At 43.8% G+C, this 72,089-nt stretch overlaps 2 protein-coding genes and 2 long non-coding RNA genes across 10 annotated transcripts; 3 read left to right on the forward strand and 1 right to left on the reverse strand.

Moving 5' to 3' along the window:
• The first annotated feature begins 28,780 nt into the window (after window positions 1–28,780).
• Window positions 28,781–29,791, forward strand: LOC123127356 (uncharacterized). The gene is made up of 4 exons (XR_006462337.1): window positions 28,781–29,026; window positions 29,121–29,206; window positions 29,582–29,667; window positions 29,759–29,791. It is a non-coding gene; the product is annotated as an uncharacterized lncRNA (long non-coding RNA).
• A 1,266-nt stretch (window positions 29,792–31,057) lies between these two features.
• LOC123127355 (protein MAIN-LIKE 1-like) lies at window positions 31,058–36,256 on the forward strand. Of its 5 annotated transcripts, none has more exons than XR_006462335.1 (5): window positions 31,058–34,617; window positions 34,692–34,802; window positions 34,901–35,063; window positions 35,138–35,558; window positions 35,765–36,256. XR_006462335.1 is itself a non-coding variant. In XM_044547008.1 (5 exons), exons 1-5 carry the CDS (start codon window positions 33,431–33,433, stop codon window positions 36,140–36,142), a joined length of 2,382 nt encoding a protein of 793 aa, XP_044402943.1. In that variant the 5' UTR covers window positions 33,247–33,430; the 3' UTR covers window positions 36,143–36,256. The 5 variants fall into 5 exon arrangements, 3 of the variants coding, with proteins under 3 accessions (XP_044402943.1, XP_044402944.1, XP_044402945.1); XM_044547008.1 differs by having other exon boundaries at window positions 33,247–34,617; window positions 35,138–35,680; XM_044547009.1 differs by having other exon boundaries at window positions 33,247–34,617.
• A 900-nt stretch (window positions 36,257–37,156) lies between these two features.
• LOC123130585 (MAP7 domain-containing protein 1-like) lies at window positions 37,157–37,996 on the reverse strand. Its single transcript, XM_044550451.1, has 2 exons — window positions 37,771–37,996; window positions 37,157–37,692 (listed from the first exon to the last, which is right to left on the reverse strand). The coding sequence occupies exons 1-2, from the start codon at window positions 37,984–37,986 to the stop codon at window positions 37,318–37,320; spliced, it is 591 nt and encodes a 196-aa protein (XP_044406386.1). The 5' UTR covers window positions 37,987–37,996; the 3' UTR covers window positions 37,157–37,317.
• Window positions 37,997–38,654: 658 nt separating this feature from the next.
• Window positions 38,655–41,691, forward strand: LOC123127358 (uncharacterized). Of its 3 annotated transcripts, XR_006462340.1 has the most exons (3): window positions 38,685–38,822; window positions 38,983–39,269; window positions 41,593–41,691. It is a non-coding gene; the product is annotated as an uncharacterized lncRNA (long non-coding RNA). The 3 variants fall into 3 exon arrangements; XR_006462339.1 differs by lacking the exon at window positions 41,593–41,691 and having other exon boundaries at window positions 38,655–38,769; window positions 38,983–39,524; XR_006462338.1 differs by lacking the exon at window positions 41,593–41,691 and having other exon boundaries at window positions 38,983–39,524.
• Window positions 41,692–72,089: the final 30,398 nt, after the last annotated feature.

Raw genomic sequence — 72,089 nt, forward strand, 5'->3', positions numbered from 1 at the left:
CCTTCAAATATCATAAAGAAAATAAGAACGGGATTATGAAACCAATAGATGTTATTATAAAATTTGAAATCATTTGCATCTCATTACATTTTGGAGTTTTCTTTCAAATATTCAAATAATTATCCACTCGAGAAAATGAAATGAGAGGGGATAAGATGCCTTCCTCAAACCATACAAGAGTTGGAAATTTCATTTTGAATATTAGTTGGAGTTTTTATAGTTTATTTGGTATTTACTCAATTTGCAAAAAGTGCATTAAATACATTAGGAAAATATTTTCAAATTCTTCCATGCTTGAATAAATCTTCACTATGTTATAGATATTCAAAGATAATTTTAGAAATTATCTTGGTATTTTTAGGATTTTGTTTGGCTTTGTTTTGGGCTCCAAAAGCTTTTTTGTAAAAAAAATGCACGCACACTCACACACACACGCGCACACCAACCGGCCTGCTTGGCTGAAAACGGCCCAGCGGCCAAGCCGGCAATTGGCCCACGGTCGATCTCACGTGCCCGAGCGAGACCCCCAGTGCCCGTAGGCCTCCGCCTTGTTCGCCCGCCCCTCATCTCCCTCTCGCTCGCACGCAGCTGCCGCTGCCAGGAGGGCCCCACCCAGGTCACCCCCAACCTCCTGCTCGCCCTGCACGGGATCAGCATGCTGCGCACGCATGCCGAAACCGCCGGGCGAAGCCCTCGCGGATGAGCTTATCCCCGCGACTCGCAGCTACTGCTCGCGCCTATAAAAGCCTCGGAGCCCCCTCTCTCCATCCTGCCCACTTGCTCGTCCTCTCGCCGCTCCTACCGCCCGCAGTTGCCGCTTGGATCTCGCCGGCTGGAGCTACTTCACCGGAGAAGCTTGTCGGCCGTAAGCCACTCCGAGGCCCCAAACTTTGTCAACTTGTTCCCCTACTCCATGCACACCTTCTTGCAACTTTTTGATGTCTAGGGGACACCGGAGCCGCCGCAAGAACGATGTCCGAACAGCCGGAGTTCGCCGGAGCATCGCCCTTCCTTAACTCCGTCCCTGTCACCCCGATGCACGCCGCCTCCACCATCGGACAGCCCCCGATGCGCCGGCCCCATTCGTCTTCTTCCCCACCGCTGAGGACCATCGCAGGCCGCCGCCCCGTCCTCCGCCTGACGCCAGCAGTGCCGCCCCTGTTCGCCGTCATCGCTCATTGTGAGCCGCCCGCTTCTCCCCGTTCATTTAGTTTTTTTTGTAATAGATCGGTTTACTATTAGATCGGTTAATTCGGTTTTAGTTAAACAGAACGGTTTTGGTTAAAACCGATTGTTGGTTTTTTTAGTTAGCCACCGCATAGTGTTTTTCTTATTTAGTGGTCGTTCGATGTATAAGCTTCCGCAGCGAATGCTGCTCGGCTAGCCATGAGCCGCCACGTGGCTGAGGGCCTTTTTGTAGTTTGATTTTGTTTTTTGTTTCACTGTTAGGTCCCTGTAAATTTCAGTTTAGCCCCTAAACTTAGATTGGCCACAACTTTTTAACCGTAGATCCAAATTCGATGAAACCAGCAGTAATTCTTCGTCATTTTTAGATCTATCTAGTGGCATCATGTTTGTAAACTCTTTCCAAATTCAAATTTGGAATTTATTCAAATTTGAATTCAAACTTCCACTGGCCATATCTCCTAAACCGTAGCTCCGATTGATGCAATTCTTTTTGCATTTTGTCACCGTAGCCAAACCCTGTCACCTGGATCATTGTCACAGTAATTTTCACCCACTTAGGATCTATCCATGATAGATTGACCACTATGCCTTGTATGCACCATAGTTCACATCACATTTTTTGAACCTCATGTCATAAGTTGTTTTCCACTTAGAATACTTTTGTGATGGTTGAGTGTGTTGGATTTTCATTTGGTTTTTCTGAGTCTTTACATGTTGCATGTTATTTGGTTCTCTGAAATGATTGTTTATGTGAATGCAATGTTTGACTTTATAGATTTTCATCGGAGAGTGACGAATCGTTCTATTAAGTAAATTTCTGAGAGTGATATAATCTTCATCAACCATTACCTGGCAAGTTCACATTTGATCATTCGTTCAATTACCTATGTTTTATTTTATGCACTTAGTCCTTTTGTGGTAGGACTGCATGGTAGGATTTATTGTTGCCAGATGGCTATGCCGTTACCTAGTAGTTCATTTGAGGTAGGTCTGCACCATACAAGCTTGTCACCACCATGTAAGTTTATTTCTGCCTCGCAAATTAAGACATGGATTGGGAAGTGTTCATGGAAAGACTTGAGTGACAAAGTAGTAATCAGGACCTAGACTTAAATAAACTACCTGGGCGGTATTTGGTTTGAATGGTGGCGAAGTATAGTGGGAGCATGCATGGTTAATCCATTGTGGTGCACCACTAGTGGTCGGCCACCCAGACTCAAAGAGATCAATCGTATTCCCTTGTCTAGAAGCTTACGTGTGCAGCCACAAGCCAATATGGGCTCTGGCTTAGTTGAGTAGTTAGTGTGACCCCTTCCGGGATGGGCTAGCAGATGTAGAATGAGTAGGTGTACCGGCCTATCTGTGGGTTAAGGAGGAATACTTTCGAAAGAGTATGTCTCGGCCATCCTGTTCTCAAACGCCAGGCAGTGCGAGAACTTCAAGGGAGGCGATCAAGTCTTGTGGGGAAAAGTGTGCAAACCTCTGTAGAGTGTTAAAACCTAATCAATTAGTCGTGTCCCCGGTTACGGACAACTTGAGCATCTAGTAGTGGAAATGCTGGGAGATCTCATCACTCTTAATTTAAACAGTTGGGTTTAAAATGAAACTTTGGGAATGGATTGAGTTGGGTTTGCCAACTCATCCTATGCTATATTGTAGTAGTAGAATAATATATTTTATTTTAGGGAAAAACTAGTTTTATGCAAAAACTAAACTTAGAGCTCGTTTCCATTCGAGGTTGTTTGTCACCACCAAAAGGACCCTCAAAGTACACCCAGTTTAAACCGAACAGTTTTGGAAAGTTTGGATAAAACCAGTCCGAATTTGACTAGGGTTTTGGACGTGAATTGATGTAATTTTCTTGTAAGGAAAGCCTAGATAAATCCTTTGCTTTCACGGGAAGTCCAGCCTCCTCTTATATATGTTGGGGGTGACGGACGATTAAAACAACACCAATCGAACAAACACATCTACTACTTTTTTGTGTCCATCTGCTTTTTATCTCTCCTTTGTATCTTTCTTCTCGTTCTTCGCTAGTTCTTCATGCTGGAGGGCTGCGGATCCACGAGGCTCTAGGGGCGAGAGAATCGACCTGGAGCAGCCCATAGCCGCCACGAGCCCTGATGGGGTCCCTCCCGGGCAAACGGGGCTTCGGGTTTACAAAAGCATCTGTCGGATGTCCTGCGTATCGCGCTGCCGGTCAGATCTCCTTTGACGTGAGCTACGGTGCATCACCCCCGGCGTCGAGGGTACACGGTGACGTGTTTGTGTGCGAACACACTTTTTGGCGACTCCGCTGGGGAAGAAGCTTTGAACGGTCTCCGGCCCGTTCTTGCTACGAAGAGGTTGTCATCTAGGGTTTGCAATCTACAAAGGTAATATGAATACCCAATTCCCTACTGTAAATGCAAATAATTCATATGATGTTACTAGATCGTTCAATGATTAGACTCTATTGGCCAGCCCTAATTTTTTCAATAATGCATCTAATTATGTGCATAGGCCGATTCAAAGTAATTTACATGTTTCAACTTCTTATGATACCAGTAACATACAACATATGTATCCTAACTCTCATGCATCGGCAACCCCACAAATCCATATGCCGATGAACAATATGATGAGTTCGGTTAATCAATTTGAAACACCTCATGTTAAAATTTCCAATAGCATAGAAGAAAGTGTTTCACCTTTTTATTCATCGGCAACTAATTTGCAGTATGTGAATCCAACCTTGCCGATGGATGCGAGAATTGGCCATGCTACTACTAGCTATTCGGCCAGTTACTCTCAACCATCATATGCTACACCTCATGTTAGTAATTTTTCAGCACCATATGCAACTGTAGATGTTCATAATTCGGCCCCGCATCTTCATGGTCATAGTCGAATAAGTGAAAATTTTACAGGAACACATGTGTCGTCATCAAATACTGTAGCATATAATGCATACTCTACGTAATTCGAGAATTTCGGCAACACTCATGAATCATTGCCGAAAGAATCTGAAAGTATTGCGGAGCAATCCCTTCCAGAAGCGGTTGTGGCTGCGTTAAAAAAGAGCTTGGCACAAAACAAGAGAATTAGTGCTCTTTGCCTTGAACAATATGAAAAGGGGTTGTTTCCTGATTATGCTGCAATAGAGGCTAGAGTTTTGCAAGAAGATGGAACTACATGCATTGATAGAATTGGTGAAAGAGTACATGGTTATACAGCAGTGCACACACCTCCATGTAGTACCGTGGCATATTATACACCCCCTACACAATTGCAAAATTTCGGCAACACTAACACTTCATTGCCGAAAGATTCTAAAAGTATTGGGGGGCAAACTAATCTAGAGCGGGCTGAGATTGAGAGGGGAGTTAAAGCTTTGCGCGATAGGGTGCAAGTACTTCGTCAAGAGAGAATTGATAGGGAATTGGCTCAAAGAAAAGAAGCCTTGCCAATTGATATAACCGGTGAAAAGAAAGATGATTCGGAAACTAAAAGTGCTTCGGTTGAAAAAGCTGAATCAAGTAGTATATATTCCAAATCAATCAAATCCAAAGAGACAAACATTGTTGAGAAAGGGCATGGAAAGTATAGCAAGACAACCATACTTGATTTTTCTGAAGTTAATGGACCCTACTTCCTTCCCTATGAGTTTCGTGCCATAGAAATTGACGAGCTTCAAGAACAAGAACAAGTAGCCGAAGAAAGTTTGGTGGACAAGGATCTTCAAACTAATGATGCACGAAATCAAGAAAAAGATGATGACAAGGCATTGGGGAGCTATCCGAAGGCGGAGCAAGATATTCTTCAAGTCACACCACCGTCATGCTTTCCCAACATATTTGAAGAGGTACGTATAGCAATTGATTTACCTGTTTTCAGATTTGGTCATGACTTAGTTGTTCATGCATATATTAGAAAAATCTTCATAAGAAATATTGAGAGACCAATGAAGAAGGGTAATTTATTTGTTAGCAATCAGATTGTCACAAAGCATATCGGTCAACACATTGCACCATTCAGAAAGACCGATAGCGAAAAATTATTACAGCCAAGGCCTTCCCCATTGCTTTATCAAAAACTCATATCTAATTGGGTAGCTTTGCTTATTTCTTACTTGGCTTACACTTGGTCTCAATTGAGAAATGTATGTTCTAACTATTTTTGTTTCGGAAATTTAAAGCCAAGGTTAAAATCCTCTGAGCAAACCGATGCCAGTATAGTTTCTTATCCAAAGACATCAGGATAGAGTGCAAAACACAATGCATAGCCGAATGGGGTGATGCAAAATATGAACCATTCGTTTGCTTAACTCCAAAGCCATTCTCACAACAAGATCGGCTAGAGAATAAAAAGTTTACCTTCAATTCAAGCATGTGTGATCAAATATTTAATTTGTTGTTGAGAAATAATTATATTAGAATTCTTGATCACCATGTTGAGCCATCAGTCCAGGGACGATTGTATTATAAGTTGCATGATTCGTCCAAGCATAATTTTGAGGATTGCAACATGTTTCATCAAATAGTTAAATCGGCCATTGATAAAGACGATTGAAATTTGTTGAGACACCAAGAGATGACCAGTCTATTCCGATTGGTCACGATGGCAGAAAGTTTTTGTATCGGCTACTTCAAGCCGGTCCATTTAAAGAGAAGGTAAAAACTGCAGGTGATGGGATCAAGCTTTCAAGTAAAGAAGTTGTTGAAGAGCATAATGAACATAATCTTGAGGGCGAAAATTCCATCGAAGCTACAATGGAGATGCCAAGGACTGGGGGGCAGCAAGCAAATTCAGAGATCGGTGCAAGCACAACCAAAGGAAAAAAAGGCCACAATAAGCACAAGTGCAAGAAATCCAAGGTCACTTTTGCACAACTATTAGATAAATATCAAAAGAAGAGTGAAGAGAAAAGTGCTTATCGGCCAACTAATGCAAAAGCATCAAGATCACCCCCAAGGCGCAAATATGAGGATCGGTATTGGAAAAGTGAAAATTTTCATGCAACATATTCATATCCTTATTTTGCACTGCCAATGCCAATGTCGTGGATGGCTTTCTATGCTCATGTAGATTCATATCCATCATGGGATAGGTATGATACAAGGGCACATTCTCCATCTTATTTTAAACCATCTCACCAATATTATGCAGCTCTGAGAAGATCAACATTTGAACAATCACACGTTAAAGACCGTTTCAATCATAAGGAATCGGTCTATAGCTCGAGAAAGAAGAAAGAGGTGATCAAACAAGTATATCGAGTTAAAAAAGATGGTCGCAAGAGTGCCAATTCAGATTTGATCTTAAAGGATAAAGAACCAATTAAAGTGTTGACATTGGCTAAAAAAGACAAAGAAGTGAAGCAATCAATTGATAAAAATCAGAGTGCCAAATCTGAAGAAAAGAGGTTGAGGGTGCACAAGGTCCAAAACGAGTTGCCATTGGTTGAAACAAAATCACAGCCGACATGCCCACTCGGCTTGTCGTATTGGCAAAAGAAGGAAGTACAAAATCTTAGTGAACAAGAGCTGAGAAAGAAGAACATGGCATGGATTCCCAAGAAGACCAATCATAACAAAAATGATTTGCATGCTTCTATTGCAATAAGTACAATAAAAGTGAAGAAAGAGAAGAATGGAAGCAACAAACAATTAAGCCGAAGGTGTGCATCACAACATCAAAATCTTCGGTTAGCACATCATTCATTTTCTTCAACCATGCCATTGATGCCTTTGCCATGGAATTCATCCATAGGTATGATCAATTACCCTCCATGGATTTATTTTGTTCCATGGATGCAACATAATTTTCTATATCATGACAGGGTATTGCCAAATCACTATAAATTTGGTTAGTTATGTTTTTGTTGCTAATACAAAAGGGCTGAAATATTTTATTGCTATTTCATTTGTTTATTTTGGCTATACATACTTTGGTGGGTGAATTCTACATGGACCTCATGGGAATGGACGATACTTATATATCGCCCTAAGAATATCTAGGAATGGCCGGTGTGGTATTCTAACATCGTCCTTAGTTTGAGTAGAGATTGAGATAAGTCCTTGCAAAGGAATTTGTCAAATTGATGCCATTGAAGATATTATGCATAGATCAATTCATCAAAATTGCAAAGTGAACTTATGTTTTGATTGGGTGTGCTTTGGCTTATTAGTTTTCAGAATTTATGTAAGGCCAAATCATGGTTGATTTATCTCCATATGAAGCTATTTTGTGAAGCCTCATGCCACTTAAAATATTTTTGCACAATGATCAAAGTCGAATATGCATTGTTATTCAGATTGGAGCTTTGCCTTGCTATAGGTGCTATACATATTGAGGCTTCTGGTGATTCGTTATTAGTAGTGCAACAAATATCCAAGGGTTATCAATGTTTTGACGAATCACTTATAGTTTATCTTTTGGTATGTCTAGATGCAAGATTTACCTTGGGTTGCTTTGAAATTGTTCATAATCTAGACATGACAATTCGAAAGAGTTGGCATAGCAAGTATTTGGCCACTATGTTAACCATGGTGTATTACATTTCTATCAATAGCCGATGCTAGGTCTTGTCAATATAGGTAAGGCCGTACCGAAGCCCACCGCTTCGGCCACTAATGAAACTTTTATGCAGGTGAAGTAAGGATTGGAGAAAGTTCATTCTTGATTATCTGCAAAATCCTAGGGAAAGGGAGAACAATATGGTTCGGAGGATGGTTTTGGTCTATGGAACCTTATCACCGAATTGTTATAGAAGCTGAGAAGTTTTCACCCAAGTTTGCCTCAAAAGGTTCAAACAAGCAATGGCCGATATATACTTATCGTCCTAAGAACATGCAAAATGGCTGATGGAGTGTTGACATCGTCCTTAGAAAAATCATCGTGCAAGTTATTTTTCGGCACACAAGTTTGCCGAAAAACAGGGGGGCATGTGTTGACGCACAAAAGTGGCGCGTTTACAAAGAGTGGCTTGAAGCTATGTCAAGATTAATTCAAACTTACTATTGAAAGTCATCATGAAATGGCTCTTTTCGAGAAGATGAAGATGAATATGAAGATGGTCTAAAACGGAGCTTGGATGTAAAAGTTATGACAAGTTCATAGATCCTCATGTCGACACCAGATTAAAGAATGTCCAGTAACCCAATGAATATGGCTTCAAATGGAGAATGTTCAACAAGGAAGTTGTGTGTCTTGTCAAAACGATCAATTTTGATATAAAGATCGTCTCAATCCGAGGTTGCATGCAAAAGTTAGAGCCCGTACAGCGAGACCCTCCAGCGAGCAAAATATGACGCCCGGAACAAGACACATATGTGGGTATGTCTGATGAGCTGCGTGAGTAATTAGCTGTTTTGCACGAGCGATTTGACCCTCGAGATGACCTATGATGAAAAAACGTTCAACATGAAAGATGTCCGTCTCGTCGAAACGGTCAAGATTGCTTTTGGGCTCATTTCCATCCAAGGTCGTTTGTCACCACAAAAAGGACCCTCAAAGTACAGCCAGTTTAAACCGAACAGTTTTGGAAAGTTTGGATAAAACCAGTCCGAATTTGACTAGGGTTTTGCACGTGAATTGATGTAATTTTCTTGTAAGGAAAGCCTAGATAAATCCTTTGCTTGTACGGGAAGTCCGGCCGCCTCTTATATATGTTGGGGGTGACGGCCGATTAAAACAACACCAATCAAACAAACACATCTACTACTTTTTCGTGTTCATCTACTTTTTATCTCTCCTTTGTATCTTTCTTCTCGTTCTTTGCTAGTTGTTCATGCTGGAGGGTTGCGGATCCACGAGGCTCTAGGGGTGAGCGAATCGACCTGGAGCAGCCCATAGCCACCGCGAGCTCTGACGGGGTCCCTCCCGGGCAAACGGGGCTTCGGGTCTACAAAAGCATCTGCCGGCTATCCTGCGTATCGCGCTGCCGGTCAGATCTCCTTCGACGTGAGCTGTGGTGCATCACCCCCGGCGTCCAGGGTACACGGTGACGTGTTTGTGTGTGAACACACTTTTTGGCGACTCCGCTGGGGAAGAAGCTTTGAACGGTCTCCGGCCCGTTCTTGCTACGAAGAGGTTGTCATCTAGGGTTTGCAATCTACAAAGGTAATATGAATACCCAATTCCCTACTGTAAATGCAAATAATTCATATGATGTTACTAGATCATTCAATGATTATACTCTATTGGCCAGCCCTAATTTTTTCAATAATGCATCTAATTACGTGCATAGGCCGATTCAAAGTAATTTACATGTTTCAACTTCTTATGATACCAGTAACATACAACATATGTATCCTAACTCTCATGCATCGGCAACCCCACAAATCCATATGCCGATGAACAACATGATTAGTTCGGTTAATCAATTTGAAACACCTGATGTTAAAATTTCCAATAGCATAGAAGAAAGTGTTTCACCTTTTTATTCATCGGCAACTAATTTGCAGTATGTGAATCCAACCTTGCCGATGGATGGGAGAATTGCCATGCTACTACTAGCTATTCGGCCAGTTACTCTCAACCATCATATGCTACACCTCATGTTAGTAATTTTTCAGCACCGTATGCAACTGTAGATGTTCATAATTCGGCCCCACATCTTCATGGTCATAGCCGAATAAGTGAAAATTTTACAGGAACACATGTGTCGTCATCAAATACTGTAGCATATAATGCATACTCTACGTAATTCGAGAATTTCGGCAACACTCACTAATCATTGCCGAAAGAATCTGAAAGTATTGCGGAGCAATCCCTTCCAGAAGCGGTTGTGGCTGCGTTAAAAAAGAGCTTGGCACAAAACAAAAGAATTAGTGCTCTTTGCCTTCAACAATATGAAAAGGGGTTGTTTCCTGATTATGCTGCTATAAAGGCTAGAGTTTTGCAAGAAGATGGAACTACATGCATTGATAGAATTGGTGAAAGAGTACATGGTTATACAGCAGTGCATACACCTCCACGTAGTACCGCGGCATATTATACACCCCCTACACAATTGCAAAATTTCGGCAACACTAACACTTCATTGCCGAAAGATTCTAAAAGTATTGGTGGGCAAACTAATCTAGAGCGGGCTGAGATTGAGAGAGGAGTTAAAGCTTTGCGCGATAGGGTGCAAGTACTTCGTCAAGAGAGAATTGATAGGGAATTGGCTCAAAGAAAAGAAGCCTTGCCAATTGATATAACCGGTGAAAAGAAAGATGATTCGGAAACTAAAAGTGTTTTGGTTGAAAAAGCTGAATCAAGTAGTATATATTCCAAATCAATCAAATCCAAAGAGACAAACATTGTTGAGAAAGGGCATGGAAAGTATAGCAAGACAACCATACTTGATTTTTCTGAAGTTAATGGAACCTACTTCCTGCCCTATGAGTTTCGTGCCATAGAAATTGACGTGCTTCAAGAACAAGAACAAGTAGCCGAAGAAAGTTTGGTGGACAAGGATCTTCAAACTAATGATGCACGAAATCAAGAAAAAGATGATGACAAGGCATTGGGGAGCTATCCGAAGGCGGAGCAAGATATTCTTCAAGTCACACCATCGTCATGCTTTCCCAACATATTTGAAGAGGTATGTATAGCAATTAATTTACCTGTTTTCAGATTTGGTCATGACTTAGTTGTTCATGCATATATTAGAAAAATCTTCATAAGAAATATTGAGAGACCAATGAAGAAGGGTAATTTATTTGTTAGCAATCAGATTGTCACAAAGCATATCGGTCAACACATTGCACCATTCAGAAAGACCGATAGCGAAAAATTATTGCAGCCAAGGCCTTCCCCATTGCTTTATTAAAAACTCATATCTTGGGTAGCTTTGCTTATTTCTTACTTGGCTTACACTTGGTCTCAATTGAGAAATGTGTGTTCTAACTATCTTCGTTTCAGAAATTTAAAGCCAAGGTTAAAATCCTCTGAGCAAACCGATGCCAATATAGTTTCTTATCCAAAGACATCGGGATAGAGTGCAAAACACAATGCATAGCCGAATGGGGTGATGCAAAATCTGAACCATTCGTTTGCTTAACTCCAAAGCCGTTCTAACAACAAGATCGGCTAGAGAATAAAAAGTTTACCATCAATTCAAGCATGTGTGATCAAATATTTAATTTGTTGTTGAGAAATAATTATATTAGAATTCTTGATCACCATGTTGAGCCATCAGTCCAGGGACGATTGTATTGTAAGTTGCATGATTCGTCCAAGCATAATTTTGAGGATTGCAACATGTTTCATCAAATAGTTAAATCAGCCATTGATAAAGACGATTGAAATTTGTTGAGACACCAAGAGATGACCAGTCTATTCCGATTGGTCCCGATGGTAGAAAGTTTTTGTATCGGCTACTTCAAGCCGATCCATTTAAAGAGAAAGTAAAAACTGCAGGTGATGGGATCAAGCTTTCAAGTAAAGAAGTTGTTGAAGAGCATAATGAACATAATCTTGAGGGCGAAAATTCCATCGAAGCTACAATGGAGACGCCAAGGACTGGGGAGCAGCAAGCAAATTCAGAGATTGGTGCAAGCACAACCAAAGGAAACAAAGGCCACAATAAGCACAAGTGCAAGAAATCCAAGGTCACTTTTGCACAATTATTAGATAAATATCAAAATAAGAGTGAAGAGAAAAGTGCTTATCGGCCAACTAATGCAAAAGCATCAAGATCACCCCCAAGGCGCAAATATGAGGATCGATATTGGAAAAGTGAAAATTTTCATGCAACATATTCATATCCTTATTTTGGACTGCCAATGCCAATGTCGTGGATGGCTTTCTATGCTCATGTAGATTCATATCCATCATCGGATAGGTATGATACAAGGGCACATTCTCCATCTTATTTTAAACCATCTCACCAATATTATGCAGCTCCGAGAAGATCAACATTTGAACAATCACATGTTAAAGACCGTTTCAATCATAAGGAATCGGTCCAGATCTCAAGAAAGAAGAAAGAGGTGATCAAACAAGTATATCGAGTTAAAAAAGATGGTCGCAAGAGTGCCAATTCAGATTTGATCTTAAAGGATAAATAACCGATTAAAGTGTTGACATTGGCTACAAAAGACAAAGAAGTGAAGCAATCAATTGATAAAAATCAGAGTGCCAAATCTAAAGAAAAGAGGTTGAGGGTGCACAAGGTCCAAAACGAGTTGCCATTGGTTGAAACAAAATCACAGCCGACATGCCCACTCGGCTTGTCGTATTGGCAAAAGAAGGAATTACAAAATCTTAGTGCACAAGAGCTGAGAAAGAAGAACATGGCATGGATTCCCAAGAAGACCAATCATAACAAAAATGATTTGCATGCTTCTATTGCAATAAGTATAATAAAAGTGAAGAAAGAGAATAATGGAAGCAACAAACAATTAAGCCGAAGGTGTGCATCACAACATCAAAATCTTCGGTTAGCACATCATTCATTTTCTTCAACCATGCCATTGATGCCTTTGCCATGGAATTCATCCATAGGTATGATCAATTACCCTCCATGGATTTATTTTGTTCCATGGATGCAACATAATTTTCTATATCATGACAGGGTATTATCAAATCACTATACATTTGGTTAGTTACGTTTTTGTTGCTAATACAAAAGGGCTAAAATATTTTATTGCTATTTCATTTGTTTATTTCGGCTATACATACTTTGGTGGGTGAATTCTACATGGACCTCATGGGAATGGCCGATACTTATATATCGCCCTAAGAATATCTAGGAATGGACGGTGTGGTGTTCTAACATCGTCCTTAGTTTGAGTAGAGATTGAGATAAGTCCTTGCAAAGGAATTTGTCAAATTGATGCCATTGAAGATATTATGCATAGACCAATTCATCAAAATTGCAAAGTGAACTTATGTTTTGATTGGGTGTGCTTTGGCTTATTGGTTTTCAGAATTTATGTAAGGCCAAATCATGGTTGATTTTTTTATTGAGCATCATATTGACATCGTGTGTAATATTGTTTTTAGCTTGATCTCTGTAGTACCATGGAGATTATATTGATAGTTAAATTTGTAACAATGGCCAAGGTGTTGCTGTTGTTTATTTATCTCCATATGAAGATATTTTGTGAAGCCTCATGCCACTTCAAATATTTTTGCACAATGATCAAAGTCGAATATGCATTGTTATTCGGATTGGAGCTTTGCCTTGCTATAGGTGCTATACATATTGAGGCTTCCGGTGATTCATTATTAGTAGTGCAAAAAATATCCAAGGGTTATCAATGTTTTGACGAATCACTTATAGTTTATCTTTTGGTATGTCTAGATGCAAGATTTACCTTGGGTTGCTTTAAAATTGTTCATATATCTAGACATGACAATTCGAAAGAGTTGGCACAGCAAGCATCTGGCTACTATGTTAACCATGGTGTATTACATTTCTATCAATAGCCGATGCTAGGTCTTGTCAATATAGGTAAGGCCGAACCGAAGCCCGCCGCTTCGGCCACTAATGAAACTTTTATGCAGGCGAAGTAAGGATTGGAGAAAGTTCATTCTTGATTATCTGCAAAATCCTAGCGAAAGGGAGAACAATATGGTTCGGAGGATGGTTTTGGTCTATGGAACCTTATCACCGAATTGTTATAGAAGTTGAGAAGTTTTCACCCAAGTTTGCCTCAAAAGGTTCAAACAAGCAATGGCCGATATATACTTATCGTCCTAAGAACATGCAAAATGGCTGATGGAGTGTTGACATCGTCCTTAGAAAAATCATCGTGCAAGTTATTTTTCGACAGACAAGTTTGCCGAAAAACAGGGGGGCATGTGTTGACGCTCAAAAGTGGCACGTTTACAAAGAGTGGCTTGAAGCTATGTCAAGATTAATTCAAACTTACTATTGAAAGTCATCATGAAATGGCTCTTTTCGAGAAGATGAAAATGAATATGAAGATGGTCTAAAACGGAGCTTGGATGTAAAAGTTATGACAAGTTCAGAGATCCTCATGTCGACACCAGATTAAAGAATGTCCAGTAACCCAATGAATATGGCTTCAAATGGAGAACGTTTCAACAAGGAAGTTGTGTGTCTTGTCAAAATGGTCGATTTTGATATAAAGATCGTCTCAATCCGAGGTTGCATGCAAAAGTTAGAGCCCTACAGCGAGACCCTCCAGCGAGCAAAATATGACGCCCGGAACGAGACACATATGTGGGTATGTCTGATGAGCTGCGTGAGTAATTAGCTGTTTTGCACGAGTGATTTGACCCTCGAGATGACCTATGATGAAAAAACGTTCAACATGAAAGATGTCCGTCTTGTCGAAACGGTCAAGATTGCTTTTGGGCTCATTTCCATCCGAGGTTGTTTGTCACCACAAAAAGGACCCTCAAAGTACAGCCAGTTTAAACCGAACAGTTTTGGAAAGTTTGGATAAAACCAGTCCGAATTTGACTAGGGTTTTGGACGTGAATTGATGTAATTTTCTTGTAAGGAAAGCCTAGATAAATCCTTTGCTTGTACGGGAAGTCCAGCCGCCTCTTATATATGTTGGGGGTGACGGCCGATTAAAACAACACCAATCGAACAAACACATCTACTACTTTTTCGTGTTCATCTACTTTTTATCTCTCCTTTGTATCTTTCTTCTCGTTCTTCGCTAGTTCTTCATGCTGGAGGGCTGCAGATCCACGAGGCTCTAGGGGTGAGCGAATCGACCTGGAGCAGCTCATAGCCACTGCGAGCCCTGACGGGGTCCCTCCCGGGCAAACGGGGCTTCGGGTCTACAGAAGCATCTGCCGGCTGTCCTGCGTATCGCGCTGCCGGTCAGATCTCCTTCCACGCGAGCTGCGGTGCATCACCCCCGGTGTCGAGGGTACACGGTGACGTGTTCATGTGCGAACAGCTGCAACATCTTATGTTGCAGGAATTTCTACGACGAGTAAGAATTACGTTGTAGGGTTACGGTCTACACTCAACTTGCCGTTGGCATTGATGGGACTCCACACCCATTTGATTGTTTCCGCTGAGACTTATGAGGTATATATCAGTTTTACATTATTTATACATGTGATTGCACTTTGATATATACATCAATGTACTGTGTGTGCCAGCATACTGATCTAGGGGTGGCACGAATACACAAAGGCTTGACCGTTTGAGGTCGGGTCGCTACAGCCTCTGTCTCCGTCTCTATCTTGTCTGACTTTTTACGGGGCGGCATGTAAAGATCTTCCCTGATATTCAAATCTTGCAAGTCTTTTCTTGCCTTCGACCCATCCTTGGTCTTATCCGACATGTTCATCAGTGTCACGAGCAAGCTCTCAAGGACATTCTTACCAATATGCATTTGATCAAGGCAATGAGGTGTATCGAGTTTGTGCCAGTACTCCATGTCCCAAAACACAGACCTCATCTTCCATACCTTCAGCAGCGGCTCCGGCGCCTTTTTCATCGTCTTTCCCGGTGCAGGGCACTGTTCCTAGTTTTTCAACAACTCATCGATTTCGGCGCCACTCCGCTTACGTGGAGGTCCTCGATCCTCAGCGTGACCATTGAATAGATCTCCACGGTTTCTCCATGGGTCGTCCGGTTCGAGCCATCTTCGATGCCCCATGTACACGATTTTCCCAGACCTGCCATCTTTCTTTGACGTTAGCTGCTAAGACGTCGTAACATCCATGCACCGCATGCATCCGCAATATCCATGGCACACCTGGCCTGCGACATATCCTTAACCGAGATAGTCGTGATCAGCGCGGCTCTCATATAGAAATACTAGCCTTTGCTGGCGTCCCATGTCTTGGCCGGTGTTTTCCATAACATGTCTAACTCCTCTTGAAGTAGCCCCAGATATAGATTAATATTATTTCCTGGTTGTTTTGGCCCTTGTATCAGCATGCTCATGTGAATGTACTTCGACTTCATGCACAACCAGGGGGGAGGTTGTACATCCATACAAACACGGGCCATGTGCTATGGTTGGTGTTCTGGTTGCCAAATGGATTCATGTCATCGGTACACGCCCCAAACACGATGTTCCTTGCATCACATTCGAAATACCGATAGAAGCCGTTCAACGCTCTCCACTGGCTTCCATCCTTGACGTGTCTCAGCTTCGAATCATCTCCATCGTCGGGCTTCTTCCTGTCCGCGTGCCAGCGCATGAGCTTTGCTTCCTTGGGATCTATGAAATACCGCTGGAGAAGAGGAGTGATCGTAAGTACCATACAACTTTCTGGGGACATTTCTTCCCGGCCTTCTTGTATCGAGAAGCATTGCACACCGGACAGCTTTTTTTCCACGTGCTCCTTCCGATAAATTATGCAATCGTTGATGCATGCATGGTATCTAACATGCGGCAGATCAAGAGGGCACACGATCTTCTTGGACTCATCAACACTAGTAGGACATAGATTCCCCACGGGAAGAACATCCTTTAGGTACTTGAGATGCTCATCGAGGCTAGTGTCGGTCCATTTGTTTTTAGCCTTCGTCTTTAGGAGTTGGAGCGTGAAACTCAAGCGTGTCACCTCAGGATGGCAACCATCATACAATGGAGTGTTCGAGTCTACCACCAATTGTTGCAGCTTAGCCTCCTCTCTAGAATCAGCTCTCTTAGTACTTGTCTCCTTGTGAAGCAATGCTTGAACATGAGGATCCTGCATGATTGAACTTAGTACCGACGAACTCTGTAGCATGGAGTCCATGTTCTGTTCGCCGTCATGTCCAGCCCCTTCTCCTCCGCCATGTCCAGCCCCTTCTTTGCCGTCATGTCCGGCCCCTTCTCCGCCGCCATGTCCGGCCTCTTCCCTATCGCCATTATCGATCATCTCTTTGTCTTGCCCCGTGTCGTCATTGCCTGCCCCGTCGGTGTCCTCAACATCATCATCCTCATCTTCAATTATCCACTGAGTATAGCCATCCATGAAACCAGTCATGAGCAGGTACGCTTTGACATGACCATCGTCATAGGGGTCGAGCCAAACTAGTCCTTTGCATTTTCGACACGGACATAAAACCTTTGTCGGGTTATTTTCTTTCATGTCCTGCACCGCCGACCGCAACCACCTCTCCACCATCGTTCCACTAACCATCATGAATGTTTGCACGGTAATAATAAACAAATTGATTATAAAAATGCATGCATGAATCAAAGTCATAAAAAAATTTGGCATGACCTTCCCTAAAGATGGGACATATAGATCTAGAGTTCGCCCGGAATTTGCCGAAATGGAAATAAATCGACATTTCGGCAAAACATAGGCAACTCAAAAGCACAATTCAGTGTCAACTCATGCCACACACACAATTTCCATCATATCGCCCAATTATCATATCACACACACATACACATATTTACATTCTTGCAAAAGCATGAATTTTTAATCACCTATCGTCTCGAGATCGAGCACATAGTGGAGATGATGATGTAGGGAGATCAAAAGTGGACAAATCTCTTCTTGACAAAGCTAGATCTAGTTAGGGGCACATAGGTCACCTCACTAAATGCTACATCTACCTAGCTAGCTAATTTGGGAGGAGAAACTTCAACTAGAGGAGGGGGAAGCAAAAAGACAAAGGAGATGCATTAATGGAGGTGGTGGAGTTAGCTAGGAGTAATAAAGGGAGAGAAAGGTGGGTAGAAAAGGGAGAGTAATGGAGGGAGAAGTATTGAGGAAGAAGCAAAGTGAGGGAGAGAGGAGGTGGGAGGTAGGGAAAGTGAGGAAGAGAGATGGGGGAGGGGAGGAGGGGGAGGGGAAAAGGTGGTATTATCTTGCGTCTTAGCAGTAGCGCGGGACGTAAAGCGCGCTACTGCTAAGGGAATAGCAGCAACGAGCTTTCTGAACACACACTACTGATAAGCGGGGCCCACCATGTGGCCAATTTCAAAATTAGCAGCAACAGTCAGAGCAAAAAGCGTGCTACTACTATTACATTAGCAGTAGCGTGGGACGCAGCAGCGCGCTGCTGCTAAACTGAAAATTAGTAGCGCCTGTTTTGAGCCCGCGCTACTGAAAATTAGTAGTAGCGCCTCTTATTTTACCGCGCTACTGCTAAGATTTTGTGTATAAGGTTTTCCCTAGAAGTGTCCTGGAGCTCCCCCCCCCCCCCCGCCCCGCGCGTCCTTGATTCAGTGGGCCCCGCTGCCGGATTGCACCGCTCTCCGGTCCGCCGCCGCGTTCCTCTGCCTCTACCTCGCCTCCGGGCATGGTAGCCGAGGGCCACCTCGCGCCCGTGCCTCCTCCTCCCTCCATTCGGCCTCAAGCTCGGCGCCTCCCCGCCACGGTGCCCGCGCCGGCGACCACGAACAGCGAGTGACACATGCTGGAGAGCGCCAGATCTATCCATTCGCGTCGTCCCTATGCCACCCCGTCAATCATCGGCAACCCGGAGTTCCGTTGTCGTCCTGGCCTTGCCCGCCGTGGCCAGCGATGGGCCTGCATCACCTAAGCTCCCCTCTGCTCTTTCCATGGACGTGACCAACACCTGCATCTTGCCACCTCATTGACCTGCATTGCTGCTGTCCACCCGAGGCCCTTGTGTTGCTTCATTTCGGACCATCAAGACCAGCAAGATCGACTACATGGACACCAAGTACCATGACACCAAAGACCCGGACTTCACCAAAAACCAGTACTCGATGACCCTAGGGTGTGCCAAGTACCTCTACCGATGACTCGAATGTCTATGACCCATCTACAACTACTGTCATCTCAGATTTCTCCAAGTAACATGACGCCCAGAGCCCTCGGATCCATCAAGTTTGACTACGACTCGGGTACGACTACGCGGGATTCCCCGGACGCCGAGTTCAACGATGCATCAAGTACCTCTACCGATGACCCGAACATCTATGTACCGTGTATGTCTACCGCCGCGTGGGTTCAACAAGAAGACATGTACCACTACTTCCACTACCGTTGCGAGAATGACTACTTCCCTCAACAAACCCGCTCCGCTCTAAAAATGCACGCTTCAAAGGTATAATGACAAGACGACCGCCTGTGGACGACATGTGTTGTATGAGATGCTTGTGTTTGCACCGTGTCCAAGTTGACATTGCACGTTCCTCCTCGTTTGCCATGCGTCAACCCGTGGGAACCCGGTAACCGGGATCACCCCACCATTTCTAGCATGTTTCGCACAGCCGCACACTTGCTCTTTTGCACCAGTATCTCAATGAGTAGTCGGATCATCGGAATGTTGTCGTGGCACCATTTTGTTGTCGTTGCCATGGCACCATTTCCTTTGTCGTTGCCGTGGCACCCCTTTCGTTCCGGCACGGTGACAAATGCTTCATAATGTGCTCATGATAATTTTTTCATAAAAATTGCATAAAACTTGTATATGTCATCCGCATCATGATAACAACATGTTAAATGTTTAAATTGTTGTTTGCATTAAATTGCTAAATGATATGTGGGGATTTACCAGAATTGTTGTTTGATGCTTCCGGCATCATTTAAACTTGTCTAAATAGTTAGTTTAATTATGTTTCACCTCTTGCCATGTTAACCAATATTTAATATTGATGGGTACATAACCAAAAGAGAACTAAATAAGTCATGTGGTGTTTCGTCAATATGCAACCCGTTGCATATTCAGCTCCACTTAATCTGTAGTATTGTTTGTTGCACTTTGCCATGCCATGCCTTATTAAACCGGACATGCACCATGCTTGATTGTGCGTAGTGCCATGTTATGCTTGTTTGTTTACTATGTTGTTTGCTTCTTTTCGGTTGTGCTTCTCGATAGTTCTTGTTTCGTTGCCATCGTGAAGATTCGTTCAACTATGTTGTTCGACTACTTCATGGATTCGGTCTTCTTCCTAGCGGGATTTCAAGCAAGATGATCGTTACCCTGGATATCACTACTATCTTTGCTTTGCTAGTTGTCTCAATGTTATCGCTATGTCTTGCTACCTACCACTTGGTTATCGAGCCTCCTAAATATGCCATGAAAAAACCTCTAACCTTTTTCACCATCCGACCAAACCGTTGTTTGGATATGTTACCGCTTTGCTCGGCCCCTCTTATAGCGTTGCTAGTTGCAGGTGCAGTTGCAGTTTGTTCCATGTTGGGACATGGATATCATGGGATATCACAATATCTCTTATTCAATCAATGCATCTATATACTTGGTAAAGGGTGGAAGGCTCGGCCTTTTGCCTGGTGTTTTGTTCCACTCTTGCCGCCTTAGTTTCCATCATACCAGTGTTAGGTTCCTTGAAATTTGTGTTCATAACGCGTTCGGGGTTTATGGGCCCCCCTTGTTTCTTCGTTTAAAGTACAGCTTTCCTGAGGAGATCCAACATTGGTTTTACCATTTGCCTAATAACAACAAAACTTGCATAGGGACCGGCTAGCACCCCAGGTCTCTTAATCAACCCTCAGGCCAGTGCTCCTCATGAGTGTTGGTACACCTACCTAGCAGTCGGCGGTGCCGCCTCGGGGCAACTCGAGGTCTTTTGGCTATCGTCCACTATGCATAGACGGATGAGTCCGTAGATAGAGAGTGCACGTCTCTGGACACGGATCTGACTCACCGAGAGATCTCCTTGGGTTAGTTTTCCTTTCTTCAAAGAGCTTGTGCACCGGGATTCCGAGGTTACTCGAGGTGTCTCTAGATGGAGGACTGTCTCCGCGGATCATGAGAGCTTGTCATGGGCTAAGTTGGGACACCCCTGCAGGGTTTAAAGTTTTGAGAGCCGTGCCCGCGGTTATGTGGCAGATGGGAATTTGTTAATATCCGGTTGTAGAGGACTTGAACTAAACTCAATTAAAATAGACCTACCACGTGCGTAACCATGACTATCTCTATTCGGGTGCGTTCGAGAAGAGAACACGGTTGGGTAATGTTTGAACGTAAGTAGTTCAGGATCACTTCTCGATCATTACTAGTTTGCGATCGTTTGCGTAGCTTTTCATTTTACTCTTGTACTTGTAAGTTCGCCATCATACAATGCTTAGCCGCTTGCTGCAACCTCACCACTTATCCATTCCATGTCCATTAAGCTTTGCTAGTCTTGATACCCATGGTATTGGGATTGCTGAGTCCTCGTGGCTCACAGATTACTACAACAACAGTTGCAGGTATAGGTAAAGCGATGCTTTGACGTGAGATCGATGCTTGCTTGTCTTGGAGTTCTTCTACTTCTACTTCTTCGATCAAGGGATAGGTTCTGGGTCGGGGAGCCTGGGATTAGTAGGGTGGATGTCGTTCTTCTTTTTGTTTGTTTTCATCCGTAGTCAGATCCTGCTCTTCTATATGATGATTGCTATGTATGGATGAACTGTTGTATTCATGTTGTAGCTTGTGACGAGTGTAAGCCTTTAGCTTGTATTCTCATCTATTCCGTACATGGTATGTTGTAATGATATCCATCTTGCTATGCGCTTGAAATGCGATTGTGCCCCAATCATGAATTCATCACATGATTGGGATAGAATCGCATCTTGGTGCTACAAGTTGGTATCAGAGCTTTACCGACTGTAGGAGCCCCCTTGATTGATCGTCGCTGTCATTGTTGACTCTAGAAGAAAACTATTTTGAGTCTTAGTTATATCAGAGAGTAGGATTTCTTTTTACTCCTCATCCCCTTTGTCGCTCTGGTGAGGACTCCTGGCGTAAATGTTTTGACTTCACTCTCCTCTTTTTCACTTAAATTTTATTTAGGATCACGCGGGTATTGTTGTCTCATTGTGATATCATGGTGTCGGGGATTCTGTCTTGGTGCCTCCTAACATTTAGGAGTTGTGGCAGTGTCCCGGGGAGTTAAGCTCCAAGGTGTTTTTGTCATAGTGCTTATCGTTTCAGTTCCGGAATACCAGAGGACACCGACATTGAAAATGCTTCTATACTCTTTGTGGTGAGAGTAGTTTGACGACACCCAGTACTGGGGAGGGCGATCAAATGTATTGCCACATCTAGTATATCGGATGTTTTCAAAGGTCTGAGGTACATGACTTCTGAGGTTTTCTTGGTTATGTGTTGACGGATGGATACAGTCGGAGTGTAGGATTTCTTAGTTGTGTGAGATATTTGTGCCTCCCTGTATCCCCAACACCAGATTGCATAACCAGAAAGTTTCGGGAGTTTATAAGTGGGAATTCAATTATCACGTGGGATATCTTTCCAACAGACACATGATACGATATGGGGTCTATCATATGTTTGTTCTGGCTTATTTCCACAAGCCAAATCCTTTGTTTTGTTTTTGTTCTGGTATTCGAGTTGCTTCGAAGTCAAGTGTTGATTCCACACATTTTCCTAAGTGGTGCTCTCATATTTTTATGGGAGTGCTAATTCTTCTTGATCATCGGGATTTTCATTTTAATTCTTTCCAACCGGTGTGCTTCTCTTCAAGATAATTCAATCTTCCTTTTCATTTGAAAGATCAATACTTAGTTCTTCTCAATGGTGTTCATTCTGTTCGTCCCTAGTTGACTATATTTTCCCACCCTCCCACCATTTTTTCTTCATGGAGCCAGAATCCTTAATCAAGTATCCATTTTATAGAGTGAAGTCTCTCCATTATTTTCCTTTAATGTTTTTACCCAGTGATTCTCATGAAGTTACTAAGGAAGTTTTAAGTTTATCATTCTTCATTTTCATATTATTTTCAGGTGGATTCAATTCAAGCTCCGATGTTGATCATATCCCTTTCCTCGTTTCAAATGCTTTCCCATGCCGGTGCACATCTTAATCTCTCACCTCTCTCTATTCATATCTGGAGTGCTCAGGATATCTTAGAAGATTTGTTTCCATTCTCAATCCGTTCAAGGTATTTTGAGGTTGTTATCTCATATAAGCCATTCAAATCAAACGGTGCATTATCGCTTCCTAAGCAATCTTTTCCAACTATGTTTCTTTTGAGTGGGCCCTAACCCACAGGTCTTTCATAGGATCTTACCTAACTCTTCTAATTTTTCCGGAGTTATTCTCAAATTATTTTCAAAGTGTGAGATTAGAATGGATTTTCATCAGTCATATGCCTTCTCCAAGATCGTTTTCAAATTCTTTTCATCTTTCGCTCAACCATTCCTCTTTTAATTCTTCCGGAGTGTCTCAACTATTCATGGTGGCGTTTCTCGTCATCATTCTCAGATTTGAAGACCGAAGAAGAATTTATCTTGAATCTTGGTCCGTTCTCTTAAGATTCATGCTTCTAGCTTCGTGCCATCGTCGCGATTATTTTTGATTGTGAGGAATTCTTTTCATACACATCCGAAGCATTTCAGGAGTTGCTTTTCTCTCTCGATCATCCAAGGCCATCATTTCAGAAGATTTCTTCATTCTCATCTTTCAACTTAATTTCCGCAATTCTTCTCAATTCATGCCTCTTCGTTCGTCTCCATATTCTACCGGTGCATCGTCAAATATCCTCTAATCAGTTCATGATCTCTTCGTTCTCTCGTATCTGAATTCCCTCAAGTATCTTTATTCGTTTTCTAATTCTTCCTGGTGATTCGTTCTCTTTTCTTTATTCGTTTCAATTCTTATGGTGGTTTGTCTAAGATTCATCTTCCTTTGTTATCATATCAATTCATTTGTCTTTCCCAAATCCTACTAGTGGATCGTTGAAGACCTTCCTCAAGTTTGCGCTATATCTCCCTTAATCCTTTCAATGAGAATAAGTAGTGTGCCAAATCTGTTGCTTGTCATCAATTTAAATTGGAGAAGGATACGCATAACATAATTCTTATTCTTATTTCCTCGAGGTGATTAATTCCTTCTCCCAGAGTTTGTTTGTGATGAATAAATTCTAAATCCCAAGTGCTTCATACTTTTTCCCGGAGTTCCAAGCTCTCTCAATTATCTTGTCACGAAGCTCCACCTAAATCATGGCAAGGCTTCACCTTGTTCTTTCAACTTCTCTTTCTTTCCATCATTCTTTTATTACCGGAGTTCTCAAGAAGGAACTACATGGTGGTTCATCAAGGATTTAATTTATTCTTGGAGTGTTCGTCAAGATTCTTGTTGGAGCTCAAGCTTTCTTCATGTTGCATTTCAAAGTGCAATTCTTTCTATCTTATCTTTTGAGGTGGTGTTATGTCATTCTTAACAATTTCCCTTCGTGTTTCATGATTCACATGTTGTCAAGAATGAGGTATTTTAAATCCATCAATATCTTCGTTGGAGTTATCTTGGTAAATATTTCACCTAAAGCCTTCCCTAAGCAATGTTGCTAATTGTGGTGCCTATCAATAATCCAAGTTTCCTTCCATTCTCTTGGTAAAAGGAGTTTCCTTGTAAATGTCAATCCAATTAACTGTTCCCATTAGTGGCCGGTTGTCACCTCATAATTTTGAGAAGTTTTCCATAAGCCCACAACAATCTTCTTCTTTCCATTGTTGATTCTTCAACAACTCCATTCAATCCTTTCTTCGTAAGGACGCTTTTCAAATTCATTTGTGGTAGACATTGTCATTTTCTTTTTCATTCTTTTCTTCCAACCATTTATCTTCTGTTCTTTCCTCCGAAGGCATTATGATGTTGCTCTCTTCACCCATCACCTCGTTTTGTCAAGATCATGTTATTTTTTTGCTTATCCATTTAACCAAAGTGTTGTGTTCTCATTCAAGTTCTTTTCATCTTATCAAGTTTTCCTTCTCTTTTCTACCGGAGTGTTGTCCAAATTCTATCATTATTGTTCCTTGGTTATCTCATTATACCGGTGTGGTCATATTCTTTTGGTTCGTGAAGCACTTATTTCATGTCTTTCAACCTACAAGGTTCACGTAATGTTCCTTGTTTCTCTTTGCTAACAAACTGTTTGCAATCTTGTTCGTCTCTGTTGTATTCTTTCAACCTCTCAAGGTTTTTGGTTTCACTCGTTTGTCGAAGAAGCAACTTAGTTTTACCTCTTCTCTTCATCTTCCATTTGTCATCCCTAGATCTCGGGGCGATATCTCTTGTAAGTGGAGGAGAGTTGTAACGACCCGAGACTGACGCTCTAGATGCCTTCAATGTATTCTGAGTTTTGCAGTGGGTTTTATTTGTTTGTTGCATTCTTCATATCATCATTTGCATTGCATCATGTCATCATGCAACCCTTTTTAAAACTCAACTAAATAAATTGCATAGATCGTTGATCTATTTAAATCAAGGGATTTCACATGGTGATTTCTCTTTAAAACATATCCTCCCAATATTTTTAGGGAGCTAATAAATATTCCACTATTTCGGAATCACCCTTAAACACACTTGCAAATAATCCCATGCGTTTTTCTACTTCGAGTTGACCTCCAAACCTTGTCAACAACTCTTATCACTTTTATCGAGGCTCCTCTAAAAATCTCATCATTTCTAGACCTTCCTAGAACCCACTTTCTATTAGAACCCATTTGAATTAAATTCAATTCTTCCAATCTTACCCACTACATTTTTCTTGGAACAAGCGCATTTTTGCGGGTCCAACAAATTTAACCTCTTATTCAAATTCTTTCCCTGACCCTCTCTTTCTTTTCTTTGAAATTATGTTTATTTCTCATGGAGATAAAGGGAATGAAGAGAGAGGGCATCCCATCAGGCCGACCCATTTGCATAAAGGTCCAACAACCCTTTCTTCTTAACCTTAGCCCCTACCCCCTCCGCTCGATCTCTCCCTCGCGCTCCCCCTCAACGCCGTCAATGCCCTCGATCCCTTGCTTCCTCCTGTTAGCCACACGCACACACCTCAAGCCAGGGGAGGGCCACCTCGCGCCCGACCCCCAGCGCCGTCAGCCTCCAGGAGCTCCCCCCCGTGTGTCCTTGATCTAGAGAGGCCCACTGTCGGATTGCACCATTGTCGCCTCTCCACCCCCGCCCGCTCTCTGGTCCATCGTCGCGTTCCTCTGCCCCGACCTCGCCTCCGGCCATGGCAGCCAAGGGCCACCTCGCACCCGCGCCTCCTCCTCCCTCCGTTCAGCCTCAAGCTCGTCGCCTCCCCGCCACGATGCCCGCGCCGTCCACCCGCGCTGGCGACCACGACCAGCGAGTGACACATGCTATAGAGCGCCAGATCCATCCATTCGTGTCATCCCTACGCCACCCCATCAATCCTTGGGTCCCCGGAGTTTCGCTGTCGTCCTGGCCTTGCCCGCCGCGGCCAGCAATGGGCCTGTATCACCTAAGCTCCCCTCTGCTCTTTCCATGGACGTGGCCAACACCTACATCTTGCCACCTCGTTGACCTGCCTTGCTGTTGTCCACCCGAGGCCCTTGTGTTGCATCATTTGGCACCATCAAGACCAGCAAGATCGACTACATGGACGCCAACTACCACGACACCAAAGACCCGGACTTCACCAAAAACCAGTACTCGACGACCCTAGGGTGCACCAAGTACCTCTACCTATGACTCAAACGTCTAAGACCCGTGTACAACTACCGGCATCTCGGATTGCGCCAATTAACACGATGCCAGAGCCCTCGGATCCGTCAAGTTCGACTACGACTTGGGTACGACTACGCGGGATTCCCCGGACGCCAAGTTCAACGATGCGTCAAGTACCTCTACCAATGACCCAAACATCTACATAACGTGTACGTCTACCGCCGCGTGGGTTCGACAAGAAGACGTGTACCACTACTTCCACTACTGTCAAGAGAATGACTACTTCCCTCAACGAACCCGCTCCACTTCGAAAATGCACGCTTCAAAGGTATAATGACGAGACGACCGCCCGTGGACGACATGCGTTGTATGAGATGCTCGTGTTTGTGCCGTGTCTGAGTTGTCATTGCACGTTCCTCCTCATTTTCCATGCGTCGACCCATGGGAACCGGTAATCGGGAGCACCCCACCATTTCTAGCATGTTTCGCGCATCCAGACACTTGCTCTTTGCACGAGTATCTCAATGAGTTGTCGGATCATCAGAATGTTGCCGTGGCACCATTTCGTTGTCGTTGTCATGGCACCATTTTCGTTATCGTTACCGTGGCACCCCTTTCGTTCCGCCAAGGTGAAAAATGCTTCATAATGTGCTCAAGCCAACATTTTCATAAAAATTGCTTAAAACTTGTATATGTCATCCGCATCATGATAACAACATGTTAAATGTTCAAAATTGTTGTTTGCATTAAATTGCTAAATGATATGTGGGGATTTACCGGAATTGTTGTTTGATGTTTCCGGTCTCATTTAAACTTGCCTAAATAGTTAGTTTAATTATGTTTCACCTCTTGCCATGTTAACCAACATTTAATATTGATGGGTACATAACCAAGAGAGAACTAAATAAGTCATGTGTTGTTTCGTTAATATGCAACTCGTTGCATATTGAGCTCCACTTAATTTGTAGTATTGTTTGTTGCACTTCGCCATGCCATGCCTTATTAAACCAGACATGCATCATGCTTGATTGTGCATCGTGCCATGTTATGCTTGTTTGTTTACTATGTTGTTTGCTTCTTTTTGGTTGTGCTTCTCGATAGTTCCTGTTTTGTTGTGATCGTGAGGATTCGTTCGACTACGTTGTTCGACTACTTCATGGATTCGGTCTTCTTCCTAGTGGGATTTCAAGCAAGATGATCGTTACCCTGGATACCACTACTATCTTTGATTTGCTAGTTGTCTCAATGTTATCGCTATGTCGCGCTACCTACCACTTGGTAATCAAGCCTCTTAAATATGCCATGAAACAACCTCTAACCATTTTCACCATCCCAGCAAACCGTTGTTTGGCTATGTTACCGCTTTGCTCGGCCCCTCTTATAGCGTTGCTAGTTGCAGGTGTAGTTGAAGTTTGTTCCATGTTGGGACATGGATATCATGGAATATCACAATATCTCTTATTTAATTAATGCATCTATATACTTGGTAAAGGGTGGAAGGCTCAGCCTTTTGCCTGGTGTTTTATTTCACTCTTGCCGCCTTAGTTTCCGTCATATCGGTGTTATTTAGATACATTATAACCGAGCACTATTCCTGCCCTCTCAGGCCATTAGTGTTCCCAACCGTTGGATCTGGAGTTGTGGTCGTTTCTGAGCGTTGGATCTTCACTTAATTCCGCCTAGGATTTCGTTACGCGAATATCGTGATACACAGGCTGGGCTGCTACTCCCGTGACAAAATTCCTGATCTGCTATTAGTTGGGCCTCGAGTCTTTCGATTTTTTGTCCAAAAGGACCCCCTGCCGAGATGAATTGACAAAAAAGACTACCTCTAGATCATTTTGACAAAAAGGACCCCCTCAGCGGTGGCGGCAGGCGCGGCAGGCGACACCTGGCACCTGCCGCCACGCCAGGAGGCGGCAGGCCCAGCCGCCACCGCAGGAGGCGGCCGCGCGGTGCACAACGGAATCTCCACTCTGCGTCGCGCCGCGACGGAACGGGGCGGGCCAGGTGGGCCCGGCCGCCACCGGGCGAGGCGGCCAGCCCTGGCGCGGTCGCTGCCTGGGCGACAGGCCCTGATGCGAGCGGGCCCCGCCGGTGGGCCTCGCCGCCACTGGCTGAGGCGGCCACCCCTGTCGACAGCAGCTGGTGCCGCTGACTGTGCACGGAAGGCGAGGTCCTGGCACTGATTCCCACGCGCGAAAACTGGCGGGGCGGGAATCACTCTGGCACTGATTGTTGTTGCTTTTGCTGATTCCGACGCGCGGCAAACGACGAATTTCACGAGTGGCTTGTTGCTTTGCTTTTGCTCCTTGCATGCTGTTGCTGATGATGTTGATTTTCACGCGCGGGAATCCGAGGCTGCCGACACTACAGGGATCCTCTCCCTTTTATATGCCATGCTTCAGCTCCGTGCGCAAGCACTCTGTAACCTCGTTCCTCTCCTTTGCTCTCTAAGTCTCTAAGTACAGAGAGAAAAGAAAGCTCAGTAAGCACTTTCACTCGTGATTTAGGGCGATTTAGAGTTGGATTTTGAGGATGATGAAGTTGAAGAAAAGATAGATTAAGGTAAGATCTATCCATTTTTGTTGGTTTCATTCGCATGCACGATGTTTTTATTCTATTTGATTAGTTCCTAAGTGTGTATTCTATGTTGCTTTAGGCATTATTTCAGCACTTGGAGGAGTCATTTGGAGTTTCTGTAGTAGGAATAGCCGTGCAAAGTGAACTACGAAGTTGAAGATCAAGGTATGAGCTTTGCAATACATTTATTTATTTATGCATGCAGGGTGGTAATTAGTTCATCCTTTAGCTCGTTATTAGCTATGTGATGGTAGTGCTTAGAGGTTAGAAATAATTTCAGACGAGAGATGTAGCATTTAAACTATTTTTTTGAAATAGTAGGTTGAAGATGTTGCATCAATGTTAGGTGCGTCCATTAGTATTGACATGCGGGAAATCTTAATACGGTAATTAAGAAAAAATTGTACTGTAATTGTTTATTGCATGCGGTATGTTATTTCATGTGGTATGTTATTTTATGTGGTATGTTTATTAATAAGTCGCAATAATCTAAATTTTATATGTTAAGATTAGGTGCTAATGTATGATGTATGTAATTAGGTAAAATAATTCATCTTAGTATCAAACAAGGAGGAGAAGACGTGATTGAAGAAATTGTGTTTCCATTTTCGCTGTCCCATTTTGAGGTGATGAACACATACATGAAAGTGCTATTTTCATACTTTTGTTAGCAGGAAGAAAAATCCGTGTGTAATATTGTTGTTAATGTGATAATAGGTTGACGAGGTTCATATAGTACCGGCGACGGATATTTATTGGAACTATTTTCGCAAGCACATCCATATTGCAGCTAAGGTGAAAAATGACACTGTAATTTTGTTAATATTTTTTGTATTGATGTAGTATTGTGAATAATGTGCATGCTGCTGCAAATATTATTATTTGTAGATAAATGATTGTTATCGTATGATGTGAAAAAAATTATATAAAGCCGAAAGAAATTAAATGTTTTACTCATATGATATTCAAATGTTATTATCGTATTATTATGTTTACTGGTTGTTTGGATAGCGAGTAATTACCATGAGTTTTGTCATAACATGGGTATAAAATGACGCCGTAATTTTGTTAATATTTTTTATATTGATGTACTGTCATGCCGCTGCAAATATTATTATTTGTAAATAAATGAATTTTATCGTATGATATGAAAAACATTATATCATGCCGGAAGAAATTAGATATTTTACTCATATGATATTTAAATGTTATTATCGTAATATTATGTTTAGTGGTTGTTTGGCTAGCGAGTACTTACCCTCAGTTTTGTCATAACCTGTTGTAAGGAAATTATGTAGAAAACCACATTTTACTAATAGTCGTTTTTCCAGAAGCTAAGTTTTTGCATGTTACGAGAACTATTTTAGGATATTTTTGGGGTAGTTAGAGAAAAGCAAACAAAGTTTTAGTTTGTTACGCTCGTAGACAAGTTTGAGAAAAATAGATCTTTAAATACCCGTTAACCAAACAACCCCTTAAAGTCTAAGCAAATGATTCTAAAAACAAACCGAATATTTCTAATGAAAATACAATTATTATTTTAGTCGTAAGATATGTAAATGTTGTCATCGTTACTAAATGTTCAGTTATTAATTATTTGAAATGTAAACATGTATGTTGGTTAGGTACTATGGAAAATTTAGTAGTGTACTATGGGAACGTCTTACGCGACGGTCCATGCGGGGTGGATGTGTCCTTCTGCGAGTCGACTACAGTAGTGGTGAGAGACATGGTCAACGTGGGTTACGCAGCTGTTAGAAGGTGCATCCGAGCGGTGTTTGGCCCAGTGATGCAGGAAAAAAAATGACAATGGAGGCCTTCGTCATTGACGGAGGAAATGATGGGACAGTTGCCCGTTGGGGTTTGCGGCCTGTCACAGGTGATCGGTCGTGGGGGTCGTACATGAGGTTTGCAAGCAATCCCAATAACTCAATGTATGGTCAGCCGATGGTGTATGTGGAGTTCATTTCAGTCACTGATGTTGCCGGATGCAGTAGCAGGGGTGGTGAGGTCGAGTTGGCCATCACATCAGCCCCTAGCATCGGCCCATCGGAACCGACGGGCGGCCAGCCTGTGTATGACACAGGATATTGGTCGGCGGCCGTTGACATGAGCGAACACGTGGAGGGATTGCCGGAGGCGCTAGATGATGATGATCATTCTTCTGCGTCTTCGGAGTCAAGCGGAGAAGAAGATGTTCCTCCTCAGAGGGCGGTCGCGGCGGCACTGCAACCTGGGTTTTTACAGGATATGAGCATCACCAACGAATTTCACTCTGCTTCTGGCCTAGGAGCGGGAAGCCTGGAGGTTGGGCAAGTTTTCCCAGATAAGAAGTCTGCTTACCAGGCAATGGGTAGCTATGCAATCGGCATCCACCGCCAGCATAGAGTGAAGCAGTCTGATAAAAAAGAGTTGAAGGTCATATGCATCCACACCGCGAAAGGTTGCCGCGGAAGAGTTCTCGCTAGACTGAAGCCTGGGGTATGTCAGTCATGGCATATCACAAAAATAGTGGAGCATACCTGTGAGCAAACTGGGACTCTTTCAGATCACTGCAATGTGACAGCAAAATTTGTGGCACAGACGATGGAAACAATTGTGCAGGGAAGTCTCAACATTAGTGTTAGGGCTCTGCAAAAAGATGCAGAGGATCTAATTGGATTCCCTGTTAGCTACAGCAAGGCTAGGCATGCGAAGGAAAATATATTTAAGAACTTGTATGGTACCTATGAGGAGGCATATTCTTATGCCCCTAGAATGCTTCATCAAATAGCAAGTGCTAATAGGGGGACTCAAGTTTGGCGGAGAGAACGTCCAAACCCAATGAACCCGGGTGAGCTAATCCTGGACCGCTTATTCTGGGCATTCGCCCAGACTATACAAGCCTTCAGGCACTGTCGCCCGGTATTATCTGTTGATGGTACCTTTCTCACTGGAAAGTACAAGGGCACACTATTGGTGGCGATTGCAGCGGATGCAAATAATCAGCTTCTTCCTATTGCATATGCATTGGTCGAGAGCGAGAACAAAGATAGCTGGTTGTGGTTCCTGAGCTGCGTGAAGATGGGTGTCGTGAAAGAGCGTAAAGGTGTTTGCATCATTTCTGATCGCAACACTGGATTATTAAGCGCTCTTGAAATAATTAAGGCGTCGGAAGAAGAGTGGGGCTGGCCCGATCTAGAGGGAAGGTGGTGCATGAGGCATTTGGCAGCAAACTTTTACTCCAAATTCAAAAACAAGGATTGGTTCAAGTTATTCAAGAGGATGTGCATGCAAAAAACTGTAGCCAAAATGAATGCGATATGGGCAGGTATCAATGGTGAGATCGACCGCGCGGCCTTGCCGCAGAGAGAAGACCGGAGGGGTCGTAGGACGGTCATAAATTTGAGCCAGTGGATCACCGAGAATTGCCCTCATTTGGAGAAGTGGGCACAGGCTCACGACACCGGGGCTCGGTATGGAATAATGACCAGCAACATGTCAGAGGTGTACAATGGTGTTCTTAAAGGGGTGCGAGCACTGCCTATCACAGCCCTAATTGAAGAAACTTGGAACCGGACCCTGTCATACTTTGCAGACAGGGTCACCGTCGCCAAAGCACAAGTTGAATTGAACAAGCCATGGTCCGAGAAGATGCAAAGACATCTGGACGAGAAAGCAAAGAAGTCCCAAAGTCATGGCTGCAGGAAAGTGGACGCACTTAGGAATAAGTGGGAGGTCAATGTGCGAGCCAAGTACGTTAAGGGTCACCACAGAGGATCAAAAAAGCAAGCTGTCACCCTTGGCTCAACCTCCTGTGAGTGCACTTGTAACAAGCCCAAGCTTGAGGGCTACCCTTGCAGTCATGTGCTCCGGGCGGCTGCTGTTCAAAAAATCAGCGTCGAGCCATACATATCGCCGTACTTTAACATGTACAATCTGTACAACACTTGGAACGGTGAGTTCTGGGCTTGGGGCATTGATATGAACTACAAAATGTTGTGGCCAGATGGGCCGAAATGGGTTCCGAACACCGACTTGATGAGAACCGCAAAGGGACGACGTCAGTCTAGGCGTCATCGCAATGACATGGACCATAGCCAGATGGGAGAACCAAGGCGATGCCGCGTTTGCAGGTGTCCTGGACATTCACGCAAAGACTGCCCGTATCGAGCCAACAACAACGCATGATGTTGATATATATGTACTCGCCATGTCTATTTATATTTCTACTCGTTATGTGTACTTATATTGAATTTAAATTCATTCTCTTTGTATTATTGTACTCCTGATGTTAACTTCAGATAATTAATGTAAATCGTATCTCTTTGTATTTTTTAAGTTAATTTAGATTTGCATTTGTATTTCTGTCTTCCTCGTAATTTATATTTGTATGTTTGTGTGCAGGTTATGGGTGAAGTGCCAGTGCTTTTGCAGGGGCCCCATGACGCCGGGCACCGTTGCCACCTATTTTTGAAACCAAATACTAAGCATGATTATCGGCCTTTCAGACTTCGAACCATAAAGAAAACATGGCCAATACACAATCATTTCCTTGCTCACCTTGACGCTTATGGACTACAAGGTTTTGCTAGGCTCACATCATGCGACGACCAAGTACGTTCGGACCCATCCCTTTTGACATCCCTCGTTGACCGGTGGAGACCTGAAACCCACACCTTTCACTTTCGTTTTGGGGAGCTTGCACCTACACTGAAAGATGTTTCTATGATCACTGCTCTACCAATTAGAGGTGAGCCGGTAGTCTCTCCACGAGTGTCTCCATCTTGGGCATTAGATATAGCAGCCCGTCTTGGGATGGAAATGCCAGAATCACAACGTTCTGGTAACCCTCGGGGCATCCCACTCGTCTGGCTTCGTGATAACTTTCTTAATTTATCTAGCTTCGCCAATGAGGAGACGAGAAAAAGACATCTGTTTGCATATTTGTTGTGGCTCCTCGGGAATCTATTTCCAAATTCACATGGGGACGTTGTTGTCCCTGGTCTCATCTACATTGCAGAGAATATGGTAGATGAACCTTTACCCGAGCAGCCAAAATACAGCTTCGGTTCTGCCATGCTATCTCATACATACAGAGGCTTGTGTGATGCCACGCAAAAAACCTCTTTCGCACAAAAAGCTCCATTACTTTGTGTCGCCTATGAGTTTCTACAGTTGTGGTCCTGGGAATACCTCCCTGTAGGACGACCTCGTATAGTACAACCCATATACCCATATGACTTTGGCGAGGGTGCTAGCGCAACTATGGCCACCAGGTGGACAAAGGCACGGAAACGTTGGTCTCCAGATATTGCGAAAAATTGTTACCCTATGTACCACCAGCAGTTTGAGATACTTGATGAGGCAGAAGTCACATGGAACCCGTGGACTCAGGACCAGCTAAAATTGGTCTTTGATGCTCGACACTTCACACCAGGCATGTTGACCGATAGTGCATTCTGGCTGACTCGCTGCAACTTATTGTTCCTGTGGTGTGTTGAACCTTACAACCCAGAGCGTGTAATGAGACAGTTCGGTCTCTATCAAGAAATTCCACCACCTTTTCCCAGACGTATCGATGAGGAAACACATAAGTAAGATGTGACATCCCTAAATAGTTAGTGTCATTTTTAATTTACTAAACTCACACTTTGTTACATATTTGCAGGCTAACCAATATGGGCAGGGGTTGGAGTTTATACGATTGGAGGGAAGAGAACAGTGAATGGGTACACAAGTGGACAAATGAAGCGCTAGCAGATATAGTGCGTGAACTTAGGTATATTTTATGTACATTATTTTTTTACGATGATCATACGATGCGTGAAGATGCTTTGCTTTCATCACAAAGGTTTATGTAATTATTTAATTTTGCAGGCCGTACGATGGAAGTACAGATCAAGCGTACAAGCAGTGGTACTGCATGAACACACGTGCTAGCCTGGCCAGTCAGCCAGCTACTATACCAACACATCTCACACAAGAGGAGCAGGCGCGGAGACATGTTGAGCTGCATGCAGCTTACTATCGTGACCACCTGGTAATCACTTGTAACTTTTTTAGGTCCATCATTTCATAATCATTGGAACTAAATAACATCCAAATATTGTTCAGCTTGAAAATGTCAACGAAGTAGGGCAGATGGCTACGGATAGCATGCCGGCCCAGGGCCCATATCGCAAGACATTCCAGAAACTTTTGCAACAATTCGTGGCAAAGAAGTTCAGATGCGGTAGAGGCGACGACGTTGCCACTGGAGCATACATGCCGGTAGCGAGGTCAGCCAGACCGAGTGCGGCACCGTCGTCCAGACCGAGCGAGGCGCGTACGAGCCATGAGCAATGGGGGGAGGGTCCGAGTACTAGAACGACATTGCCACGACATGACTCATCTCTGCCACTGCATCGCTCTTCTTCGATGCAGCTTCGTCAGGGGCAAACATCTCAGGACCATGGCACGGGCTTGGATTCGATGCCCGAGCAGTTTCTTTCCCCTAACCCATATGCGTACACAGGATATGATGCATACACCCAAGGTGAGGGATCTCAGCCGTTTCTCTCCACGCGAGGGATCCCCATGCCCGAGGAGACTCGTGTACCAGATTTAAACCAGCACCAAGTACAATGGCCAGACAGTATAGGAGAGGGATATGCTCAGGTAGTCATGTTTACATTTCAATGCATTTACAATGATATCATATATTATCCTCTAACAGTTTGTTTAAAATGTTTCTATGTGCAGGACACACCTGATGTTAATTGGGGCGATGAGAACACCCAACGCGGCGTCAACACAGGCCTCCGGGGAGCATCACATGATCATGGCGTCAACACAGGCCTCCGGGGAGCATCACATGATCTTGGCGACACGGTTACATCATTAGTTACAGAGTTCTTCGGAGGGGATGTTATTGGCCCATCTTTTATCCCCCCGGAGTCACAACCATACGCCTACAATTACGCTTCAGGTTCGCAACAAGGATTCGCGACTCCACCACCTACGCAGGACTCGCAGACACATGAAGCCGAAGTGGAGTACGGCCGCGGTCTTCGTGTGACCCGGCCACCTAATCGCTTGTCGCCTTCCGGTCGTAAGGAAAGGCCAGGTGGTCGTCGTTAAGTACGGTGATTCATCTATGCACGTGCGCGACCCATTGTATCTATATATGTGTGTATCAGACTTTTCGATTTGAACATCTATGTTTGCTGAAATAAAAATGCACCAGTCAACGCTTTCCCCTCAATATTTTCAGGCAACGCTTTCCCCTCAATATTTTCCCGCCAACGCTTTCCCTCCATATGTTCCGCCACCCGTTTCCCGCCAACCCCTTCCCGCCATATCTTCCCGCCACTCGTTTCCCGCCATATGTTCCCGCCAACCCTTTCCCGCCATACTGCACTCGTTCTTTCCCGCCATTTTCTCCTCTCTACCTATAAAACCCCCTTCAGACGGAGGTGGATAAGCATTCGAGTGTAGTGTAGTCGAGATGTCCCATTATCCTTTCGATCGTAGTTTTCACCCTGGGATGAGCAGGACTCTTTTGAGGCTAGCTACCGATTTCAGGATGGACAATAGGATAGTTCCATGGGACGAACTCACCGGTAGTGACACCATAATGAATGAGTTGGCTCACCAATTACGTAGGTCTGGGTGGCCTGAAAGGACCTATGAGGAGGTACGTAAAGAACTTCTTAGGTTGCATGCAAGGTGGAAGAATGTAGTGGAGCCGAAGAGTGAAACTTTCAGAAGGACTGCAGAAATGCATCCATTTTTATGGACTGAGGAGAGCGAGGATGAAGATGATATCTTCATGCCGCCGCTTCGGGTGCTGCATCATCACAGGGCAAGAGTTCTGCATCGTCAAAGGGCAAGAGTACTGCATCCTCGAAGAGCAAGAGTTCTGCATCGTCCAAGGGTAAGAGTTCTACATCCTCGAAGGGCAAGAGTTCTGCATCGATGGAGGATGACGATGATGTCTTCATGTAGTTTTATTCCAGTTCTACCGTTTAATTCGGATGTACTTGCATTATTAGTTTGTACTCTGTTATTGTAGGGCATTATGTTCTATCTTAATTTATTTTGTAGTTGTTGCACGATGTTCGATATTAGTGGAGGGAAAGAAAATGCCACTACTTTATTCTTAAACTATATTTTTTTCCATTACGACACGGCACAACTGAAAATAAGATACATTGTAGGAATATACCTACATTTAACTCCTGAAATAAAGCTACATTAAAGTGCAGAAATAAAGATACAAATGATTGCGGAATTTTAAATACTACCACAGGAATCTACTGAGTCCAGCGTGGATATTTTCCTTTTCCATCGCCAGCTTCTTCTGTTGCCTTAGCCTGACGAGCCCTTTCTTTCTTTCTCTGCCTCTCTGCCTCACGAGCCTCCTTTCGCTGTCGTTCCTGCTCCTCCATGCGACGAGCCTCTTCCCTGTTTTTCTTTCCCATTTCCTCAAAAAAACGGTGTTGCTCCGCATAGTATTCTTTTAACTCTCTCTCTTGCTCTGCTTTCTCCTCAGCTTCCGCCTTCTCGCGTCGCTCTTCCGCAAATAAACTATTCCACGCACGGCGACTTCTTTCACGAATCTCAGTCACTGCCCAAGCCGGCTTCTCCGTGTCAATCCAATGATAGTACATGCACAGAGGCGGAGGAGACTACAACAACAAACAAGAATGTTACTAAAGAATCAATGAAAATACCAACAATATCTATTTGTGATGGTTAAAGCATACCGGAGGCTTGTCGTACTCTGAAATAGCTACGGCAGGATCTTCCTCATAATTGGCGCACATGAAAAACTTCATGCCCAACCAATCTGAAAAATCCGTCACCTCCTTCACCTTGCAAAGATCGCCACACCAACATCGCAGGACTGCCACCCCAGGAGGCAAACTTGCGTTCTTCATTTTCCTCGGCCTAATGCTTTGATCCGAGCAAGGCAAACTCATACCGACTGAAAAAAATGTGTTATACACTTTGCGCAGTGGCGATTTCAAGGATGGCTGGACGAGAGCCTCGGTGTCTCCTTTTATAAGCCCAGACGATAAATAATGGCGAGAAAATTAAGCAGTAAATTTTAGGATCCCTGTAGTGTTGGCACAATAGCTTCCCGCAGTATTGGATTCCCGCAGCGAGTGACTGATGCCGTCGCATCCTCTCAAGCAATAGCCAGACTGATTCTTGGGTGAAAGAAGCATCAGCGTGCATTTTCCCGCTCGTGGGAATCACCGCCGTCAGGTCGCTGTTGCACACGGGAATCAGCGCCATCTGCAATAGGAAAATGCGTCGGGCGTGAAGAAAGATGCCGCCTCCTCCGGTGGCGGCCTGGCCCACGCCTCGGCCCGCGCGCAGCTGAGGCTGTCGGACGGGGAGCGACAGCGGCAGAGCTCGCCGCCTCACCTAGTGGCGGCCGGGCCCACCTCTCCTGGCCCGTTCCGTCACAGCTACTGTACTGTGCAAGTGCACCGCGCGGCCGCCTCCTGCGGTGGCGTCGGGGCCCGCCGCCTCACCTAGTGGCGGCAGGTGCCACGTGTCGCCTGCCGCACCTGCCGCCACAAGTCAGGGGGTCCTTTTTGACGTTTTTATCTGCAGATGGTCCTTTTTGACAATAGCGTTCGGCAGGGGGTCCTTTTGGACAAAAATTTTCCTGTGTGACCAATTCATCCACGCGATCTCTCTGCATCCCCGCTCCACTTCGTGCCCTAGGCCTAATCGCCGCACCGGCGATGACGGTGAGTGATGCTTTGGGTTGCTGCCACCAGCCCTACTGCTCCCGGTCCCTTTGGTAGATATCACCGCAACCGCTCTCGTTCATCCTATTTTTTGACCCGTTTTCCTTAATCCTATCAACAGTGCCACTCAATATCTCGGCCACCGCAAAAGATTGCTAGGTTTGGAGATGGGATTTCAGGTGCTAATGTCTTTCGGATCTCAATTTTGTACAGGTTGTGTTCATCAAGGTTCCAGTCAACTGATTTGGGCAAATCTTGGAGGTTGGTACTCATCGAGCCGCCGATCTTCAATCTGATCCATTCAAGTCAGGCTTGACTGATTGATGCAGGGCGAATCAAGGCGGGCCTGACTGATTGATGCAGGGCGAAGCAAGGCCGGGGTCAATTTTTGTTGGTTCTATCGGTAACGGCCTCGCTCGACACTTCCTTGGCGTTGACACTTACATGCGGTGGATTTTCACGCCCCTACGCCCCTTCTTCACTGGACAATAATACAAAGGGTATTCCAAATTTCCATCTTTGCTCCTCCTCCATGCTTTGTTCCCCCTTTTCGAGTGTTTGTATTTTGCAACTTAATTTCTTGTTTATATGGTTTAACATGGATTGATTGGTCGAGGAGAGTACGGCAACAAGATATGGTGCTAGAGATATGGATTTCCCAGGGAGTCAGCTCGATGTAGTGTAGTAACCTCGGCTTACCTTATCTTCGCGGCCTCTGAATGCCGTTACAATTTGAAAATAAGGATCCTTGATTATATTGCTATGTTTTCATACACGGCTGTATCTTCCGAAACCTGTGCTGGATGCTTCGGGCGTTTGTGTTCCTCAATGAGAAATCGTTCCATGCACCTGACAATAGTGAGAACAGACTTCAGAACTTATGTTAGAACAGTCCTGACTGGAACAGACTTAACTAAACTCTTAGCCTGATATGTAATTCGTGGTAAAACCTTAGCTTCTTCTGGTTTTTTAATAACTGTCTTGGCTCTGTTTTGCTTTGGAGCCACCCGGTAGTTCTATGTTGCTGCACAGATGCACCATGCTTTTTAGGACTAACCTTTTTTCATCATATCAATTCTTCTGGATGATGTTCTATTTGCTCATTTTTAAACTCATGGAATGAAAAAAATATATTCTCAAATCCAATTTTAAAACTGGATATGTTAGGTTTACAAGTATGCAATCCTGCATTAAGGTAGTTTTTAATGCGATAAATTTCCTCCTGCTCTCTTTACAAGTATGCAAGGCTCATATCTCAAGTATGGTCGAAGCATTGCTGTTAGGCAAGGTGGTTAATCGTGTCCAGATTATTGATGAGTGGTTCTCATCCTTTACTGTAGCTTCACCAAAGTTGTATTGTTGCATGCTTGCAGATACGCGTAGTTTCAGTTTGACTTGTGATATTGATATTTTATCAAAAATAATTCCATACATGATGCAAAAAGATCATTCGGAAGTGAGCACGTTCCATGTAATCTGGGTGGCACTCACCCATATATTCTATGTACAGAACTCTCCGTTTGCACAACATTAGAACATTGGTAACATATTTTTACTCTGGTATTCACTAAAGCTTGTACCAAACAATCATGGTGTGTTCCATAGATCGTTTTCTTCACATCTATGGGTTTCCAAGATCCAATCTTCTCCAGCAAATATAATTGACCATTACGCCCATCATTTTTATGCATCAAAACTTAGATTGAGCAATGGCACTACATTACATACACAACTTCTTTACTCTTCATAGTATTACTACAAATTTTATCATGTATCTTTATGTTTCTTTGAAAATGACTTCTATCATATCATGTATCTTTATGTTTCTTCGAAAATTACTTCCTATCATATCTCTTAGTATACTTATAAAGTACCTACCATTCTATTCAAAAATAGACGGGCGCGGCAACGCGTGCCTTCGATGATCTAGTGTTCCTTGAATTTTGTGTTCCTAACACGGTCGGGGTTTATGGGCCCCCTTGTTTCTTTGTTTAAAGTAAAGCTATCCTGAGGAGATCCAACATTGGTTTTACCATTTGCCTAATAACAACTAAAACTTGCATAGGGGCCGGTTAGCACCCGAGGTCTCTTAGTCAACCCCCGAGCCAGTGCTCCTCATGAGTGCTGGTCCACCAACCTAGCAGTCGGCGGTGCCGCCTCGGGGCAACTCGAGGTGTTTTGGCTATCGTCCACTATGCATAGATGGATGAGTCCATAGATAGAGAGCGCGCGGCTCTGGACACGGATCTGACTCACCGGGAGATCTCCTTGGGATAGTTTTCCTTTCTTCGAAGAGCTTGTGCACCGGGGTTCCGAGGTTACTCGGGGTGTCCCGAGATGGAGGATTGTCTCCGCGGATCATGAGAGCTGATTGTCTCCGCGGATCATGAGAGCTTATCATGGGCTAAGTTGGGACACCCATGCAAAGTTTAAACTTTCGAGAGTCGGGCCCGCGGTTATTTGGTAGATGGGAATTTGTTAATATCCGGTTATATAGGACTTGAACTAAACTCAATTAAAATACACCTACCGCATGCGTAACTGTGACTGTCTCTTTTCGGGTGTGTTCGAGAAGAGAACACGGTTGGGTTATGTTTGAACGTAAGTAGTTCAGGATCACTTATTGATCATTACTAGTTTGCGACCGTTTACGTAGCTTTTCATCTTACTCTTGTATTTGTAAGTTAGCCACCATACAATGCTTAGCCGCTTGCTGCAACCTCACCACTTATCCATTCCATACCCATTAAGCTTTGCTAGTATTGATATCCATGGTAATGGGATTGCTGAGTCCTCGTGGCTCACATATTACTACAACAACAGTTGCAGGTACAGGCAAAGCGATGCTTTGACGTGAGAGCGATGCTTGCTTGTCTTGGAGTTCTTCTTCTGCTTCTTCTTCTTCGATCAAGGGATAGGTTCCGGGTCGGGGAGCCTGGGATTAGCAGGGTGGATGTCATTCTTCTTTTCGTTTGTTTTCATCCGTAGTCGGATCCTGCTCTTTTGTATGATTATTGTTATGTATTGATGAACTGTTGTATTCATGTTGTAGCTTGTGGCGAGTGTAAGCCTTTAACTTGTATTCTCATCTATTCAGTACATGGTATGTTGTAATGATATCCACCTTGCTATGCGCTCGAAATACGATTGTGCCTCGATCATGAATTTATCACATGATTGGGATAGAATCGCATCTTGGGCGCTATAGGGTTTCACTGAGAATCGAACTCGGCCACATCGATTTGCAAGTTTCAGTCAGACCAAAAGTTACAAGTGAAATGGCCTAAGCCAAATCGATGAGACTGATTTCTACAACTCGGTCGGTCCGAGATGAGTTCGGCGGAAACCTAACCCTAAATTTTCGAATCAAAACTAATCTAAAGGAAGTTTTTGTTGGATAGAGTGATCTCATACGTGGTAACAATCATGGCATTGATTTTGTGCCAAGAATCCGAGGTAAAGATTGCACAAAGGATTGAACTCATACCCTAACTTGGCGATGAGCTCGCTACAGCGACATGGCGGTGAAGATTCCCGTTGACGGTGGTGGAGACCAGCGGCGGGAGGTCACTTGCAATGAGGAGACAATCCGGAGACCTGAGTCAGCAGAGCAGGACACGCGCGGGCGAAAGATTTCGGAGGAATTTCCAAAATTTGGCGCATGGGTATATATATCCTGACCCTATTGATGTGACCGAGTGGAACGACTCGGTGGCACCGAGATGCAATATCGCAAGCGGTTACTGCAACTCGGTGTGACTGAATTGTTCAAATCAGTTGCATCAAGATTGAAAACCTAGATCAACTCAATGAACTCGCTATGACCGAAAAGAATGAATCGGTCAGACCGAAATACACAGAGAGGTTTTAAAGTTTAAGTCTATGATGAATTGGTGACTCCGAATGCTCCTCACCCAGAGGGTTCGAATTTGACTTGATCAAACTTTGTGATGTAGCATGAATAGAGTTTGAGACGAGAAACACATAGGTAGCTAGATGAAGTTTTTAGGCATTCTTGTCCATCCATTTGGCAAGAGAAAAAGACTAAATAATCAAAGGAACAAATGGATGTCTTCGAATGAGAAAAATGTGCAATCAACATGCTCACACAATAAGATGCAATATGAAATATGTGGTAAAGCATGCACAAACTCTCTACCATTTTTCTTCATTTTCTATAATCCACCACCAGTTATGCTCAAATTTCTAACCCATCATCATCTATGTTGCAAAATTGTCACTAACATCAAAGTTAGAATCTCCACAACTGCTTACGGATTGCCGGTTACTTTTCTTGGTTTCTTGTGCTTTGCTTGAATTTCTAACCCTTATTTGTATCTCACCTCTTTTGGACGCCCTTTTGTGATGGAACATGCACTGGTGCGCATCGGTTCTAAACAAACGGTTTTTAACCCGTTTCAGCGACGGCATTTGGAACCATCGCCAAGTGAGTGTGTGCGGTAGCGTGTCCTTCGCACATGACCCATAAATTGTCAGGGATAGGCCCTCTTGGGACCCAGGCTGGGGCCATGTGCGATCGGGCGAGGCATCGAAACCCAATCATTTTCGTAGGTATGTACATCCCACACGGTAATCCGAGAAAATCATTTCCGTAGGTATGTACATCCCACACGGTGAATCCTAGAAAAACATTTCCGTTTGTATGTATATCACACATAGTCAATCCAAGGAATATGTTTCCATTCTTATGTACATCCCACACAATCAATCCAGGGAACACGTTTCCATTCGGACGTACATCCCACACAGTTTTATGTGTAGGCTCGTGTGTGAAAGGTGTAACTATCACACACGGTTTGCCATGGTTAACTATTTGCTTTTATCAACTATATCACACACGATTTGATGAACAAAACTGTGTGGCATTGGGCTATCCATTGCAAGCGCTTTTTCTGCTAGAACCGTTTGCAAAAGTCCATGACACATTTAGCAGGTTTATTAGTTTACAATTAATAATTCCAGTATTACGCAAATTCACATTTCATATCGAATAGCTGTTTGCCAATTTCATATCAGGCACATAAATATATTATAACATCACAGTATGGTAGCTACATGAAAACAGCACAATACAATATATAGCTAGTTCAACTTCATAAGAACAATATATTCATTTCCCTAATCGAGATCATCCAGGCTCGTCTTATCCACCTCTGCTTTCAGTTCAGTAAGAACCCGTTTTGCACGGGCCAACTAGGAAAGCACCTCCTCCTTCGCCAACACCATCTTAGCAAAGTCTGATTTAAAAAATCTGAGCTCATTCTACACCCTCAAATTTTTATCCCCCATCTTGAAATATGCTTCACTGTTGACAACACTTTCTCTAATCCTACATGTGTTCTCTTCCTCATACATGCTCCAGAGCTTCGCTAGGCACATCTTCAAAGACTGTGGCCACTCTTGATCAACCCACTCCAAGTAAGAGCACTTCCATTCATCCTATAATGTTTAAAACTAGATCAGTAACAATTGTAGGGGAAATGGGTTTATAGCAACATAGAAAATCACCAATGCTTATTTTGAAAAATTGAAGAAACATGTTAATTATGACATATCTTCTCAAAAAGATCAATGTGCAAATGAAATAACTGGTACTGAGACAATAACCAAATTCTGGAACATCAGAAGCTATAATTAACTGCAATGACGCTACAAGTTCTTACTCATGTACAATAAATAAAAAATTGAACATTTTATGAGGAAGGTAAATATAACTGCAACAGCATAGCGATAGTGTTTGGATGATAGCAAATTGATATTAACACGTGTGTACATGCACAAATTTAGTAACATAGAACCAATGGCACCAAGGCCGTCCACTATGTATGCCAAAACTGGGGTAAAGACAAATGTTGCTACATCTCGCACCGGTGCCCTGCACTGGTGAGTCGATGCAGCGGAAAAAAATCAGGGACCCAGACTCCGGAGCATGTAGTTGCTCCGATGCCCAGTTACTTTGTGCCATAAAGATTTAGTATTTTACTACTTGGCTGCTCGGATGTGTGGACCAAAGTTGGCTGCACAAACTGCTGAAGCGGTGCCAAATAATTTTCTAATGGCACCGCTAATGAGATGGCAACAGTTTAAGATACTAGGTACAAACTGTGACACTATCTTAGGATGCGTTTGGTTGAAGGTGTGGTATGAATGGGTTGGGACCGTGACAGTGTCTGAATCACATCTAACAAATGATTTGTAACAACGAAAGAGTGTCTAACCTTCTATGCACATGCCAGAAACTTCCTCCCACTGTCCACAGAATCAAACGCAACTAGCTTCACGCATGGAGATTGATGGTGACAACGAGCAGATAGATCTTCAACCACCCCGCTCCATTCGTTGCCACTGATGGTCTTAGGGAGCTACAAGAGGAAGAAATGACTCAAATTGACCGCCAAGTAAAAAATCCTTCATTCCAAGTCATAGCCCGACAGAGAGAAGAAAGGCATACCCGCTGGAGATGTCTTTGAAGAAGACCATGGCGACCCCGGTGGTAGGATGCGAGACAGCGAGACCGAGGAAGCGGCTATAGCTTAGCAAGGAAGGAAGGAAGGAGGAAACAGGGGAAATGTGACTTGTGGTCAGGAAGAAAAGGGGGTGGGGAAGGGGGGAATGGGGCGGGGTAGATATTTTGGCGGTAGGCCAAAATTTTGGAAATGTGGAGGGAAACTTTGTGCACGGTGCCGCCGGACCATTCACTTTGAACAATTGTGTGCATCGCAAATGATTCTTCTGCTTTACACGCATGGGATGAGTTTGATAATTCAAATTTTGGTGGAAATTTCCCCAGTACGTCATTGCATAATTTAACATCGCTTGCTAATTTGGGCACACAAAAGAGCGTACAGCAGACAGACCACACTTACGGAATCGAGTAATTTTAGTAATTAAACAGAGTCAGTTGACCTAAACATTGCTAAACAAAAGACCAGCATTAAAAGCAAAGCCTAAGTACGCATAATTTTAACAAATCCGCCGCCGCACCGTCCTATGCATTGCCGGTGTGAGATGAGACGTCGATGACTTGTCCTGGCGACATGCCGCCGTTGGTGGACTCCATGCCCCCCTGCTGAAGTCGACCGCATCCTCGTCCTCGACGCCGCCCTCAAGGTTGTAGTACTCATAGTAGTGGCTGTGCTAGAGCTCGCGTTTGTACTCCACCGCCAATTCCTTGATGGACAGACGCTTCTCTACCTCGACCTCGGCCACGCGCAACTCCTCCTCCCGGCGCTCCTTGATCTTCGCCGCGTCCTACATCTCTAGCTCCCGCTCGGCGACCTCATGAGGAAGCAGGTGCTCCATGGCCACCACCGCCTTTTCAGACGTCGGTTGCATGCTGGAGTCCGAGGTGGCCTGGAATATCTCGGCGTGTGCATCCTCGATCTTGGCGTGGATGGCCTCGACCTGGGCCAGGGCGACATCAGCGGCACGGATGGTAGCTCAAGCGCTCTCGGCGTTTACAGTCATCGTCGCAGCAGCTGCTGCAGCTATCTCGGCTGCTGCAGCTGCCCTGTCGGCTACCGCGGACGCCCTCTCAGCGGAAGCGGCCGCGCTCAATGCGGATGCGGCGGCACTCTCGGTGTAGGCGGCCGCGCTCTCGGCGCAGGCGGCAGCGCTCGGGGGGCGCGTGCATCGTACGGGCCTTCACGAAGCGTTTCCACGGCGTCATCTTTGCAAGAAGGGGGTGCGGGAATGGGGGTCGGGATTCATGGATTCGGGGGTTGCCGGCACTGGAGCAGACCACCCGGCGAAGCTTAAGGAGGGAGACTTAAATAAACCCAGATATTTTCATCACAAACGGTTCCTCAAAAACAACTGTGTGTGATGTTGTAGATATTTTTTATTAGCTGTGAAAGACGAATTTGGAGTACAGTAGCAACGGATGGTGTTTTAAATGTACGAGAAATTTTGTAGTACTAATACAACTGTCATGTCAAATTTTGGAAAATTTCAGGGGCCAGTTGACCTTTTAAGACATTTAAGTGATTTTCTAGCCATTTAATTGAAGGAAATATGCCCTAGAGGCAATAATAAAGCTATTATTTATTTCCTTATATCATGATAAATGTTTATTATTCATGCTAGAATTGTATTAACCGGAAACATAATGCATGTGTGAATACATAGACAAACAGAGTGTCACTAGTATGCCTCTACTTGACTAGCTCGTTGATCAAAGATGGTTATGTTTCCTAACCATAGACATGAGTTGTCATTTGATTAACGGGATCACATCATTAGGAGAATGATGTGATTGACTTGACCCATTCCGTTAGCATAGCACTTGATCGTTTAGTTTGTTACTATTGCTTTCTTCATGACTTATACATGTTCCTATGACTATGAGATCATGCATCTCCCGTTTACCGGAGGAACACTTTGTGTGCCACCAAACGTCACAACGTAACTGGGTGATTATAAAGGTGCTCTACAGGTGTCTCCGAAGGTACTTGTTGGTTTGGTGTATTTCGAGATTAGGATTTGTCACTCTGATTGTCAGAGAGGTATTTCTGGGCCCTCTCGGTAATGCACATCACTTAAGCCTTGCAAGCATTGCAACTAATGAGTTAGTTGCAGGATGATGTATTACGGGACGAGTAAAGAGACTTGCCGGTAACGAGATCGAACTAGGTATTGAGATACCGACGATCGAATCTCGGGCAAGTAACATACCAATGACAAAGGGAACAACGTATGTTGTTATGCGGTCTGACCGATAAAGATCTTCGTAGAATATGTGGGAGCCAATATGAGCATCCAGGTTCCGCTATTGGTTATTGACCGGAGACGTGTCTCGGTCATGTCTACATTGTTCTCGAACCCGTAGGGTCTGCACGCTTAAGGTTTCGATGACAGTTATATTATGAGTTTATGCGTTTTGATGTACCGAAGGAGTTCGGAGTCCCGGATGAGATCGGGGACATGACGAGGAGTCTCGAAATGGTCGAGACGTAAAGATCGATATATTGGACGACTATATTCGGACATCGGAAAGGTTCCGAGTGATTCGGGTATTTTTCGGAGTACCGGAGAGTTACGGGAATACGTATTGGGCCTTATTGGGCCATACGGAAAAGAAGGAAAAGGGCCTCAAGGGTGGCCGCACCCCTCCCCTTGGTCTGGTCCGAATTGGACTAGGGAAGGGGGGCGCCCCCTTCCTTCCTTCTCCTTTTCCCTTCCTCTTTTCCTATTCCATATGGGAGGTGGAATCCTACTAGGACTAGGGAGTCCTAGTAGGACTCCACACTTGGCGCGCCCCCTCCTAGGGCCGGCCTCCTCCTCCTTGCTCCTTTATATACGGGTGCAGGGGGCACCCCAAAGACACAACAATTGATCCTTGAGATCTATTAGCCGTGTGCGGTGCCCTCCTCCACCATAATCCTCGATAATATTGTAGCGGTGCTTAGGCGAAGCCTGCGACGGTAGAACATCAAGATCATCACCACGCCGTCGTGCTGACGGAACTCTTCCCCGACATTCTGCTGGATCGGAGTCCGGGGATCGTCATCGAGCTGAACGTGTGCTAGAACTCAGAGGTGCTGTAGTTTCGGTGCTTGATCGGTCGGGCCGTGAAGACGTACAACTACATCAACCGCGTTGTGCTAACGCTTCCGCTTCCGGTCTACGAGAGTACGTAGACAACACTCTCCACTCTCGTTGCTATGCATCACCATGATCTTGCGTGTGCGTAGGAAATTTTTGAAATTACTGCGTTCCCCAACAGTGGCATCCGAGCCTAGGTTTTATGCGTTGATGTTATGCATGAGTAGAACACAAGTGAGTTGTGGGCGATATAAGTCATACTGCTTACCAGCATGTCACACTTTGGTTCGGCGGTATTGTTGGATGAAGCGGCCCAGACCGACATTACGCATACGCTTACGCGAGACTGGTTCTACCGACGTGCTTTGCACACAGGTGGCTGGCGAGTGTCAGTTTCTCCAACTTTAGTTGAACCAAGTGTGGCTACGCCCGGTCCTTGCGAAGGTTAAAACAGCACCAACTTGACAAACTATCATTATGGTTTTGATGCGTAGGTAAGAACGGTTCTTGCTCAGCCCGTAGCAGCCACGTAAAACTTGCAACTACAAAGTAGAGGACATCTAACTTGTTTTTGCAGGGCATGTTTGTAACGCCCCAAGACCGGAGCTTCAGATGCCTTCCAGGGTTTCCAGGTTTCGTCGTGTGATTTGTTTGGCCCGTTGCATTTCATCTTTGCATCATGTGCATTGCATCATGTCATCATGCCATCATGTCATTTATTTTCTTAACTCAGCTAAATAAATGGCATGGATCTTTGATCCATTTAAACCGAGGGAATTCACGTGGTGATTTCTCTTTATAACATATCCTCCCAATATTATAGGGAGCTATAACGAAATATTCCATTAGTTTGGGATCACCTATAACACACTTGCAATAATCACATGTCTTTTCCGCTTCGAGTTTGCTCCTCAAACTTCGTCCATAAATTCTTTATCTTTTTCCGGAGGTCTTCCAAAAATCTCAACATTTCGGGACCTTTCTAACACCCACTTCTTATTCAAACTCATTTGAATTTAATTCAAATGAGTTCCAATCCAAACTTGGTACATGCCCATTTATACTTTTCTTGGATCAAGATCATTTTTGCGAGTCCAGTAAAATTATCCCCATGCCCAGTTTCCATCCCAACCTTCTCTTTCTTTTCCTTCTCTTTTCTGTTTTCTTTTTAAATGGGAAAAGAGAGATATTTAGGGAGAGAGGCGGCCTGCACCCCTGGCCAGGCCTGCACCACTGCCCTCCTGGGCCTCCCTCCCTCACGCGCCGGCCCAAGGCCAGGCCCAATCAGCCCCGCTGCTTACCCTAACCCCCTCTCGCATCGCTCTCTCCCTCTCCCTCGTCTCCCTCGTCTCCCTTGCGCCGCTAGAGGCCAGAACCCGCTCGATCCCCTCGCCCTCTCCTCATCGAGCGCCCTCCTCTCCTACCTCGCGCCTGTACTTCTCCTTGCGTCGCCCGGAGCGCTCTCGCGCCGCCACTAGAGGCCAACTCCGGCGACTCCACACCCGCACAGAGCCCCGCGCCCGATCCCGCTGGTCCCTCCTCTCGCCTGTCGCCAAGCAGGAGCTCCGCCGCCTCGACTCCTGGTCCAGGCTCCGTCGACCGCTCCCTCCTCGGCTTTTGGCCTCGTCCAGGCCACCTTGTCATCGCCCCGCCTCAGCGCCGCCGTCCTCCATGGCCACGGCTAGCCGAGCTTGAAGCTACCGCCGCCACTCACCTCCCGTCCGGGCTGCAAGCCACCCTCGCCCGGATCTGCTCGAGCTCGCTGCCCCCTGCGCCGCAAGTTCCTCCCGCCGGAGCCCCAAGTCCAGCTCTGCCCCGCATCCAGTCCCTGCCCGCATCGCCGTGCGACGCCCTCTGCTTCACCCTGCGTTGAACGACAGGGGCTGCTGCGTCGCCAGCCTCCTATCCGCGAGATCCGGTGATGCCGGCCACCAGGACCCACTGCTGCTTCCTGCCGCTGACCACTACCATCGCTTCCTTGATGCTTCCACCCGGGTTCCTTTGTGTTTTGTCCGTTTCGGACCATCAAGACCGGCAAGACCCAGACTCAGAACGCCGAGTACATCTACAAACCAGAAGAACTTGGATGCATCAAGTCCTCGAGGAGACCCGTTTTTCGTCAAGTTCGACTACCGTTGCAAGAACGAAAACCCAAGTACCACGACGCCGAGTACCCCTACGCATGAAGACGCCAAGACCGTTTCGGGATTCACCGAAAACCGCTACCGATGACTCGAACATCTACGAAAACTCATGCAACTATGAACGTGAACGACTACCATCGACCTCGAGTTACTCGGATTCGTCAAGTTCCTCTCCGAAACATGTACCACTACCGCTCCGATGATCACAGATGAACGATAGGATGACTACTTCGACTACCGTCGCGTGAACCACTACTTCCCTCGACGTCCCGAGAACGTCTACTTCCTCTACACCACTTGACCCGAACCGCTCCGATAACGCACGCTTCGAAGGTATAACCCCGAGACGACCGCCGTGAACGAATGCATGTGTGATGTATGAGATGCTCGTGCTTGCACCGTGCTCGATTTGTCGGTGCACGTTGCCCTCTTTTACCTTGTCACCGTCATGTGGGAACCCGGTAACCGGGAGCACCCCACCTTCTATCGCATGTCACGCTCCCGTCGCACTTTCTTTGCATCGGGATCTCAATCGAGTTACCGGAACCGGAATGTTGCCGTGGCACCGTTTCATTATCGTTGTCGTGGCTCCCCTTTTCATTTCCGCCACGTTGACAAATGCTTCTTAATATGCCCTTGTCAACTTTTCTTAAATTTGCATAAAACTTGCTCATGTCACCCGCATCATGATAACAACAACTAAAATGTTTAAAATTGTTGTTTGCATTAAATTGCTAAATGCATATGGGGATTTTCCGGACTTGTCGTTTTGTTGTTCCGGCCTCATTTAAAATTGCCTAGATAGATAGTTTCTTTATGCTTCACCTCTTGGCATGCTAACAATATTTAATATTGTTGAGTACCTAAACGAGAGAGAACTAAATAATTCATGTGGTGTTTCGTCAATATGCAACTCGTTGCATATTGAGCTCCATTTAATTTGTAGGATTGTTTGTGCATTTTGCCATGACATGCCTCATTTAAACCGGACATGCATCATACCTGGTTGTGCATCATGCCATGCTTATGTGATGGTTGTTTACTTTGTTGTTTTCTCCTTTCCGGGTTGCTTCTCGTGCTAGCTTCGGTTTCTTTCCGGAGTTGTGAGGATTTGTTTGACTACGTCCATTTGTCTTCTTCATGGACTCGTTCTTCTTCCTTGCGGGATCTCAGGCAAGATGATCATACCCTCGAAATCACTTCTATCTTTTCTTGCTAGTTGCTCGCTCTTTTGCTTTGCCTATGCTACGATACCTACCACTTGCTTACCATGCCTCCTATATTGTTGAACCAAGCCCCTAACCCACCTTGTCCTAGGAAACCGTTGATTGGCTATGTTACCGCGTTGCTCAGCCCCTCTTATAGCGTTGTTAGTTGCAGGTGAAGTTGAAGTATGTTCCTTGTTGGAACATGGAGTTGTTGTTCCTTGTTGGAACATGTTTACTTGTTGGGATATCACTATATATATTATTTAATTAATGCATCTATATACTTGGTAAAGGGTGGAAGGCTCGGCCTTATGCCTGGTGTTTTGTTCCACTCTTGCCGCCCTAGTTTCCGTCATATCGGTGTTATGTTCCCGGATTTTGCGTCCCTTACGCGGTTGGGTAATAATGGGAACCCCTTGACAGTTCGCCTTGAATAAAACTCTTCCAGCAATGCCCAACATTGGTTTTACCATTTGCCACCTAGCCTTTTCTTTTCCCTTGGGAGTCGCACTCCTGAGGGTCATCATTATTTTACCCCCCCCCCCCCCCCCCGGGGGGGCCAGTGCTCCTCTGAGTGTTGGTCCAACCGAGCGATGTCCGGGGCTACCAGGGGCAACTCTGGGCTGGCCTACCCGACGTCTTGCTCATCCGGTGTGCCCTGAGAACGAGATATGTGCAGCTCCTATCGGGATTTGTTGGCACATCTGAGTGGTGTTGCTGGATTTGTTTTAACTTGTAGAAGTGTCCTGTAGAACCGAGATACCGAGTCTGATCGGAATGTCTCGGGAGGAGGTCTATTCCTTCGTTGACCGTGAGAGCTTGTCATGGGCTAAGTTGGGACACCCCTACAGGGATTGAACTTTCGAAAGCCGTGCCCGCGGTTATGGGCAGATGGGAATTTGTTAATGTCCGGTTGTAGAAAACCTGAAGTTGACTTTATTTAAAATGCATCAACCGCGTGTGTAACCGTGATGGTCTCTTTCTGGCTTAGTCCGGGAAGTGAACACGGTGTTGGAGTTATGTTTGACGTAGGTTGTTCTAGGATCACTTCTTGATCATAGTTTATCGATCGTGCTTTGCCTTCTCTTCTCGCTCTCTTTTGTGTATGTTAGCCACCATACATGCTAGTCGCTTGCTGCAGCTCCACCTCATACCTTTACCTTTCCCATAAGCTTAAATAGTCTTGATCGCGAGGGTGCGAGATTGCTGAGTCCCCGTGGCTCACAGATACTTCCAAAACCAGCTTGCAGGTGCCGATGAGTCCGTGCAGATGACGCAACCAAGCTCAGGAGGAGCTCGATGAAGATCTTGTCCTTTGTGTTGTTTCGTTCTAGTTGGTCAGTAGTGGAGCCCAGTTGGGGTCGATCGGGGACCTTTGTCGCATTTGGGGTTCTTCTTTTATTTTGGTTCCATAGTCGGACCTTGATTGTATTTGGATGATGTAATGCTTTATTCATGTATTGTGTGAAGTGGCGATTGTAAGCCAACTATGTATCTCTTTCCCTTATGTATTACATGGGTTGTGTGAAGATTACCTCACTTGCGACATTGCTTTCAATGCGGTTATGCCTCTAAGCCGTGCTTCGACACGTGGGAGATATAGCCGCATCGAGGGCGTTACAATGTTGTGATGTGATATGGTCAAGACGTGATGAGAGATAAGTTGTTGTATGAGATGATCATGTTTTGTTGAAGTTATAGGCAACTGTCAAAAGCCTTATGGTTATCTCTCTATTGCATAAGATGCAAGCGCCAAATAATTGCTTTACTTTATCGCTATGCGATAGCAATAGTTGCAAGAGCAATTGTTGGCGAGACGACCATGTGACGACACATTGATATAGATCAAGATGATGGAGATCATGGTGTCATGCCGGTGACGATGGAGATCATGACGATGCTTTGGAGATGGAGATCAATGGCACAAGATGATGATGGCCATATCATGTCACATATTTTGATTGCATGTGATGTTTATCTTTTATACATCTTATTTTGCTTAGTTCGACGGTAGCTTTATAAGATGATCTCTCACTAATTATCAAGGTACAAGTGTTCTCCCTGAGTATGCACCGTTGCGAAAGTTCTTCGTGCTGAGACACCACGTGATGATCGGGTGTGATAGGCTCTACGTTCAAATACAATGGGTGCAAAACAGTTGCACACGCGGAATACTCAGGTTAAACTTGACGAGCCTAGCATATAACAGATATGGCCTCGGAACACGGAGACCGAAAGGTCGAGCGTGAATCATATAGTAGATATGATCAACATAGTGATGTTCACCATTGAAACTACTCCATCTCACGTGATGATCGGACATGGTTTAGTTGATATGGATCACGTGATCACTGAGAAGATTAGAGGGATGTCTGTCTATGTGGGAGTTCTTAAGTAATATGATTAATTGAACTTTAATTTATCATGAACTTAGTCCTAGTAGTATTAGCATATCTATGTTGTAGATCAATAGCTCGCGTTTAGCTCCCCTGTTTTATTTTTGATATGTTCCTAGAGAAAACTAAATTGAAAGATGTTAGTAGCAATGATGCGGATTGGATCCGTGATCTAAGGTTTATCCTCATTGCTACATAGAAGAATTATGTCTTTGATGCACCGCTAGGTGACAAACCTATTGCAGGAGCAGATGCAGATGTTATGAACATTTGGCTAGCTCAATATTATGACTACTTGATAGTTTAGTGCACCATGCTTAAACGGCTTAGAATCGGGACTTTAAAGACGTTTTGAACGTCATGGACCATATGAGATGTTCCAGGAGTTGAAGTTAATATTTCAAGCAAATACCCGAGTTGGGAGATATGAAGTCTCCAACAAGTTCTATAGCTAAAAGATGGAGGAGAATAGCTCAAGCAGTGAGCATGTGCTCAGATTGTCTGGGTACTACAATCGCTTGAATCAAGTGGAAGTTAATCTTCCAGATAAAATAGTGATTGACAAAATTCTCTAGTCACCATCACCAAGTTAGTAGAACTTTCTGATGAACTATGGTATGCAAGGGATGACGAAAACAATTCCCAAGCTCTTCGTGATGCTGAAATCGACGAAGGTAGAAATCAAGAAAAGCATCAAGTGTTGATGGTAAACAAAACCACTAGTTTCAAGTAAAGGGCAAAGCGAAAGAAAGGGAACTTCAAGTAGATTGACAAGCAAGTTGTCACTCTCGTGAAGAAGCCCAAAGCTGGACCAAAGCCTGAAACTGAGTGCTTCTACTTCAAAGGAAATGATCACTGGAAGCAGAAACTCCCTGAATATTTGGTGGATAAGAAAGATGGCAAAGTGAACAAAGGGTATATTTGATATACAAGTTATTGATGTGTGCCTTACTAGTGTTTATAGTAGCCCCTGAGTATTTGATAGTTGTTCGGTTGCTAGAATTAGCAACTCGAAACAGGAGTTACAGAATGAACAGAGACTAGTTAAGGGTGAGGTGACGATGTGTGTTGGAAGTGGTTCCAAGATTGATATGATCATCATCGCACACTCCCCATACTTTCAGGATTAGTGTTGAACCTAAATAAGTGTTATTTGGTGTTTGCGTTGAGCATGAATATGATTTGATCATGTTTATTGCAATATGGTTATTCATTTAAGTAAGAGAATAAATTGTTGTTCTGTTTACATGAATAAAACCTTATATGGTTACACACCCAATGAAAATGGTTCGTTGGATATCGATCGTAGTGATACACATATTCATAATATTGAAACCAAAAGATGCAAAGTTAATAATGATAGTGCAACTTATTTGTGGCACCGCCGTTTAGGTCATATTGGTGTAAAGCGCATGAAGAAAATCCATGCCGATGGGCTTTTGGAATCACTTGATTATGAATCAGTTGATGCTTGCGAACCATGCCTCATGGGCAAGATGACTAAGACTCCGTTCTCCGGAACAATGGAGCGAGCAACAGATTTGTTAGAAATCATACATACTGATGTATGTGGTCCGATGAATATTGAGGCTCATGGCAGGTATCATTATTTTCTGATCTTCACAAATGATTTGAGAAGATATGAGTATATCTACTTGATGAAACACAAGTCTGAAATATTTGAAAAGTTCAAAGAATTTCAGAGTGATGTGGAGAATCATCGTAACAAAAATAAAAGTTTCTGCTTAGATATTCTCATAACTATGCTCAATTCTGTCAATTGCTCAACAGTAATTTGTTCACCCACTGTAGAAAACTTATGCTCTCGAGAGAAGCCACTAGTGAAACCTATGGCCCCCCGGTCTATTCTCATCATATCAATCTCCATCACTTTTATATTGTTTTGCTATTTACTTTGCTTTTACTTTTTACTTTGCATCTTTATATCAAAAATACCAAAAATATTCTATCTATCAGATCTCACTCTCGTAAGTGATCGTGAAGGGCTTGACAACCCCTAATCGCGTTGGTTGCGGGTAGCTATCGCTTTGTGCAGGTACGAGGGACTTGAGCGTGGGCTCCTACTGGATTGATACCTTAGTTCTCAAAAACCGAGGGAAATACTTACGCTACTCTGATGCATCATCCCTTCCTCTTCGGGGAAAACCAACGCAAGCTCAAGACGTAGCAAGAAGGATTTCTTGCGCCGTTGCCGGGGAGTCTACGCAAAAAGTCAACATACCAAGTACCCATCACAATCCCTATCTCTCGCATTACATTATTTGCCATTTGCCTCTCGTTTTCCTCCGCCCCCCCAATTCACCCTTGCCGTTTTATTTGCCCTCTCTTTGTCCTTCCCCTTCTCCTTCTCCGTTTGCCTCTTTCTTGCTTGCCGTGTCGTCATGGCTAGTCTTATATCTTCTCCGTTATCTCCCGATAACGAAGTTCTAAATTTTAAACAAAGGGAGGGAGAAAATCTGAAAGACGCTTGGTATAGAATTTGCAATGCTCAAAACAGAGCTACCAGGAAGCAATCTACTTCGGTTCTTCTTCGTAATTTTTATGTGGGTGATAGTCCTTGGTATAGATATATCCTTGATACCATTACCGGAGGGAATTTCTTGGGTAGCCATACTTTTGATTCTTATAATGCTATGATAGACTTATTTGGGTCACCACCTCTTTTGGTTAATGGAACTATGTTAACTTTGGAGCATGTTATGCAAAGGCTTGAAATTATTGAAAACAAAGTTGCTACTATTGAATCAATTGAAAATCAAGATAAAAGATTCATAATCAAATTACTCAATATGGGTCTAAGGTAGGAATGACTTTGAAAAATATTAAGGAGAAGGAACCCATGGTAGATGAGAAAATAAATCTAGATTCCTCTAGAATCGATAAACTTGAGGGTATCATTACCAATTTGGGAACCGCTTTCTCTTCCGCAAAGAATACTCCTAGTCCTCCCACTAAAATTGCTAAGCTTATGTATGTTCCTAAGAATAAGGGAGAATCATCTAGTAAGGAAACTGTGGATCTTAAATCTATAAGTATTCATCCCGATATTTTTGATTTCATTAAGGAACCATTTGCTACAAATGAATTTTTCGATCTTGTGCCTAAAAGTTTGATAATTACCAAAAAGAAAGAGATCTCTAAGAAAGGTAGATGCCTCATTGAAGAATTGCCTTCCAAAGATGGCAATACCTAGATCTATCCTCGCTTTTATGCCTAGCTAGGGGCGTTAAACGATAGCGCTTGTTGGGAGGCAACCCAATTTTATTTTTTGTTCCTTGATTTTTGCTCCTTTTTAGTAATAAATAAATTATTTAGCCTCTGTTTTGGTTGTGTTTTTTGTGTTTAATTAGTGTTTGTGCCTAGTAGAACCGTTGGGAAGACTTGGGGAAAGTCTTATTGAACTTACTGTAAAAAACAGAAACTTTAGTGCTCACGAGAACTGCTGTCATTTTTATTTGAAGAGTGCTATTTAGTTAATTCTTTTTGCAGATGATTAATAGATAAATTCCTCACGTCAAGAAATTTATTTTAGAGTTTTTGGGGTTCCAGATTTTGCGCTGGCTACAGATTACTACAGACTGTTCTGTTTTTGACAGATTCTGTTTTCGTGTGTTGTTTGCTTATTTTGATTAATCTATGGCTAGTAAAATAGTTTATAATCCATAGAGAAGTTGTAATACAGTAGGTTTAACACCAATAAAAATAAGGAATGAGTTCATTACAGTACCTTGAAGTGGTCTTTTGTTTTCTTTCGCTAATGGAGCTCACGAGTTTTCTATTTTGAGTTTTGTGTTGTGAAGTTTTCAAGTTTTGGGTGAGTTCTTTTGATGGATTATGGAACAAGGAGTGGAAAGAGCCTAAGCTTGGGGATGCCCATGGCACCCCCAAGATAATCCAAGGACACCAAAAAGTCAAACCTTGGGGATGCCCTGGAAGGCATCCCCTCTTTCGTCCATTTCCATCAGTAATTTACTTGGAGCTATATTTTTATTCACCAACATGATATGTGTTTTGCCTGGAGCGTCTTGTATTATTTGTGTCTTTGTTTGTTAGTATGCTACAATCATCCTTGCTGTACACACCTTTTGAGAGAGCCATACTTGAATTGAAATTTGATAGAATACTCTATGTGCTTCACTTAAATCTTTTGAGTTATGTAGTTTTGCTCTATGCACTTCACTTATATCTTTTGAGCGTTATAATTTTGCTCTATGTGCTTCACTTAGATCTTTTAGAGCACGGTGGTGGTTTGTTTTAAAGAAACTATTGATCTCTCATGCTTCACTTAAATTATTTTGAGAGTCTTAATAGCATGGTAATTTGCTTAATATAAATATGCTTGGTGTTCAAGATATGTGAAATTTTCTTTTGAGTGCGTTGAATACTAAGAGAAGATTGAAGCATGATAATTTTTTTGAGATATGAGGTGATAATATTAGAGTTATGCTAGTTTAGTAGTTGTGAATTTAAAGAATACTTGTTTTAAAGTTCGTGATTCCCGTAGCATGCACGTATGGTGAACCGTTATGTGATGAAGTCGGAGCATAATTTATTTATTGATTGTCGTCCTTATGAGTGGCGGTCGGGGACGAGCGATGGTCTTTTCCTACCAATCTATCCCCCTAGGAGCATGCACGTAATACTTTGCTTTGATAACTTCTAGATTTTTGCAATAAGTATATGAGTTCTTTATGACTAATGTTGAGTCCATGGATTATATGCACTTTTTCCCATCCTTCCACCATTGCTAGCCTCTCTAATACCGCGCACCTTTCGCCGGTATCGTACACCCACCATATACCTTCCTCAAAACAGCCACCATACCTACCTATCATGGCATTTCCATAGCCATTCCGAGATATATTGCCATGCAACTTTCCACCGTTCCGTTTATTATGACACGCTCCATCATTGTCATATAGCTAGCATGATCATGTAGTTGACATCGTATTTGTGGCAAAGCCACCATTCATAATTCTTTCATACATGTCACTCTTGATTCATTGCATATCCCGGTACACCTCCGGAGGCATTCATATAGAGTCATATTTGTTCTAAGTATCGAGTTGTAATTGTTGAGTTGTAAGAAAAATAAAAGTGTGATGATCATCATTTTCAAGAGCATTGTCCCAAGTGAGGAAAGGATGATGGAGACTATGATTCCCCCATAAGTCGGGATGAGACTCCGGACGAAAAAAGAGGCCATAAAAAAGATAAAAGGCCCAAATAAAAAAATGAGAGAAAAAGAGAGAAGGGACAATGTTACTATCCTTTTACCACACTTGTGCTTCAAAGTAGCACCATGATAGAGAGTCTCTCGTTATGTCACATTCATATACTAGTGGGAATTTTTCATTATAGAACTTGGCTTGTATATTCCAATGATGGGCTTCCTTAAATTGCCCTAGGTCTTCGTGAGCAAGCGAGTTGGATGCACACCCACTTAGTTTCTTTTGATGAGCTTTCATATACTTATAGCTCTTGTGCATCCGTTGCATGGCAATCCCTACTCACTCACATTGATATCTATTGATGGGCATCTCCATAGCCCGTTGATACACCTAGTTGATGTGAGACTATCTTCCCCTCTTTTTGTCTTCTCCACAACCACCCTTCTATTCCACATAGTGCTATGTCCATGGCTCACGCTCATGTATTGCGTGAAGATTGAAAAAGTTTTGAAAAAGTTAGAGTATGAAACAATTGCTTGGCTTATCATCGGGGTTGTGCATGATTTAAATACTTTGTGTGGTGAAGATAGAGCATAGCCAGACTATATGATTTTGTAGGGATAACTTTCTTTGGCCATGTTATTTTGAGAAGACATAATTGCTTTGTTAGTATGCTTGAAGTATTATTATTTTTATGTCAATACAAACTTTTGTCTTGAATCTTTCGAATCTGAATATTCATATCACAATTAAGAAGATTTGCATTGAAATTATGCCAAGTAGCACTCTGCATCAAAAATTCTCTTTTTATCATTTACCTACTCGAGGACGAGTAGGAATTAAGCTTGGGGATGCCTGATATGTCTCCAACGTATCTATAATTTTTGATTGCTCCATGCTATATTATCTACTGTTTTGGACTATATTGGGCTTTATTTTCCACTTTTATATTATTTTTGGGACTAACCTATTAACCGGAGGCCCAGCCCAGAATTGATGTTTTTGCCTATTTCAGTATTTCGGAGAAACAGAATATCAAACGGAGTCCAAACGGAATAAAACCTTCGGGACATGATTTTCTCACCGAACGTGATCCAGGAGACTTGGACCCTACTCCGAGGAGTCAAAGAGGCGGTCACAAGGGCGTACCCCCAAACGATCAGAACAGGAGCCAAAAACCTAATTCCACCGCCGCAACTTTCTGTATCCACGAGATCCCATCTTGGGGCCTGTTCCGGAGCTCCGCCGGAGAGGGCCATCATCACGGAGGGCTTCTAAATCATCATAGCCCCTCTGATGAAGTGTGAGTAGTTTACCTCAAACCTTTGGGTCCATAGTTAGTAGCTAGATGGCTTCTTCTCTCTTTTTGGATCTCAATACAATGTTCTCCCCCTCTCTTGTGGAGATCTATTCGATGTAATCTTCTTCTTTTGCGGTGTGTTTGTTGAGATCGACGAATTGTGGGTTTATGATCAAGTCTATCTATGAACAATATTTGAATCTTCTCTGAATTCTTTTATGTATGATTGGTTATCTTTGCAAGTCTCTTCAAATTATCCGTTTGGTTTGGCCAACTAGATTGGTAGTTCTTGCCATGGGAGAAGTGCTTAGCTTTGGGTTCGATCTTGCGGTGTTCTTTCCCAGTGACAGAAGGGGCAGCAAGACACGTATTGTATCATTGCCATCGAGGATAACAAGATGGGGTTTATTTCATATTGCATGAATTTATCTCTCTACATCATGTCATCTTGCTTAAAGTGTTACTCTGTTTTTAACTTAATACTCTAGATGCATGCTGGATAGCGGTCGATGAGTGGAGTAATAGTAGTAGATCCAGAATCATTTCGATCTACTTGTCACGGACGTGATGCCTATATACATGATCATTCCTAGATATTCTCGTAACTATGCTCAATTCTGTCAATTGCTCAACAGTAATTTGTTCACCCACCGTAGAAAACTTATGCTCTCGAGAGAAGCCACTAGTGAAACCTATGGCCCCCGGGTCTATTCTCATCATATCAATCTCCATCACTTTTATATTGTTTTGCTATTTACTTTGCTTTTACTTTTTACTTTGCATCTTTATATCAAAAATACCAAAAATATTCTATCTATCAGATCTCACTCTCGTAAGTGACCGTGAAGGGCTTGACAACCCCTAATCGCGTTGGTTGCAGGTAGCTATCGCTTTGTGCAGGTACAAGGGACTTGAGCGTGGGCTCCTACTGGATTGATACCTTGGTTCTCAAAAACTGAGGGAAATACTTATGCTACTCTGTTGCATCATCCCTTCCTCTTTAGGGAAAACAAACGCAAGCTCAAGACGTAGCAGGGTTATCATCAGATTCGCATTCGTGAAGAAGATATCCCAAAGACAGCATTCAGAACAAACTTTGGTTCTTATGAGTATACTATCATGTCTTTCAGGCTTGTCAATGCCCCTCCAACATTCTCTCGCATGATGAACTTCATCTTCAACCCCTACACTAATGAATTCGTCCTGGCGTTTCTCGATGATATCTTGCTGTTCTCCAAGAATAAGAAGGATCAAGCCAAACATTTGTGATTGGTGCTCGACAAGCTTAGAGAGTATCAATTCTATGCAAAGTTCTCCAAATGTGAGTTTTGGCTTGATGAAGTTCTTTACCTTGGTCACATCATCTCCGCCAAGGGCGTTGCTGTTAATCCGTAGAAGGTATCCACAATTGTGAACTGGGAGCCTCCTCGGAATGTCAAGCAGCTCCGCAACTTCCTTGGGCTTTCAAGGTATTGCCGAAGATTTGTTGAGAATTTCTCAAAGACTTCTAAGCCTCTATCCAACCTCCTCCAGAAGCATGTCAAGTATTCCTGGACTCCTATGTGTGACGTTGCTTTCAACACTCTCAAATAGAAACTCGTCTAAGCTCCTGTCCTAACTCATTCAGATGAGTCCAAGCCATACGAAATTTTCTGTGATGCCTTGTTGCAAGGTAATGGTGCGGTGTTAATGCAAGATAAGAAATTTGTGACATATACTTCTCGTCAGTTGAAGCAAAATGAAAGGAACTACCCCACTCACGATCTTGAGTTGGCGGCAGTTGTCCATGCATTAATAACATGGAGACATCTCTTGTTGGGATTACAAGTGGACATTTTCACCGATCACGAGAGCCTCAAATATATCTTCACTCAACCCAACCTCAACCTCCGGCAAACTCGTTGGGTCGAAATGATTCAAGAGTACAATCCAAGTATTGAATACACTCCAGGCAAGGCTAATGTGATTGCAGATGCGTTGAGCAGAAAGGCATATTGCAACAGCTTAATTCTCAAGCCATTCCAACCGGATCTTCGTGAAGCTTTCCGCAAGCTCAACCTCCAAGTTGTTCCTCAAGGTTTTCTTGCCAACCTTCAAGTCACTCCAACTTTGGAAGGTCAAATTTGCGAGGCACAACTCCTTGATACCATGGTGAAGAAGGTGAAACATGGTGTTGCCAAGGGATTACCCAAATACAAGTGCTATCGCATAGATGACAAGGACACCTTATTCTTCAAGGACCGGATTGTGGTTCCAAAAGGTGATCTAAGGAAGGTCATAATGAACGAACTGCACAATTCTCTTCTTTCCATCCACCCAAGCAGTTTGAAGATGTACCATGACCTCAAGCAATCGTATTGGTGGACTCGAATGAAGCAAGAGGTTACTCAATTCGTGAATGAATGTGATGCCTGTCGAAGGGTGAAAGCAGAACACCAACGACCAGCTGGTCTCCTCCAACCTCTTGCTATTCCAGAATGGAAGTTTGATCATATCGAAATGGACTATGTCACTGGCTTTCCAAAGTACAAGCGTGGAAATGATGCTATCTTCGTTGTCATTGACAAGCTTAGAAAAGTGGCTCATATTCCTTCTAATCAAAGAATCTATCACGGCATCTCAGTTGGCAGAGCTATACACTTTCAGAATTGTCTCATTGCACGGAATTCCTCAGTTGATCTCTTCAAACCGCGGAAGCATTTTCACTTCCAAGTTCTGGGACTCCTTCCAGAAGGCCATGGGCACCAACATTCGCTTCAGCACGGCTTTCCATCCTCAAACAAGTGGCCAAGTCGAGAGAGTCAATCAAATCCTCAAAGACATGCTCAGAGCTTGTGTCATCTCTTTCGGTATGAAGTGGGAAGATTTCCTGCCATATGCCGAGTTCTCCTACAACAACAGCTTCCAAGCAAGTTCGGGCAAGGCTCCATTTGAAATTCTATATGCCAGAAAGTGTCATACTCCTCTCAACTGGTCTGAGACTGGTGAACGCCAACTTCTTGGCAATGACTTGATCACAGAAGCTGAAGAAATGTGTAAAGTCATCCGTGAAAATCTCAAAGCCGCGCAATCGCGCCAGAAGAGTTACTATGATAGCAAGCACCGTGACTTGTATCTCGAGATCAGAGACCATGTCTATCTCCGCATCTCTCCAATGAAAGGCAGTCAACACTTTGGTATCAAAGGGAAGCTTGCCCCGAGATATGTAGGTCCTTTCAAGATCATTGGAAAAAGAGGTGACCTCGCCTATCAACTTGAGCTCCCATCCAACTTCTCAAATGTGCATGATGTGTTTCACGTGTCACAGCTTCGCAAGTGCTTCAAGACGCCTGAGCGCACTATCAACTTCGAACAGATTGACCTCCAAGAAGACTTGTCTTATCATGAGCATCCCATTGCCATTCTTGAGGAAACGAGCGCAAAACTCGCAACAAGTCGATCAAATTCTTGAAAGTTAAGTGGTCTCACCATTCTGACCGAAAAGCTACTTGGGAGCGTGAGGATCACCTCCGTTCCGAATATCCGGAGTTCTTTCAGTCCTAGATCTCGGGTCGATATCCTCTTGTAGTAGTGGAGAGTTGTAACGTCCCAGATGTAACATTCCATAATTGTAACTCCAACTCTTGCCATTTCTGGCAATATTATATGTTATATCCTCTGTGGTTGGGTTTTGTCCTTGTTTTTCCGTTTAGCTCATGTCATCATGTGCACCTCATTTGCATTCATGTTCGTCTCATGTATCCGGTCATTTTCCCCGTTGTCCGTTTCGGAATCCGACACTCACACATGCACTCGTCACACCTCTCAGATCTCATTTCGTGAGTAGGAGAAAATGTTCTCGGAATGGGCCGAGATTTCTCGAGTGGCCTTGGTACATTATCGGTAGGCCTCCTGTCAAATTTCGTGCCATTTGGAGGTCGTTTGATGCCCCAGCGGTTAACCAGGTAACCTCCGAAACCCCTCTCTCCTTGCAGTCCAACACCCCTCTACAACAGCCCACTAGCCCATCTAAACCCCCTCCATGCTCTCCGTTGTTGGATCGCAATCGTGTGGGCGAAAACCGCACCTCATTTGGACTCTCCTAGCTCCCAGAATCTATAAATAGGCCTCCCCCTCCGAAATCACGGGCAAACACTAGATCCACCTTCCTTCCCCATGCCGGACACGTCCGCCACCGGCCGGATGAATCACAGCGCGCCACCTGTCCCGCACCGCCTCCTCCGCCCGCCGGCGCGCTGCCGCCCGACGTCGCGCGCCTCCGCCCGCCGCGGCCCAACACCGCACGCCGTCGCTCGTGCCTCCCCGCGCCGCCGCCTCGCCGCACCGCCGTCCCGCGCCCCGCCGTCGCGCCTCCACCACCGCCCCGTCGCCGGCCACCTCCTCCATCACCGGTCGCCGCCTTGTCGTCGTCTCCAGCAAGATCCGGCTGGATCGGGACCAGATCCACCATGCCATCCAACCAAACGCCGGCCCCATCCCAGGATCCCTCAGTCCCGGAATCTCCTCGTCCCATTGACTTTCGCGAGGTAAAAATTTGTCGAAGACCCCAGATCTGCTATATTATGTGTGCCACTTTGACCTATCGTAACTACGTGCTCGTAGCTCCGTTTTGTGCATATGATATGTCGAAATGTTCATCTCGTGATGCTCTACATGCTAGTGTCATTTCCATGCATTATATTCTCCATATTGATGCGCTAATCTTCGTTGCAAAAGTGTTAAATGATGTTATCTACTGGAAACTATCATAACTTGCTGCTTTGTCTTTTTCATAGCATTTTGTGTGTTCATCTTTTGAGCATCATTACTATATGTTTTAGGAGCATCTTCATGCCATCTTTACAGTGGTGCAAGCCTTGTATTTTTTGTGCCCTGTGGTGACTAGCACAAGCATGCCAAGTAGGCCACATGATGTTGCTGATTTCAGCCACTTAGTTTTTCTGCTAAGTCTTTTCATGTTACATTAGGTTGCCATGTTGACTTGTTGCCTCAAGTAAATCCTTGCTTCTTTTGATGAAGTTCAGTAAGGGTGCTTTGAAGATATGGTTATGCTCTATCCATTCATGCCTTTATTTGTAATTATGTGGTACTGTAGCTTGTCATTACCATGCTCTCCTTTTGCTAAATATTATTGTTGTTAGTCTGTTAACAGAAAGTGCATTTTTGCCATGAATTTTGCTAGTGATCCATGCATCCTATGACCATGCTCTTGCTATGTTTAGCTTCATAAATGTGTCATCTTACTGTTAGTTGCTTTGTTATGCCATGATATGCTTTGTGGTCAGTGGCACAAGCTTGCAAGGTTACTATCTTGAATCTGTTCTTGCCATGTATGATGTTCCTCCAAGTCTGAAACCTGTTCATGTCACTTGTCATGTTTGCATTGATGCTACCATCTTTTCTGTGCATCTTTGTCTCAAGTTCAGTAAGGGAGTTTTGTTAATTGCCTTTAGTACTAGCATGCCATGCTCAAGTTTGCCATGATATGTTTCTGTAGCATGTAGTTTTCTAGCTCTAAACATTGCTACCTGATGTTGCTTCTGCCATGATCGGTGATTTTCTGCTAAGTCTGTGAAACTGTTGTCATTTGCATTTTTGCCATGCCATTTTAGACTAGTTCTAGTGAGTTGTAGCAGTAGCTCGGTGTTCATGATTTGCAGAGCTTCACCTGTACTTCACTGACATGTGTTTTGTTTACATGTTGGGGTGTTGTAGCATATTTGCATGATGCATCTTAAGTGCTATGTTGTTTTTAAGCGCAGTTTTGCTTTGTTCTTGTTTTGCTCGTCATTTGCAAACCGTGCATCCGTTTCCAGTGATCTTCATATCAATTTTGACAGAAATTTCCTAACGTATCCAGTGGCATGCTTGATTTGCCAAGTTGATGCCATGATCATCTTTTCCCTTCCGGAGTACCAATATGCATTGCACATCATATCTTGCATCCCATGCCATGTCTTGCATCATGTTGCTTGCGCATTGCACCGTGATTGATTGTTGTTCCGTTGCTTGTGTTCTTGCTTTGGGTAGAGCCAGGAGGCGAGTTCGTTAACTAGGATCCTGTCGAATACGTTTACGAGGAGCAAGCTTTCAAGAACCCTGAGAACTTTGCAGGCAAGATGATCACTACCCCCGATAGGACTTCTATCTTAGCTTGCTAGCTGTTCGCTCTATCGCTATGTCGTTCTACCTACCACTTGTTTATCAAGCCTCCCATATTGCCATGTCAATCCTCTAACCCACCTTCCTAGCAAATCATTGTTTGGCTATGTTACCACTTTTGCTCAGCCCCTCTTATAGCATTGCTAGTTGCAGGTGCAGTGCAGGATGTTCCATGTTGGGACATGGATATGTTGGTATATCACAATATCTCTTATATTTAATTAATGCATCTATATACTTGGTAAAGGGTGGAAGGCTTGGCCTTTTGCTCCGTGTTTTGTTCCACTCTTGCCGTCTTAGTTTCCGTCATACCGGTGTTATGTTCCTTGATTTTGCGTCCCTAACACAGTGAAGGTTTATGGGCCCCTCTTGACAGTTCGCTTTGAATAAAACTCTCCCAGCAAGGCCCAACATTGGTTTACCATTTGCCTAATAACAACTAAAATATAAATAGGAAGTAATTAACCCGAGGATTCTTAATCAACAACCCAGGCCAATGTTCCTCTGAGTGCTGGTCCAACCTCGGCGATGTACGGCGCCCCCTGGGCAACTAGGGTCTCAGCCAATCTGATGTCTGGCCCATCCGGTGTGCCCTGAGAACGAGATACATGTGACTCCTATCGAGATTTGCCAGCACATCGGGCGGTCTTGCTGGTTTTGTTATACCATTGTCGAAATGTCTTGTGCACCGGGATTTTGAGTCTGATCGGAGGGTCCCGCGATGGAGAATTGTCTCCGCGGATCGTGAGCTTGTCATGGGCTAAGTTGGGACACCCCTACAGGGTTTAACTTTTGAGAGCCATGCCCGCAGTTATGTGGCAGATGGGAATTTGTTAATATTCGGTTGTAGAGAACTTGACACTTGACTTAATTAAAATACACCAACCGCGTGTGTAACCGTGATGGTCTCTTTTCGACGAGGTTCGGTAAGAGAACACGATGGGGTTATGTTTGAATGTAAGAAGTTCAGGATCACTTCTTGATCACTTCTAGTTTCCGACCATTGCGTAGTTTCTCATCTTACTCTTGTACTCGTATGTTAGCCACCATATTTTCTTAGTGCTTGCTGCAACTCCACCTTATAACCCCATCCTACCTTTAAGCTTAAATAGTCTTGATCTCGCAAGCGTTAAGATTGCTGAGTCCTCATGACTCACAGATACTACAAAAACAGTTGTAGGTGCAGATGATACCAATGCAGGTGATGCCACCGAGCTCAAGTGGGACTTCGACGAAGACCTTGGCCGTTACTATGTTTGTTTTCCGGATGATCAGTAGTGGCGCCCAGTAGGGACAATCGGGATTTAGCATGTGCGGTTGTCTTCTTTTCATTTGGATTCGTCCGTAGTCGGACCTTGTGTGCACTTTGTATGATGTATGAATAATTTGATAATTGTGTGACGTGGCGATTGTAAGCGAACTATTTACTTCCTTGTTCATTTACATGGGATTGTGTGAAGATGACCCTTCTTACGATCATACCAAGATGCGGTTATGCCTCTAAGTCATGCCTCGACACGTGGGAGATATAGCCGCATCTTGGGCGTTACAGGTATATATAGCCTCCACACAAAATCTAACTATTATACACAATTTACCAAATTCGGTGGTATCGAATAGTGAAACTCGGTCAGACCGATTTAGTTCAAAATGTGAACGTTAGGCTTTTTGGTGGGACCAACATGATCAACTCGGTGGCACCGATTTTGTTAGGGTTAGGGCATAACTTGATCTCAGTTAGACCGATCACATGAACTCGGTGAGACCGATTTCAGTAATAGGCAAACAGAGAGTTGGTCAGGCAAACTCGGTGGGACCGATCGCTCATTTCGGTGAGACTGAAACGTTAGGAAAAGGAAACAGAGAGTTTGCATTGCGAACTCGGTGGGATCGATCACTCATCTCGGTTAGACCGAAATGTTATGAAGGGAAACAGAGAGTTTGCAATCCCATCTCGGTGAGACCGAGATCCCTATCGGTGAGATCGAACTGATTAGGGTTTCTGGCTATGGCTATGTCAAATGAACTCGGTGGCGCCGGATAGATCAAATCGGTGGGGCCAAGTTTGACTTTTGGTTTGGGACATATGTGGATATGAGAAAGTGGTTGAGGGCTTTTGGAGCATATCACTAAGTATTTTGAGCAAGCAAGCCATTAAGCAACACCTCATCCCCTTCTAATAGTATTGGCTTTTCCTATGGACTCAATGTGATCTTGGATCACTAAAATGAAAATGTAGAATCTTGAACTTGTGCCAATATGTGTACTTAGCATTTTGAGGGGTCCACATCTCTAGTCCATACCATGCCAATCATTGAACTTTTTGAAAAGATTATCTTGAATGTATATTAGTTCAATGAGCTATATGTTGTTAATAATTACCAAAACCACCCAGGGATTAGTTGCACTTTCAATCTCCCCCTTTTTGGTAAGTCATGACAACATATAGATCAAAGCTTCGACAAATGATAATAAGAATGAAATACATCGTTGCTTTGAGAAGTATGTGATAAGCAAGAGCTCCCCCTAAATTTGTGCATTATTTAAATTTTGCTTTTGAATGAAAATCCACAATCGATTAGGATCATGGGTTACTCTTCCATGTCACATACATCTTCGGGGAGCGCTCAAAATGATAGAATATGAATTATACACTCATCACCAAGACAAAGTGAATGATCATACATGAGAGATAGATAATATCATCATCCAAGCACAAACATAAAAGTATGATATGATCAAACACATGACCATACAAGTATCTCTCACACACAACCATAAAGTATCATCCAAGCAAGCAAACAAATAAGTAGCAAACAAGTAGCAAAAGTGATAGCAAAAAGAAGCAAAGCTCTCTCTCTCTCTCGAAGCATATGATCTATACACTTTCTCCCCCTTTGGCAACAAGTTACCAAAAATCTTGAAAATGCATAGTGTTATGCGGCTCTCTAAGCTTGATCTTCGAGAGGTGGCGTGGAGAGGAGTCCTGCAACAAATGCATCTATAGAGATTGTTGGAGCTGGTGGAGTTGCAACGGGAGGGGCAACTGAAGCTATGGCTGCAGGAGCTGATGTTGTAGCTCTAGTATCTGTCACCGGCACTGCTACAGACCTCTGCCTCCTGGGCACCCGTTGATATGCATCAGTAGTACTCTTGTCACTCATGTCCTCAAGCTCTTCTTGGATTTTCTCCACTCAAGTCTGAATCTCAGTCACTTTGACATCCAAGTCATGAAGTTTGGTCTAAAAAATTCTCTCAAGACCCTCTTGATTCTGAGTCAGGTTGGCCAAACCTTTCTCAATCCTCAGGTCGGGATTTGCAGCATCCATGACAACTGTGTTGTCCTCAAAATCAAGCCTCAAGGGAAGGTGCTCATTGTCCAACAGGTATATGCCTCTGCCCATCTTGGAGTTGATAAGCATCTGGATGTGTGGAGCATACCCACATGATCTCCTCTGATCAGCAACAGTCCTCTTGATTGTTTCTACAAACAGTGTCATCACCTTGAACTTTTCTGGCACATCAAACATATGCAGCAAATTGATGGAGTGCCCTCTTATCATCCTGTGATCTCCAGACTTGGGCAACAATGTGTGCCTGAGGACGATACTGATTGTGGGCAGTCCTGACAAAAGATAATAGATAGAGCCAAACTTGTGGTGTTCCAAGGCTGCATCAAGAATCTCCTTGTACATATGTGCCATGGAGTTGTGTCCCTTCCTTGGCTTGGCATACACATCAGTGTCATCATCATGCTCTTTAGGGTCATTGCTCACCTTGGCCCACTCAGCAACAGTTGACTGTTACCTTGTACCCTCAGACATCCAAACAATTCTTCCATCTGGGTAGAAGTGAGTTGTTGAATAAAATTGCATAATAAGCTCATCATTCCACTTGGTTAATTTTTGACCCACAAAGGCATCAACTCCATTCATTCTAAAGCCCTCATGAACGTCAGGGAAGTGGTCTTCATTGTTGCCGATGTACTTCCAATCAACCCACTTCATGTCACACACTATGGGATTCTTATTCAGGAGCACGGTCTCATAGAAGTCATGTTGTTCCTTAGTGTGGAATCTATAATCTACTGCAGTTCTTCTTCTTGAGGCATATGGATCTGACTATCCCCATAGTCTGAGACCTGCATCCTTCCTTATCTTCATGTTTTGAGCCACTGGATGTGTATCATCGTGATCAGGGATCTTTGGCTTCAACTTTCTGAGCACTTGGGCTTCATCTTCTCATTCTTCTATGTCAGGCACTGGGGCCTTATTCTTCTTAGCAGCTGGTACATTTCTGGTGGATCTCTTTGGTGCAGACTTGGTGGCTGGAGCAGTAGCCTTGGCGGTAGTCTTGGGCTTTGATGGAGCAGCCCCAGACTTGATGACATCCCCCATCAACTTGTAAGTCTTTGATGCTGGTGCAGCATCCTCTTCTTCCTATTCCTCATCTGATTGGATCATCATTGAGGGCTTTCCAATAACTCTTTCCATAGTCTTTTTGGTCCTTTCTTTCCTTTTCTTGCCCTCACCAGCAGCCTCTTCTTCAGTTGATTTGGAGGCTTCAAGAGTTGAGGCTCTGGCCTTTAACATGGGAACTCTCTTGGCAGGAGGCTTCTTATGCATACCGGGTTTGGTTGAAGTTGTTGTCCCAAATTCCTTCTTGACAACTTTCTTCTTGGAGCTGACCTCCTCTTCAGCAGCAACATAATCTTCATCTTCAGAGTCTGAGTTTCTCTTCTTCCTCTGCCTAGTAGTAGCCTTAGCCTGGTTGCTAGGAGTACTTCTGCTCCCATCATCATAGCTCTCAGAGGGACTAGTGCCCTCACTCATGTTAACTTGCTCCTCGGACTTGATCTAGCTATCACAATGATCAGACATTTCTGACACTGCAAACTAAAAGCTCACCCTGTGAATAGATGTAGTTGACATAGAGTGGATGAGAATCACAAAGTGTAGAGATTTTGCAAAACAATTGAGTCAAAAACTTAGTTTTAGTTTTCCACAGAAAGCATTTCGGAGCTACCGATTTGTTAAACTCGGTGCCACCAAAGCAATATTGGAGTCCGAACTAGTGGAATCGGTGAGACCGAGACACAGTTTGGTGGCTCTGAGAATGCTAGGGTTTGTAACGACCCGAGACCGACGCTCCAGATGCCTTCCATGTATTCTGAGTTTTGAAGTGGATTTTATTTGTTTGTTGCATTCTTCATAGCATCATTTGCATTGCATCATGTCATCATGTAAACCTTTTTAGAACTCAACTAAATGAATTGCATAGATCGTTGATCTATTTAAATCGAGGGAGTTACATGGTGATTTCTCTTTATAACATACCCTCCCAATATTTTTAGG

Source organism: Triticum aestivum, chromosome 6A (assembly GCF_018294505.1).
Source record: "Triticum aestivum cultivar Chinese Spring chromosome 6A, IWGSC CS RefSeq v2.1, whole genome shotgun sequence".
Taxonomy (NCBI): domain Eukaryota; kingdom Viridiplantae; phylum Streptophyta; class Magnoliopsida; order Poales; family Poaceae; genus Triticum; species Triticum aestivum.

Bases quoted from the DNA above. Each gene is read 5' to 3' on its own strand.
- LOC123127355 (XM_044547008.1), top strand. From the start codon at position 33,431: ATGGGTGAAGTGCCAGTGCTTTTGCAGGGGCCCCATGACGCCGGGCAC. The intron at 35,064-35,137 runs GTAATCACTTGT...AATATTGTTCAG, and splicing joins CTTACTATCGTGACCACCTG to CTTGAAAATGTCAACGAAGT. The intron at 35,681-35,764 runs GTAGTCATGTTT...TTCTATGTGCAG, and splicing joins TAGGAGAGGGATATGCTCAG to GACACACCTGATGTTAATTG.
- LOC123130585 (XM_044550451.1), bottom strand. From the start codon at position 37,986: ATGAGTTTGCCTTGCTCGGATCAAAGCATTAGGCCGAGGAAAATGAAG. The intron at 37,693-37,770 runs GTATGCTTTAAC...TTGTTGTTGTAG, and splicing joins CAGAGTACGACAAGCCTCCG to TCTCCTCCGCCTCTGTGCAT.